This window comes from Rosa rugosa, chromosome 5 (assembly GCF_958449725.1).
Source record: "Rosa rugosa chromosome 5, drRosRugo1.1, whole genome shotgun sequence".
Classification (NCBI taxonomy): Eukaryota; Viridiplantae; Streptophyta; class Magnoliopsida; order Rosales; family Rosaceae; genus Rosa; species Rosa rugosa.
Window position 1 is genome coordinate 40,593,155 of NC_084824.1, and position 63,356 is coordinate 40,656,510.

The 63,356-nt window shown below is 39.2% G+C and overlaps 7 protein-coding genes, 2 long non-coding RNA genes and 1 pseudogene across 9 annotated transcripts in view; 6 read left to right on the top strand and 4 right to left on the bottom strand.

Moving 5' to 3' along the window:
* Positions 1 to 742, top strand: part of LOC133712403 (ethylene-responsive transcription factor ERN3-like) — a 1,365-nt gene extending 623 nt beyond the window's left edge. The window contains exon 1 of the mRNA XM_062138509.1: positions 1 to 742. This exon is cut by the window's left edge and continues 623 nt beyond it. Coding sequence (XP_061994493.1) covers positions 1 to 409 — 409 coding nt within the window. The 3' untranslated portion in view covers positions 410 to 742.
* Positions 743 to 12,073: 11,331 nt separating this feature from the next.
* Positions 12,074 to 14,050, top strand: LOC133712424 (uncharacterized). The gene is made up of 3 exons (XR_009847391.1): positions 12,074 to 12,321; positions 12,456 to 13,593; positions 13,825 to 14,050. It is a non-coding gene; the product is annotated as an uncharacterized LOC133712424 (long non-coding RNA).
* Positions 14,051 to 17,605: 3,555 nt separating this feature from the next.
* Positions 17,606 to 19,074, top strand: LOC133711661 (uncharacterized). Its single transcript, XM_062137765.1, has 2 exons — positions 17,606 to 19,023; positions 19,071 to 19,074. The coding sequence occupies exons 1-2, from the start codon at positions 17,606 to 17,608 to the stop codon at positions 19,072 to 19,074; spliced, it is 1,422 nt and encodes a 473-aa protein (XP_061993749.1).
* A 1,558-nt stretch (positions 19,075 to 20,632) lies between these two features.
* On the bottom strand, positions 20,633 to 23,366 carry LOC133710846 (uncharacterized). Its single transcript, XR_009846889.1, has 2 exons — positions 22,018 to 23,366; positions 20,633 to 21,154 (listed from the first exon to the last, which is right to left on the bottom strand). It is a non-coding gene; the product is annotated as an uncharacterized LOC133710846 (long non-coding RNA).
* Positions 23,367 to 27,832: 4,466 nt separating this feature from the next.
* LOC133711662 (uncharacterized) lies at positions 27,833 to 28,600 on the bottom strand. The gene has a single exon (XM_062137766.1). It carries the CDS (start codon positions 28,598 to 28,600, stop codon positions 27,833 to 27,835), a length of 768 nt encoding a protein of 255 aa, XP_061993750.1.
* Positions 28,601 to 31,806: 3,206 nt separating this feature from the next.
* On the top strand, positions 31,807 to 34,320 carry LOC133711663 (uncharacterized; annotated as a pseudogene).
* Positions 34,321 to 37,399: 3,079 nt separating this feature from the next.
* On the top strand, positions 37,400 to 38,224 carry LOC133711664 (uncharacterized). The gene is made up of 3 exons (XM_062137767.1): positions 37,400 to 37,475; positions 37,626 to 37,955; positions 38,067 to 38,224. Exons 1-3 carry the CDS (start codon positions 37,400 to 37,402, stop codon positions 38,222 to 38,224), a joined length of 564 nt encoding a protein of 187 aa, XP_061993751.1.
* Positions 38,225 to 41,313: 3,089 nt separating this feature from the next.
* Positions 41,314 to 49,708, bottom strand: LOC133711665 (uncharacterized). The gene is made up of 2 exons (XM_062137768.1): positions 47,807 to 49,708; positions 41,314 to 41,406 (listed from the first exon to the last, which is right to left on the bottom strand). The coding sequence occupies exons 1-2, from the start codon at positions 49,706 to 49,708 to the stop codon at positions 41,314 to 41,316; spliced, it is 1,995 nt and encodes a 664-aa protein (XP_061993752.1).
* Positions 49,709 to 50,523: 815 nt separating this feature from the next.
* Positions 50,524 to 51,690, top strand: LOC133709101 (uncharacterized). Its single transcript, XM_062134712.1, has 2 exons — positions 50,524 to 50,620; positions 51,168 to 51,690. The coding sequence occupies exons 1-2, from the start codon at positions 50,552 to 50,554 to the stop codon at positions 51,585 to 51,587; spliced, it is 489 nt and encodes a 162-aa protein (XP_061990696.1). The 5' UTR covers positions 50,524 to 50,551; the 3' UTR covers positions 51,588 to 51,690.
* An 8,377-nt stretch (positions 51,691 to 60,067) lies between these two features.
* On the bottom strand, positions 60,068 to 60,400 carry LOC133711666 (uncharacterized). Its single transcript, XM_062137769.1, has one exon. The coding sequence runs from the start codon at positions 60,398 to 60,400 to the stop codon at positions 60,068 to 60,070; it is 333 nt and encodes a 110-aa protein (XP_061993753.1).
* Between the last annotated feature and the right edge of the window lie 2,956 nt (positions 60,401 to 63,356).

Consider the following 63,356-nt stretch of genomic DNA (forward strand, 5'->3'; position numbering starts at 1 on the left):
TGCAAGCATATTCCACTTCAGAAAGTATCAGCAATACCAAAACAACCCAGTAAACCCTTTGTTCGATATGAAGAACATAGAGAAAGTGGTACAGCCTAGCATCATTGTGCCCCATACTGGAGAAACTAGTACTAGCACTAGCACTGACCCTTCATCTTGGGAAAGTTCTAGTATTTCGGATTGTAGCGACTGGGGTTACAGCTTCAGGCAACCCGGGATGGACTCTGATGGGTCCGAACTTGGGGATGGGTTCATGGACCAAATTATGGGGTGGATGGATAGTCCAGATCAGATGAGTAGCGGTACTGTTGGTGATGATTGTGAGGAGGGGTCAAGGAGTAAGAGGTTCAAGGTTTCTTCTTCTGTAATGGTGCCTTCAACATTTGCTGGATCTCCATATAATAATTAGTACTGGAGATTTTCATGCAAAAATTAAAGGCAGGGTATCATGCTATTAAGTGTTTACTTTGCTGATTAATTAATCCTAGCTAGCTTCTTTACAAAAGGCTGATAAGTTAGCCCTAAGAAGTTGTTTGCTGACATGCTGCTAATGCATGCTGTTGTACTTCTAGCTAGCTTATGTCCAAGCTAAAAAGTACTTCTCTAAAGTGAATTAATGTACAGAGAGAGAGAGAGATTGGAATAAAAAGTTTAAAATGATTAAATCATGAGAGTTCTGCATGTTACGAAAACATGACCGAGTTTGGTATTAATGACAAGGAATATGTTAAAAATCAGAGTATATACGTTGTTTATTCTCTTACATCTCTCTCTAGTAAAGAGACAGTGGACAGCATAGTAAATTAATGGGATGAGTTGTGGTAATTACAGTAAATTAATGACACTTCTGTACCATAAAACTAAAATCATTTTCTTTTTCTTTTTCCCAATTTATCAAAATGAATTAGAAGTAGTATGTAGATTTGGAAAGCAAATGGCCAGATTAACCTGAAAAGGGAGTTCAGTTATATATATCCAGAGCTAACATAAGACCAAGGCTTTAATTACATAGAGGTATAGATATGACCAAAGCGAGAGCATGTCTAATATATGTTCCGCTAACTTTGAATCTCTAAAATATAAATGTTTGATCATGTGAAAAGTAGTAATTAACAAATGACAGTACTATATAGACTAGGATCAAATATGGAAAACCGGCCCTAAAATGTTACCAGTCTAGCTAATGGGGCAATCCTACAATATATGTTTGTAAAGATGTTAGATATATATAAGTTACATTCTTTGATATTAGTTTCTTTCAATCTCTCAGTTTCATATGTATAAAAGAAGTGAACAGTTTGCCATAGAGGCTTCGTGTTTGTTTTTCTTCAAACCCCCAATCCGCTCTCGCTCGCCGCTACTAACGGGGTCTCGGTTGATTTCACTTCCTTTAGCTACTCAGATGTTTCAGTTCGCTGAGTTGAAGTACCTAATCAAATAATTAATCAATTACTAGTTGCATATTATATGCGCTCGAAAGTTGCTCAATCGTTTGTAGCAGCTTTTCATTCTTAAGATGTGCTACCGTTCTTCATATTTCATGGACTCATTATGACGCAGTTGGAAGTAGCCTGGCTTTACAAGCAATAAACTCTAAAAAGATAAATATGGAGTCCACCAGAGAATTTGAGAAAAAACTCTCATTTTATTAATGAAATTTGATATGATAAAACTGATTCTAGTACAAAGCATAATTGTGCTTATATAAGCATCCAAAACCCTAAATCATATTCTAACAACAAATCCTAAAGAATCCAAATTAAAAAGGAAACTAAAAACCTAAAATAAAAAGAATCCTAAAACGATATAAAACTAGCCTAAAAATATTAAATCCCGAATCAGATAATTAAAACGATATATTTTGGCCTAAATCTGTTAGGGCTCACTAAAGTGAGTCTTGAAGATCTCGTCGTTCCCATTCCAGAAATGTATTATGCGTCTCAAACGGACATTCTAGCCAAAATTTACTCCAATCTGATTCACAATCAAAACCTGACTTTTCGCACGAGAAACCCGGAAAGTCCAAAACCAAATTTTCTTGGATATTGCAGCGGCTAGTAACCTCACTATACGTGAATTACCTATTTTCCAATCACTCTTCTTGATTCCACACCGCTTCTTTATTTTTCTAGTTTTCCGGCTAAACCAGGCACATTCTCGTCCTACATCATTCTCCTCCACTATGAAAGAACTCGCCCTCGAGTTTCTCTTGAATAAAGGACAAGAATAGGTAGACAAAAGACCTGAGAAAAAATTAGACAATTGAACCTGTGGATTATTGGCCGGATCTTCTGCATATTCTGATGGCACAATCATGAACCCAACACCATAGATGAGTTTGTCATATGCATTTTGGCTTTCATAGGCAACCTTAGTAGATTCTTCTTGGCTCTTAAGGTTGCATTCTTGAATGACATCTGGTTCTGAAAGATTTAGTTCAGGCTTCAAGACTTCTTCATTACTAATAACCATGTCTTCCTGAGCAATTTCATCTTTAATATCTTCTTGAACATCATGGATGATTTCTTGTGGAGCTTCTTCCATTAGAAAATTTTCTGGCTTTTCTTCAGATAAAATATTAATCTCAACGGGCAAAGAAAACTCTTTGGACTTCAACTTCTTCTCAAAAACCGTAGGAGGGTAATTCTTGATCGAAAAATCTCTAGGCAAAAAATTTTCGCTAAGAAGACCTTTCATCTTCTGCCATGTCCGAACACGCTCTTTTCCTTGCCTCTGACGAGAACTCTGCAACTGATCCCACCAATAAGCAGCATCTATTTTCAGCTTCCGAGAAACCATCTTAGCCTGCTTGTGTTTTGGAACCTCCATGATCTCAAAGAATCTATCCACTTCAACTTGCCAATCCAAAAAATCCTCCACGCTCATGTGACCAGAAAAGTAAGGAATATTAGCCTTGGTTATGAGATCCTCGGAATCATAATTAATATCACCTCCACCACCACGTGGAGCTCTAGCACGTTGTCCTTCCCCGCCTCTGTTGTTGTTGTTGTTGTTCGTTCCTTCCAACAACCTACGAAATTTTGCCATTTGAGCGTTCATCTGAGTGGTAAAGGCATCCAAATCCGCTCTTGTAATTGGAGCATGTTCTCATGTGACCAGAAAAGTAAGGAATATCAGCCTTGGTTATGAGATCCTCGGAATCACAATTAATATCACCTCCACCACCACGTGGAGCTCTAGCACGTTGTCCTTCCCCGCCTCTGTTGTTGTTGTTGCTGTTCGTTCCTTCCAACAACCTACGAAATTCTGCCATTTGAGCGTTCATGGCTGCCATTTGAGCGTTCATCTGAGCGGTAAGGGCATCCAAATCCGCTCTTGTAATTGGAGCATGTTCATCAGCCATTGCTACAAAGGTAAATAAAAGAGACAGGAAAGACCTACTCTGATACCATGATAAAGTAATCTAGGGTTCACATCCAAAACCAATTGGCAATGGATGGAGTGACCCAAACCCTTATAAACCCATATGCAAGGTCCCATTTTTCCCATGTGGGATGTATATATTCTCAACACGCCCCCGCACGTGTGGCGAATTTTCAAGTCATACACGTGGACAACTTTGGATGACGTGGAGCCTGTGTGGCTGTGAGGCATGCACACGTGGGTAACCCGCTCTGATACCATGATAAACCCTAGGTTTACAAGCAATAAACCCTAAAAAGATATATATGGAGTCCACCAGAGAATTTGAGAAAAAACTCTCATTTTATTAATTAAATTTGATATGATAAAACGGATTCTAGTACAAAGCATAATTGTGTTTATATAGGCATCCAAAACCCTAAATCATATTCTAACAAGAAATCCTAAAGAATCCAAATTAAAAAGGAAACTAAAAACCTAAAATAAAAAGAATCGTAAAACGATATAAAACTAGCTTAAAAATATTAAATCCCGAATCGGATAATTAAAACGATATTGTTTGGCCTAAATCTGTTAGGGCTCACCAAAGTGAGTCTTGAAGATCTTGTCGTTCCCATTCCAGAAAGGTATCATGCGTCTCAAACTGACATTCTGGCCAAAATTTACTCCAATCTGATTCACAATCAAAACCTGACTTTTCGCATGAGAAACCCGAAAAGTCCAAAACCAAATTTTCTTGGATATCGCAGCGGCTAGTAACCTCATTATGCGTGAATTACCTATTTTCCAATCACTCTTCTTGATTCCACGCCGCTTCTTTATTTTTCTAGTTTTTCGGCTAAACCAGACCCATTCTCGTCCTACATCACATTAAATGTGACTTTGACATCACATCAATTGTATGAGAATGGGTTTTGATGGTAGATGTAGGATAGACACCGTAGAGCATCCACCAATATCATGCTTTTGTTACTTTTGGGTAGATAAAGTTTAAAATAAGCTACACAGGTAAAAGAATTAAATTAAAAAAGAATTAAATTAACATCCAACAAAAAGAAAACAATTAAAGCTAGAGAAAGAGAGCGAAAGGGATAACAAAGCTAATTACACAAGCAGGAACCAACAACTAGCTAGAACATAAAAAAACATTCATGAAGGAGGAAAAACAGCTAAAGCAGGTCCCAATTAGCAGCTACAACGTACAAGATCGATTAGCAATACTAGTCATGGAAGAGACCAAACAAAGTCTACTCCACAAACGAAGCTTCTTCACAACAGTTGACAGATGATCTCCTTTTCATACATATTAGAGGTGGCAAATGGGTCGTTAGGCACGGACCTAGCACGTCTAAAAGCGGCCAAGCACGGCCTAAACCTGTTATTGGCCCGGCCTGGCCCGAGCACGACGTAATGTGGGCAGGCCAGTTAAAAACACAAAATTTCATTTTGTTTTTAAAAATATTAAAAAATTACATTGATGAAATTTGAACATTAGACATTTTTATTCAAAATCTCATGATAATTCCACCAATGCTGTTTCATTAATGTTGTCAAAGTAGTGAAATAAAACATTATATCCTTATTTTGACATAAGTATTTTTTTTTTCTACAAACAACGTTTCTCTCTTCCTCGAGAGAAACCCTAAAAACCCAAAAACCGGTTTTTCTTCCTTGAGAATTCGACCTTGTCCGGCGGCAACCGACTGGTGCTGGCCTCTGGCCTCGCCGACGTCTTGGGGCCTGCTGCCGGATGGGTATTCGATCCAATATGGTTTCAAGGGTTTCCTTGGATAGTTGCGCTTGATGTAGTCGCAGAAAGCCTGGGCTTGGTTTTTTCTAGTCGCATCTCGACTGGCGATGTGATTGTGCTATGTAAGGCCGACGACATGGGTTCTGCTTCGATGGTGGTAGAAGATGAGGAGGTGGACCGACGTGCTTTAGGTCAGCGTTTGCTGTGGTGCGGTTTGGGTCGAAGTGGCAGGAGGTCGCGGCGGCACTCGGGCGGAGCAGAGCGGGTTGGGCGAAGCAGAGCGGGCTGGGTGGAGCCGCTGGGCTTGTGTGTACGACATGTCTTCTGGGGAGGATGGGATGAGATCAGGTGGGCTTGATGGGCGGATGCTCTTGGGCTGACTATTTTGGGCTAGGGTTTTTGCCCTGGACCTTTACTATGTTTTAGCTTGTCTTTTATAATAATTTCCTTATTTTTAGGAACCTAAGATGTGCACCCAATATCCCTCTAGCATCTCTGGAGTAGTACCGAAGGAGGATATCCACTAGCTCTACATATTTGAATATATAATGAGTATGACTATATGTACGTACCACTAGTGGGTACTACCACTAGCTTCTTATCTGTCTATGCCCTTAAATAACAGCGGAAGGGTATGTAATGGCCTATTCTGTCTTGTGATGAATATACTTTTCTTTAACTCAAAAAAGACATTAGTATTTTTTCTAAATATTAAATATATTTCTTTTGAATAGAAGTTGATATCATTATATCAACAGCAAAAAGGCTATACTCTACCAAAACTTACATAAGAAATCTGGCAAGAATTTCCCGAATAACCTACCTAAGCAAAGCAAACCATTAAGGATCACTAGTGTTTGGCTCCAATTTTGCTGCAGCTGGTCAACAGTCTCTTTTCTTGCGCGGGCGTGCCAGCACCATTCGGGTGCGGTCGTCGGGGGTGTCCCTTGACCTGACTTCTGTCGAGCGATTGTAGACGAGGAGAGCACCAACCTCGTCGTGGGATTCTTTGTGCCTCGTGGTGAGGACTTTGCTGAAGTTTCTTCTTGTTAACACAATCGATACTCAATATTGTAGATCGAGCAGAGCGACATCACCGGGAAGTATTGAGATCTTGCTAAAGCGTGACTTTAGCTTGGCTGAGTTGCTAGGGCGTTACCCTTGCTTGGCTGGTTCTGTAACCGTTGTGGTCGCGGCACTACCGTCGGCTCCCGAGGAGACTAGGACCGAAGCACGTTGACAGAGGGTTTGGTGGCACTGAAAGTCGGCTTCTGAGAAGACTAGGACTAGGAGTGTGATCACCGCTAAGAGAAAGAGAAGGAGAGGAGTTGCTCTTAGAGAGGTTTACTCTAGAGAGAACTTAGATCATCTTAGAGATGTTGTTGTTGAATGTGAATGTGTGTGTTAGAATGAGAGGAGAAGGTGTTTATATAGGGAAGAAAAAGAAGAGTGAAATGATGAGTGGAAGAAAAATAATGAAAGTTGATCTAAGTTCACTTGTAAAATATGGAAAAGATAGAGAAAAGATGAAATGAAAGCAAAGCATGAAGGTGCAGCAACATGGAAGTGGTGATGATCTATTAAAGAGATTGTAGAAGAAAAATATATCCAAGGAAAAAGAGAAAAGCATCTAGCTTTCTTCATGTGGGTAGGAAACATGAACATGTGAATATTGAGCTGGTTTTAGGTCAGTTTCTGCCCCTTTATTCCTTCAATTATTTCTCCAACAAGACTTCATTATATGCCTTTGACTTCTTCATATGAAATGTTCCACTATGAGTGTAGATCATCCTGAAAAATTTTCAGATTTTTATTACATGTGGTTGGGCCGAAAATGCTGCTGGACCTCTTACAGGTCCAGTTTTCCAGTTTTGCTTCTGTAGAAAATTAGGCTGATTGTTTGAAGGCCTTCCACTCAAAAATAGCTCTGGAACTCTTCATAAGAAATGATCCTTGGGCTGTCTAGAATGGATCTGCAGAGTTTCAGCTCATTTCAAGTTCATTTGGTCAGTCTGCCGCCCCTCCTTCCTTGTTTAGCTCGGTTTCTCCTAGCCGAAGTAGGAAAATGTGCTAAAGTTGACTTTTCATGTTTCCATGCTTCCATAGTAGGCTCTATTTAGCCTCTAAATATATATTTCGAGCTTGTCGACAATACATAGCTTGAGCCACTGATATTGGCTCAATTTCTCCAAGACGTGCCTTGTCAGGCCAAAATGTTCATTTTGGGTCCAAACAACTAGGGCGCTCACATTCAAGCGACCCTATACAAGAATGAAAAAACCTCTCCTCCTATAGAAAAGAAATCATTCAACTGTCCCTCACTTACCAATTACGCAATTGTATTACTAACAAAAAACTAAAAACATCATAGAAGACTCATAGAAGTTTATCCAACCTTACACAGGCTCATACCCTAATACGTCAGGGCCCAGCTTAGCTTGACCTAAGCCCAAGCCTGTAGCCCCAAGCCCAAATCAAGTCTTGCTTAACAGGAAGGCTTTCCTGCCTCATCAGCCCAAGGTTGAGTCTAGGCCCAAACCCAAGCAAACAGGGGAGGAGCTTAATTGCATTGCGGGTCCTTTGGCTCCACCACCATCATGTCCTTTGGCGGCAGACCTTTCCACCACCATATTAGATCGAGCAAGAACAACCTAGTCTCGACTGCAACAATCCTCGACCACGTCTCGTCGAAACACGAATGAAGCCTACCGACGTAAACCACTCGAAAATTCAGCAACACTCCTTGCCACCAACAAAACAGACCGACACTAACTCACTGGAATCAATTCAAGCACCACCGAAATCGCATACTTCTCAAACCCGCAGAAATTCCTCCTCGCTCTAGATCTGACAAAGCAACCCAAGCTAGGAACATTTCTTCTACTGCAAAGTCTTCCTCCTCGCTCTCTTTTGAGAAATGAATCACAACTACAACATCGCTAGACACAACAACGAAATCGAAGAACGCGTCGCCGCCTCTATGTTTCTGCTAACTAGCGCCGTCCTTTCAAAAATGACTAGTTGTCGTGCTAAATATTAAATATATGTTTGTTAATATAGACTAATCTCACAATAATACAACTACAGAATGAAGAAAAGAAATATGATACTAAATCTTCATTTTATTAATAAAGACTAACCTCACAATAATATACTAAAAAACAATTGTTTTAGAATGAGAGATTTGAGAGAGATTGATGAGAGAATTGTGTGTTCCATTATTGAGAATAGGAGCCCTATATATAGGGATTACAAAGTACATGTTCTAATGATACAAGGAAAACTATTCTGAATAGGACTAGGAATTCTAGAACCTTCTCTCCTATTACAATCATAGAACTAATCCTAGTTTGATTAGGCACACAAAAGTCGATTTCCTTCAACACTCCCCCTTGTGCCGCTCAAACTTGGTGGTGACGCTTCAACCGTTGCCTCGTTAAAAAACTTGCTCGAATGAAAAACCCTATGTGACAAAAACAAGCTCGAGGAGGAGAAAAAGAGTACAACACGTCCTTCACTCTTCGAGATCGAACATGTAGACATCATACCTCCCCATGATGTCGATATCTCCCCTTGATTACTACAATCATGGGAGTTCGGATAACTTTCTCAATCCGATACTCTTCACATGTTTCTCGAAGGTGGATTTGGGTAACAACTTAGTGAATAAATCTGCTACATTATCCTCTGATCGAATTTGATTCACTTCAATCTTTAGAAGTGATTGTTGTTGCTGATTATAAAAGAACTTAAGCGATATATGCTTGGTGTTGTCGCCCTTGATGAAACCTAACTTCATTTGCTCAATACAAGCTGCATTATCCTCATAAATGCATGTAGGTTCATCATGGGAGTACTCACAGGCTTTACTTTATCTTTATTAAAGTGCCTTAGAATTTTTTGAGTATATGCAGACTGATGGATCAAAATCCCATCACTACGGTGCTCGAGTTCTAAACTGAGACAAAACCGTGTTTTCCCAAGATCTTTCATCTCAAATTCATATTTCAAATATTTAGCAGTTTCCTTTAACTCTTCTAGAGTTCCAATTAGGTTCATGTCATCGACATAAACTGCTATAATTGCAAATCCGGAACTTGTTCTTTTAATGAACACGCATGGGCATATTTCATTGTTAATATATCCCTTCCCAATCAAGTAGTCACTTAGACGGTTATACCACATCCATCCGGATTGTTTTAATCCATATATTAATGAGCGTTTCAATCTTATTGAAAACGCGCTCCGTGGTTTAGAGCCACTTGATTTGGGTAATTGAAGTTCATCTGGAACCTTCATATATATCTCTAAATCTAGATCCCCATAGAGATATGCTGTAACCACATCTATAAGCTGCATGTCAAGTTTTTCGGAAACTACCAAACTGACAAGATAGCGGAACGTTATAACGTCCATTACGGGAGAATATGTCTCCTCGTAGTTGATTCCAGGGCGTTGTGAGAAACCTTGCGCCACGAGGCAGGCTTTATATCTGACCACCTCATTTTTCTCATTACGCTTTCTAACAAAGACCCATTTATGGCCAACAGGTTTTACATCTGGGGGCGTCTGCATTATAGGCCCAAATACCTGTCTCTTTACTAGTGAATCTAATTCAGTCTGGATCTCATCTTTCCATTTAGGCCAATCCGCTCTTCGTTGACATTCTTCGACAAAGCGAGGTTCGATACCATCGTATTTTATAATTCCTTTTGCAACATGATATGAAAATGCATTATCAATAGCAATAGAATTTCTATCCATCATCTCATGTACACTATTGTAATTCATGGAGATCTCCCTATTCTCTGGAATTAGTTCTGACATTGGGGCGTCCCCCAATGATGTCTCTTGGACATAACCATAATCTGGAATATTCTCATGAGATGGATTATTTACGTCAATGATTAATGAATTATTTTGTGCCAAACTCGCTTTCTTTCTTGGGCGAGAATCCATCGAACGTTTGGGCCTCCCGCGCTTCTTGGTAGGAGTCGTGGGCCTAGCCACAACATCACCATAGGAGGGGACATTGGCGCCATGCTCAGGTGCCCTTGAGATGGCGTCATGTCCTTTAATCTTAGGGACATCAATCCTTGCAGGCACGTTTGCAGCAGGTATGTGTGATCTCATCACTTTAGCGATATCAGAAAACGCATCAGGCATCGATTCTGCTACGTTATGAAGATCGAGAATTCTCCGCACTTCAATTTCAGACTGTATGGTTCGGGGATCAAGATGAGACAAAGTGGGGACAGACCACGACAATTCATGTAGTCCTTGTTGAACATTTATGTTCTTATCTCCCCCTAACGACTGGAAGACTGTCTCATCAAAGTGACAATCCGAAAATCTAGCGGTAAAGAGATCGCCTGTCAAGGGTTCTAAGTAGTGGATAATGGTTGGAGAATCATATCCAACATAAATGCCTAATCGTCTTTGAGGACCCTTTTTGGTGCGCTGTGGCGGCGCAATTGGCACATAAACTGCACACCCAAATATGTGTAAGTGTGAGACATTAGGCTCATACCTAGTCACCATCTGGGATGTAGGAAAGGGTTGAGTGCCAGTGGGCCTAAGACGAATAAGCACAGTTGCATGCAATATTGCATAGCCCCAAGCAGAAATAGGGAGATTGGTGCGCATAACCAATGCTCTAGCAACCATTTGTAGTCGTTTAATGGCGGCTTCTGCTAGACCATTTTGGGTGTGAAAATGAGGAACTGGATGTTCAACTTCAATCCCAATGGACATGCAATAATTATCAAAAGTTTTTAATGTAAACTCCCCAGCATTGTCTAATCGTATAAACTTAATAGGATGATCAGGGTGGTGAGCCCTTAACTTAATAATTTGTGCTAGGAGTTTAGCAAATGCAGCGTTCCTAGTGGACAAAAGCATGACATGTGACCAGCTTGTCGATGCATCAACCAACACCATAAAATATCTAAATGGTCCGCAAGGTGGTTGAATAGGTCCGCAAATATCACCTTGGATTTTTTGCAAGAATGTTATATTTTCTTTAGTGTCCTTTGTGTAGGATGGTCTCGATCCTAATTTTGCTAAAGAGCAGGCTTTGCAGAACGAATGATGGGCTTTAGAAACAACCAATGAGGATTTTGGTTGAGCCATAAAGTCACAATTGACTTGAGAAGTAGAAAGAGGAGTCAAAGGAGAGTCCATGGAGTCAAAGCCATGGTGAGGCCGTAGGGGGTGGACGGCGCCGGCCCTAAGTGGCTGGTTTTGCACAATCTTAGCGCCATGAGGCGCAGGTGCATCTCCTCGAACCAAGTGTTGGTTCTTACTTCTCTTCGTCCTGAAGAATGGATGTTCGTGTGAAGTCTTTAATATACAGATCATCATATCAAGACCTGGGTGTCTCAAACAGTCATGCCAAAGCCTATATGTGTCGGAATCCCATAAATCATCTCTCATAACATGATTGGATTCAATGATTCGAATAGTGGTTCCATACAACCCACTAGAACGACACATAAGTTTCTCTAAGACTCTTTTATGTCCATAGTCATTAGAGGTGATGCAAAGGAACTCTTGTCTGTGAGCCCCGGAAAAATTCAAAGGTATTAGTGAGATCGTTTAAGGAATTAAATTTTCGATCTTGGTGATTATATTAATACTCGGGAATATTTATCCAAATTTTTCACAAGGTGGAATATGTTATTTTTGGACTCGATAATAAAATACGCGACCCGACGAGTCCGTGGGAATTTTCGGAGAATTTTTCGGATACCCGAGCTAATTTTTATGAATTTTGGAAGTTTTGGGATTAAAGAAATTATTAAAGGAAAACCAGAAACCACGTGGAGCTATCTTAGCCCTCCAGTTCTCCACCGCTTCATCTCAACCCTTGGATTCAAGTTGGGTTTGGCTATAAATAGCCTTTGATTAGAGTGAACGATTCAGAAGAATCGAGTAGAGACCAGGCCTCTCGACCCGCGAAGGAGACCGGCGACCCGAAAACGACGACCCGACCGGAACTTTCGCTTCCGGTCATATCACCGCGGCGGACCACCGGCGTTTGCTTCGTCTCGACGACGCCGATGCACCTCTGGCTAAGGATCGTCCATGCACAGACCGTGGAGGGACGTTCGAAGCTTGGAAGCTTAAAGCTTTTCCGGTGTTCCTCGGCTTTTCCGGCGACTCCGGCATCGTTTGGGTTTTCTGAGGTATGAAACGTACTCCTCTCGTCGAGTTATACGTCTGGGTATAATTAGTTTTTGGATTTGGTCGAGTTTAATGATTTTCGATTTTGGGTTGGTTTCGGCTCCGCCATGATTTTCGACTCCGGCGGCTGTTCTAGCTCTTCTGGGTTCGTTTTCCGTCTTGCCTGCACCTGTAGACGTGTCAACCTCGACTATAGCTGGATGTTCGAAGCTGCTGGGTTGGTGTACTCTGGCTCCTCCGTTTGTTCATAGTCGAAATTCCGGGAAGTACCGTGTCTTGAAATTGAGCCTAGGTGAGCTACGTTATCTATCTTTAGACTTGGAGAATTTTGGTTGCTGTTGCCGGATGGGTGTTGTTATGCATGGAGTTTTGGTTTGAAAGTAAAGAACAGGGAGAAGTTATTGGAGAGGTGAAGGTGTAAAATTAAGAAAATGGTTATTAATCGGAATTGAAGTAGTGATTTGGTTTGCAATGATTTTTGGTTGATGAATGAAATTGTCGATGGTACTAGTTTTGGGTTTTGGGTTTTGGTACAAATGCAGAGTTAAGTGGGTGTCCTTAGTAGTTTTGGACACCCTTCATTTGAATTGGAAAGTTGTTGCGTGTCCATAGTAAATTCAGTGAAATTACTATGTGACGTGATTGTGAAGAAAAACAGAAATTAAATGTTAAAAGGCATATAAATTGGTCAGTATTCCAATTTTAAGTGAGTGAAATGTTCAGTAATTGGGCTAATTATTGAATTTGTCAAGCTTAGTCAATATTGGTCAAACATTGGTCAACTTGGGTGAACCTTTGGTCAATCATGGTCAAATCAGGAAAAGTTGGTTGGACGATTAGATAATCGTCGAGATTATAAATAATGGTTTAACGGATTATTAACGATCATTATGTCGGAATCTAAGACTCCAGTTACTCGAGGAACAGAAGGTTCGTGAATTTCGGACGACTTCGGAATCCAGGTAGGGGATTCGGGGCCTTTCTCGGTTAGTAGTTTTCCCGTTTAATTAATATAAAGTGAAGCATGATGCATGTTAAATTATATGGTATGGTTATGTTTAAATGCAATGCATACTAACCATTCAGTGAGAGATATCGTTGATGGCTTGAGAGCGAAGGGTGGCTCTGACTTCCTTGGGTTCGATCCCCAAAACCTCCGGTGGGTTAGCTACATCGGTCGGACGGTGCGCGATCGTAATGACGACCCGATTCCGTGTGTGTAGCTAGGTAGCGGACGCTCTCGCTACGCTTACCTGGTTATGAATTGATTTGAGGTAAGGTCGTGTAGTTGGTCTATGGGACCGGCCATCAGGTATTGTTTTGGGCCCGTATTTACTTGAAGTTCATGCATCGTATTTTATATCGGAAAACCATTTATGTTGTCCTTCTTAAAGAAACTGCATTTACATATGTTTTTATACTGGCGCCACAAAAGTCTATTTAAAAACCTAGCCGGGGTGAAGTCCCTAATGAGCAGCGAGGACGAAAGCTCACCCCTACAACAGTGTGGATGCAGGTACTGTGCACTGGTGACGGGATTGAAGGACGGAGCGGGTGAGCGGAGTCAACTTCGATAAATAGTTGTAATGGGAACAGGTTCCGAAGTTTAATTCCATTTCTTGATTATTTAGTGTTATCTCAGAAGTAGTTGATTGATCATTTACCATTTATTCTAAATTCAATACTCGGAGATGTTGATTATTTCTTGACTCCTTGTTGACTCAAGCTCTAGACGAACAAATATTTGAAATAAAAGTTTTCAAGTTTTCACCTCAATATTATTTTAGACGTTTTCGCTGTGCGGTTTACGAAAAAATTATTTAATAAAATGCCTTGCGGGGTTCTGGAATGTAAATCGAACCTTCGATTTATGTTTCGGGGTCTCGCGGCGCTGTGACGTGCTCAAGCTGGTGAGGTGCAGTTTGGGGCGTTACATTGTCCATTCTCACAATGTGTTTCCACATGAAAACCATTGGCTCTTATATCTTTAAAGTAATAAAGTTCGAAAAATATGTCTGAGACATGAGATAAAATAAATCGACACTTTATTAATGATAGCCAATGATTACATCAAAGTTTCTTGACCAAAATCTAATCCAAAAATAAAAATCAAACGTACGTAGACAAATTGTAGTCACTCAATCCGTTTGGTAACTCTAATTTGGTTGTGACCAGGTAAGGTAAGGTGAGATTTTGGTGGAGCATTGCTCACTTTTAAAACTGTTCTCTCAGTTCAAACCTTTCCTAGACATCACAATTACTCTTGGATGAGCCTAGTGAGAAAGAGTTAATACAATAAGTCATTTTATTGATTTAAGGCATAATTGCCATTACATAATTCTTGGAAAAATAAAAAAATATTCTAGATAAAAATCTATGGCATTCTGTCTTCATCGCCAGATTTAAAGGCTTTTTGAACTCGATGTCTTGATCACCATGATGCGGCTACCTTCGTAGGTACCTTGCAAATTCAGGTCCATTGATAAGACGTTCCATATCAGAAATAGACACCATAAAGAGGATTCTCCCTTGATTGAGGCGCATTGGCGCAATGTGCATGGTCCCTAGGACCGGTGGCGTTGGAAAATGATGACCATGGCCAACGTTGGCTCCATGGTTTCCAACCCTTCATCCCTCAAAATCACGCCTCCTACGGTCGTGTGATTGTCGCCTTGGGCGATTACCTTCATGAGCGTTTCGATCGTATGGATCATGTCGTCGATGGCGACTTTCTCTAGCCATAGGACGATTCTCTTGACGGCTATCTTGAAGCCTATCAATTTCTCTTTTCACAAGCTCGTTGCCATGTCTTTCAGTAGTGGCCATAGCTTCAATAAGCTGTTGACAACTTGTGATCCGTCTTGCATTTACATTAGTCCGGAATAAATCAGAGGACCTCATAGCATAGACGGGGAAGGTATTGAGGGTTTTCTCAATCAATTGGTCTTCTGTAATCGTCTTCCCACAGAGACACATCATTGTTTTGATGCGGTGAGCTTACGAATTGTCAGATTCAGAGAAGCGAAGATCATTCCATTCTGCTTCTAGATTCGGAAGGATGGAGTCGCAAACATTGCCATAACGTTCACGAAGCGCTTGCCAAAGCCTTATAGCTCTATCCTCATTTATGTACTCAAACTGGAGGTCACTATCCATGTGACATTTAATTAGGGCAAGTGCCCTGGAGTTATCGATCTCAGTTTGAGGGTCTGGAGCTGTTTCATTGGAACAAAGCTCTTGGATTGTGTGCAACAAATCTTGGGCAGTAAGGTGGATCTCGATGTCAATGGCCCATTCTAAATACCTTTTTCCTGCATAATCCAATGGAACAAAATCAAGTTTGTTCGTGTTTGACATCCTGAAAGATGAAACGAGAACAAAGTTAGTTTCGGAGTCAATACTTCCACGAAAACTAATATAAATAAGATTTCCAAGCTATGTTACCAAGAAATCGATTTCCAAGAATATTTGGATTAGACCGAAACAATGATGTTTATATGGTCATAAATCGATCCTTACGGACGCTCTTAGTCCAAAGCTTACGAACACTCTTAGTCCGTAATATTTCGATGTTCACGAACACTCTTAGTTCATGGTTTACGAACGCTCTTAGTTCGTATAGCGTGAATCCCCACGATTTCGCTTTTTAAAGAATCGAACCCACATTACAGAAAGGTGGGATGTAGAAGAGGAGAGGTTGCAAGTCCCCGAGAAAAAGAAGAAGAAAGTAAATACAGAAAGCATGAACTTTAATTAAAACTTACTTGGTTAATCGGAGCTTGAAACCTTGTAAACTTGAACTTGGAAGCTTTATAATTGGTAGGAGAACCTTAGGTGGCTCAGTGGCTTGCAGGTTGTGGTCTTGTAGTTGTTTGCCGAAGGTTGAGAGGCCAAGTGCAACCTCTTGGTGCGCGGAGGATGCTTGCGGTGTGAGGAATGCGTGCGGCGCGAAGGAGGGGAGGCGTGAGGCAGGCACGGTGGCTGCAGGTGTGCGGTAGGACTGCAGGGGTAGCAGGTGGTAGGGCTAGCGCAGACTAGGTGCAAGCAAAGTTCATGGTGAAGGGTTTTTGGTTTTGTGGTTAGGGCTCTTGCTGATAATGTGTTTTAGAATGAGAGATTTGAGAGAGATTGATGAGAGAATTGTGTGTTCTATTATTGAGAATAGGAGCCCTATATATAGGGATTACAAAGTACATGTTCTAATGATACAAGGAAAACTATTCCGAATAGGACTAGGAATTCTAGAACCTTCTCTCCTATTACAATCATAGAACTAATCCTAGTTTGATTAGGCACACAAAAGTCGATTTCCTTCAACAACAATATATTTTTGAGTTAATTTTGAAATTCTTTCTTATAATGGAATATAAAAAAAAAATATTAGAACACTAATCTTAAAAAAATAAGATTAAGCAAAATATTGTAGAACTTTATTTATTTTAATTTTTTAGTTAGTTAAATAAAATCAATTGTTATTTACTCAAAAAAAAAAAATTAATCGTGCTTTATAATGAGATGGCACGAGTATGACCTGTTTATTGATCCGGCACGAGCACGGCCCTACACTATGTATGCTCGGGCCATGGGCCGGACCGTGCTTAATGTTTAAGTAAATGAACCAGTACGAGCTCGATACGACAATAAATGGGCCGGCACGAAGTACGAATAGACCCGTTTAATATGGCCGTCCCGGCCCGTTTGCCCCTCTAATACAGATGGAGATGGAGGAAGCCCAATAATTAAAATGAATCTAAGGTAGCTTGAACCAATGAAGGTCACATTTGCCCATAAGTCTTGTCCAAATTGCATCACGATAAGCACAATTATAGAAGAGATGACAATTTTTTTTTTTTTGATCGATAATGAAAATTCATTAAGCCACGCGGGCAAGAAGAGAGGACTACAACCGAAACAGGAGACTTCGAGACAAAGAAAGAAAGAAACAACAATGAACACGACAAATACCTGGGGTTACCCACTGAGTTGAGCTATTCCAAGACTGAGGCTTTTAGCTTCCTTACTGAACGGGTCCGGAAAAGAACACAGGGATGGAGAGAAAAGACCTTGAGCGCCGCTGGCAAGGAAGTTATGTTGAAGGCAGTGGTGCAATCCATTCCGACCTATGTAATGAGCTGTTTTGAACTCCCCAAACATCTTTGTTCTGAGATGCACCGTCTTATGGCTAGGTTTTGGTGGGGAGACAAGATTGATGAGAAAAAAATCCACTAGTTGGCTTGGGAGAGATTGTGTGTTCCCAAAACAGAAGGCGGGCTAGGATTTCGAAACATGGTTCATTTCAACCAAGCTTTGCTCGCGAAGCAAGGTTGGAGGATTCTTCAGTCACCGGATTCTTTGATAGCTAAGTTATATAAAGCTCGCTATTTCCCACGGTGTGACTTCCTGGATGCTGAAGTGACTAAAGGGGCCTCGTATGCATGGCGTAGTATCATGCATGGCAAAAATCTTTTGCGTAGAGGGGTGAGATATAGGGTTGGCACCGGAGCTCATATTTCTGCATGGCGGGATCCGTGGGTACCACTACCTATACATTTCAAACCATTTTCCTCTCCAGCGTTGGGCTATGAAGAATTGAGAGTATGTGACTTAATGGTGGAGAACGATTATGAGTGGAATATTCCACTTTTGGAAGCTTTATTTACACCAATGGAAGTTGGCATAATTGCAAGTATCCCTCTAAGCCTTAGAGGAGCAGATGACAGCTTTGTGTGGCACTATGACAAGAGAGGAAACTATGGAGTGAGAAGTGGATACCATGTGGCCCGCCTTGATGATGGTAGATCTGACCGGGCTTCTAGCTCAAATGGGTCTTATGGAATTAATGCCACTTACTGGAAGATAATTTGGGGGGCCAACATCCCACCCAAAGTGCGTGTGTTTATTTGGAGACTACTCAGAGGCATTTTACCTACAAGAAGAGCTCTCTCCCATAAGGTTAGTCTTCTTGATAGTAATTGTCTTTTCTGTAATCATGCATTAGAAGATGGATTACACCTGTTCAGAGATTGTGATGTTACTACATGCTTTTGGGTGTGTACCAAATTGGGCCTTTTGGCCAAGAATGTGGCTGCTTCATGTGTGGAGGATTGGGTGTTGAACGTCATTGAAAAATTGGATGGTAATCAACGTTGTGCTTTTTTCATGGCACTCTGGGTCATATGGTCTGAAAGAAATAATGTCTTGTGGAACGAGAGTTTCTTCTGTGCCTCTAATGCGGCACAGTGGGCTAGTAAATTTCTTGAGGAATATCAGCAATTTCATGTGCATGGAAATGCGAAAGGTAGAAGGGAAAAGACCAAATGGCAGAACCCTCCTAGTGGGCGTCTGAAAGTGAATGTGGATGGGAGTTACCGGGCTGATTACGGTGATGGTGGAGTGGGAGTTGTGATACGTGATGAAAATGGTATGTGCTTGGCAGCTCTGGCTCGGTATTTCCCACATGCTTCATCTTCTTTACATATGGAGGCTGAAGCATGTAGGGCTGGGCTCTTATTGGCGATCCATCAGGACATGACCGTTATTGATGTTGAGAGCGATTGCTCCCTTGTTGTTACTGCTCTACAGCGTGATGTGGAAGATAGATCTGAAATTGGGCGTATTATCGATGATTGTAAGTCATATTTGACATCTTTTCACTCAATTCAGGTTAGTCACATCTTCCGTGAAGCAAACGGTGTAGCCAACAGGTTAGCGCACCTTGCTAGTTTTAATTACATTTCTGATGTATGGTTAGATGAAACTCCTGTTATTATTCGGGATGTTCTCTATGAGGATGTTTGTAATCTTTCTAATGTAGCACGGGGTTCAGGTTTTATGTCCCCCCCGTTGCAAAGTATTACTTCAATAAATGGAACCGGGCGTGGGGCTGAGCCTCCCAGCTAGGCTGGGTTCCAAACCCCTTTCAAAAAAAAAAAAAAAAAAAACAACAACCGATAGAAAATAAAGAAAAACTAGGCAAAGCTACAAGGCAGAAAACACATAGCAGAAATCAGGGAGGCCCAGGGAGGCCATCACTCCTTAGAACTGACAGAATGGAGGTTGGGGGCCTATTGACACATTCGTGGAAGCACAACCTCATTTTAGCAAGCTTTGCCGCTGCATCTGCAACTCGGTTAGCTTTACGTGGGATCCAATTCCAATTTGATCCCCTGAAAAAGAGATTTCAAATGAGAAACTTTGCTGATCATTGGGGAAATTCTCCAACAATGGGTGACAGGGGGGTTGTCAATAGAAGAGATGACTATGAGATTCAAAAATCATATTGCAGAGAACACTAACGGGCTATAAGAAGAAATAAAGAATAAATATGATCCTTGATAGCTAATTAAACGCCCTCTAATAGCTAAACAAAGCACAAAGCTCATTCTTGGAGTATTTTTCTTGACACTACTATAGCATATGAACAAATCTGAAAAATCCTAATATGTTAGCCATCTAACTATTAGGCAATCGTATTGTATATACTTTGTACATTCTCTGTCCAGATCTTATGTATCATCTGCATTTTATGATATTAGTTTCTTTCAATCACTCAAAAACTAAAAACGTGTTACGAGTATCGAACCATATGATTAATTTTTTGTTACATGTAAATTATGTAATGTGCTCTGAAATCGCTCCTACGTTTGTAGCAGCTTTAATTTCATTTCTAAAATGTGCTAATGTTCATCGTATTCTATGCGGTAGTCATATAAACGTGACTTAGACATATCATCATGGGCATGAGAATCTTCTGGGTTTTTAATCGAGATGATACGGATAAGTGAGAGAGAAGAGCAGAGAAGTACGTGGTAGAGGATCCATCAATATCATGTTATTGTTACTTCACCATAACTTAGTGGCATATCGACCGGCAGTTGGCACTGACTCGAAGGAAAAACATGCATGCAAATGGATACAACAAATAGTTCCCATTAGCAATGGTACCCGTGCTTTGCCGCGGGATTTGTTGTCGCTAACAATTTACAATAGTAGCATATGTAAATGATAAAATAAGAGACATAGTTCCTCTCTAAAATTGTTTGAGATTACATTATTGCAGTTTACCCCAGTTTCTTCCTGTAAGATTGAAGTCCATATACAATTCTTCATTGTTTATTATGAAGCAAATAGTATTATCATTATCTGTCCAATTGGAAAACCTTTATCTTCTTCATTTACAAAGACTGATACTTCCATTAGGATCGATCCATTTTTACTTTTCTACGTACCAATACACTGTTTGATTTACCTCAATGATTTCACCTAGAATTTAAACCAATCATAATTAAAGAAGACATAATTCAAAACAATGAGGAGAAACCAATGACTATCAGAAAGCTTTTCCTCTTCTCTTTCTGATGTATATCAAAATTTTATTCAAAACAGTACACTACTAAAACAATGAGTACAAAGATACAAAACAGAAACCAAGGAACTTCCCAAAGATACAGAAGCTGGGATAAACCCTAAAGCCTCTAAAAGAAGAATGGCAGCAATAATTTTCCCTTTTTTCTCAATCTGCATTTCTTCTGCAACCTTTATTTTCAATTTAGCTCTTTTCCTCTCCACTTTGGCACATAATCAAGTCAGCAAGGTGACAATCTTATGGTACAGAAACTACGCCGATTTCAAACTTTGCAGTCAAAAGAGAACATACCACCCAAAAACCATCATAAATACCGTACCTATAACCAAATTTTCTTTGTACTGTTTCAGTGGTGCTTACTAAGTTACTTTTTGGATATGATATTCTATATTCAGTGATAGATTCAATGTGAACTTACCAAAAAAAAAAATAGTATTCCCCTTTGTTACATGTAGAATTCATCTACTGACCTGCAGTTAGAAAGATTTTAAATCTTCAGAACTAATGAGAGGATTATAATTTCTGTTCCTTCTTAAGAAGAAGAAGTAGCAAAAACCCGGATTTAAAAAAATAAAAATGAAAGCAGTGTTCTTCGTCTAACAACTAATCCCCTTCCTTCACATTGTCTTTTAAAACCTAAAAATTATAAAATTGAAAACATCGACAAACAAAAAGCAAGCAGCTAGAAGAAATATACATCATAATAAGGAAACAACATTAAAATGTGAACACTTTTAAAGTTGCCATTAGCTTCTTCTGGTCCAGGCATTAACAACACTTGATGAATACATAAAGGAAAAGAAATGCAAACTAGCAACAACTAAATGCTGGGAGAGAATGCAACTATGTTACACAGATTGAATAGATAAAAGGATCTGAGGTACAACTTTCACAGATATGACCACCTGCAATTCATCTACCCCATAAATTAATGTTGGTCATTTCACTCATTTGTTAGTTATTTGTGCTCTACCTGATGTGTAGGTTTCAATATATGTTAGTCATTTGTTCTTTATGGCCCTTTGTTGTAATCCTTTGAATATAGCATCCAAGATGTACAGATAAGTTGTTCCCTACAGTGCTTGCAAACATAACTAAATCAAGAATGCAATAGAAGCGGACAACAGTGAAGTGTTGAAGTTCATGAATAGAATTAAAATTTGAAATTAAGAATATTGTGGAAGATTAACGAAAAGGCATCAACAATAATACTAAGGGACATATATATTAACTATATATAGAAATGCACAGGATAAGGCATCAACCAAATGTTAATACAAAGAAAAGAACCAAGGCCTAGTGACTTGCAAAAAGAGTTGAATATTAGACTAACCAAATGAGTCTGACGGCCAGCAACAGGGCAAAGCTGAGAAGGTAACTCAATTGCAGCAATTATAGAATCCTACAATATAAAGTCAGGACTACTTGCAGGAACCGCCCAAAAAAAGGTCATTGTGAGTAAATGAGCCAAGAAGGTCTAGATCCCTGCTTCCTCAATACTATCCCCTTCAGAAAAATCCAAAATGAATGATACATGAAAACAAAATTTGGGGACTTAAAGTTGTAAGTTATGCAAATGGCCAACAAAAGTTTTACATTGGCTGAGATCAAAACCCTTGAAAGCTCTCTTGTTTGACTTCAATATGCCAGAAGGCTTAAATTCAACAGCTCCAAATCTCTTTTCCCAATTCGTAGATACACTATCATGGATTTGACCACTTTTTTTTTTCAGCAAGATCTCACATTTGACTATTCTAAGTGCCTAGCTAGCTAGCAAGCTAGTTCTTTAGCTAACAACATTCTTATTAACAAATTCCATCTTCTTTCAAGTTATCTATTTATCTAATTAATTTCAATAAAAAACTAAGGCCGCGAAACTAAACAACCAAATCAATGGTCTCACAAATTCATCGAAACTCAATGAGATGCATAATATAATTCAATACATTGAAGATTTTCAAACAAATTGACAAAAGTTCTTTGTTTTATATTAAAAATCAATATGAAAAGCAGAAAAATGGTAAACCCAGAAGAAAAAAAGAAGTTTGAAGTTCAAAAACTAATCCCCAGTACAAAACACCGAGATTTTATACATACCCAATACAAAGAGACAGAAAATGCACAGAAACTGGAAAAGCAGAAATACTAAAAGCAAGAACCTAAGAAGTTTGAACAAAAACACAGAGAATACAAACGATTGATAACTATTGAAACATGAATAGAGAAAATCAATAAAGATGTAATCTTTCTGAATCAGTAACAGAACAACATTCACAGAGTAGAAATATCGTACAAATTGGTTTGAAAGTTAAAAACTAAACATAAATCCGTAACTTTCTGCAAGAAATTACAAACCTTCATATCAAATATCAATGAAAGAGTAGGAACCGCAAAAAACCAGCTTGAGATGAATCAATTTCTAGAGACAAAAACAACAAATCAGATTCTCACAAATACCTTCCACTTGTTTTCTTTTAAGCAAGAGGTTCCCGTCTCTCTTCTCTTCTTTTCCTTCTTCCCCCGTTCTCTTCTCTCTATCTCTCTCTTTTTGTTTCGTCTCGTCTCTCTGTGGCTGTAGAAGTGTTGATGTCGCTGTAGAAGTGTAGATAGAGGTGGCTTCCTGTCGGTGTTCCAGATGCAAAAACCTGATGCCTATACTTATCTGAATGGCAACCATGTAAATTTTTTTATATGATAAGGACAAAACCGTAATTTGGATAATCGGCTCGGCTCGAGCCACTAGTGTTACACGGCTCAGTACCAATCCCACCAACTTTAGTGTATAGTACTAGAAAAAGCGTCCGCGCGTTGCTGCGGGTTTGGTTCCTTTTCCATGAATTTTATATGTAATAGATTGATAGTTTGACAAAAACAGAAAGTTCTGTTCCAGCTATAGAACACTTGATGAGTACAAAAAGGAAAAGAAATGCAAAGTAACAACAACCAAATACTGGGGGAGAAAATGCACCTATGTTACTAATAGCCTCCTCAAGTTGGAGTTGATATCAATGCTTCTCATTTGCTTCAATTTCCTGCAAAAGATGATGTTGGTAATCAGATCAAAAGTCAACAAATGTTGTAATGTTGAAATAAAGCAGAACATAGTAACAGCACTATCAACTTAAAGGTGCAACCCCCTACGGCCCTACCTATATAAACGAAACCTTGCACTACAAAATTAGCAGAATTCTTACTAGAAGGTGACTTGCACATCCCATCTGCAACTACACTTCCAGTTACTGACTTATTAAGTATTGTTTTTGCCCTGTCAACAACATGTAAAGCTTTTTTAAAAAGATGGTTCTCTCTGATTTACAGCTACATATTACTAAGATAAAGAAATGGCAGAAAGAACTCACGACACCTAATGGTCGTAATCTAAGCACGAATACAAATAACAAAAATGGTAAAACATAACAAAAGATCATCTCTTTCACACTTTATCCCTGCAAGTTGGAGCTAATCACAATCTACTACAATCCCAGAACAGATTTTCCAAACATATCAACAGATTAACAACAAATGGAGACAACCCAGAAAAACTCTCACACACAATAGTGAACTTCTGTTGATTAACCAAGGGCAAATACTTTCATCACTTCTGAAGCAGCAAAGCTTCAAATCAAAGAAGTAAAGCAAAGCCTTATACAAAGTAAACCATGAAAACAGATAAAGTCTACTCGCATATGTAGTTTGTAACCCTCACCGATAGAGGCAGCAATAGTAATATTAGATATAAAAAATAAAAAATAAAACCATTATATGAAGGAACACAGTTTTCTAGCAGCAAGAGAAAATTCCATCATTATATAAGCTCCTTGGCTCTGCTTTTTGTGAAACTTAATATCCATCTAAGAGATAATCTATAAGTGACGATCAACATTGTCCTGTTTAGCTTGTGATTGTAGAGATAAACATGAACAACTAATCGTAGAATATCAACCTTGATATTATGTAATAATATCAACTTATTACAGTCTATAGCTTTAAGAAATATATAAACAGCTATTCCTTGGAGTAAGAAAATGACATGAACATCGAAAAATTGGCATTATCCTTCAAACTTGATAACAACATATAGCATTTTAATTTCACCATCCATATTTGGGTTTGTTCCCAACACTTCATCATCTCAGTTTCCCCCTTCTCTAGGAAATAACTTTAGATGTTGACTTTTAAAATCAAAATATTCAACAATATTATCAAGAGAAAGCGTAATTAACAAACATATAAAACACTCATTTACGTTACAAAACAATCATTTACGTTAACAGAACCCTGGCATGTAAAGCAAATATCTTCATCATCAGATACCCAAGTATGTTGATCCATTGATCAGTGGCCTATCATGAGGTTAGTGCATACCTGTTTGAAGATTGCGGAAAACTTATTCAATAGATCTTGAATCCTCTTTGCAGCAGCGGCTTCCCTATGTGATGCATCTTGCTGCTGCTTCTTAATTGTATTAAAATGTTTCTTTGTCTTTCTCCTTCGAAGTGATTGGTTGCAGAGTGCCTTTCCTCAAGTAATACTGCTCGACCTCGTTCAATATAGAGTATATAGAGTATTTAGTATTTATAATTTTGTGATTAGTGAGCATATAGAGTATTTAGTATTTATAATTTTGTGGAGAAGGATGAATTTCATGTATTTGTTACAAAATAATGAAAAGCATTTTCTCTGACAACATAGCTTTACTCTCATTGATCAATATATATTCTTCAGATTTTCATATTTCTGCACTATGTTTTCAAAGTAAAAAACTATACGGTTGAGCTTGAAGTGCTATCAGTTAATATCTGTCTTTCCATCTGGTAAAGAAAAAGATGCAGGTCTTTCTCTATTTCAATTCTACATAAATCAATAGCCAAAAGACAGAGTATATACCACAAAAGCAATTACGTACTCCGCGATCACAATCGGCCATCAGTTAATATTCACAGTCATCACTCACCGCGCCTTGGCGTTAACTCGGATCCTTAACCGAATCATCTCGGAATCGTATTCCGGGTAAGCAAGGTCTTCACCTCTGAGGAAAGCAATCGCACAGCCCAAACGATAAATCAGCAACATATGAATTTTTACACTGATATTGAAGAAATCAAAGGCCAATGCCTTTGATAATGAAGAGATCGTGATGTCCAAAAATGTTGTGGCTTTGTCTGTCTTCGACGAACCTCAATTACTCAGTGATTTAAAAGAGCGTAACGACTCAGCAACATCACCACCCTTCATTTTCTCTCTCATCAGCCATGCTTGGAATAGTGAATTTCAAGACCTCCATCACTGAAACACACCCTCTCTCAATCAATCGTTCTTGATAATTGATCTCTGGATTGTTCTGGCAGCGCCAATGAGAAGGTTATGGATGAAAGAAAAAACAAAAGGGCAAAATTGTCATTTAATTTTTGGACAGCTGACCGTCCTTAGATGTATGTATAATAATTTGTTTTACAGGAATTTCTACTGCATGGTTGTTGTCAAATCACAGTTTGTGTGTGGTTTAATAAAAAAAAATTGTGCGTGGTTAATCTATACTATTATTAAGAGAAGAGACTTTGTTAGCCAAAATCTAAAATTTTGACAGAATTGACTTTAGAAGATTAATAAACTTTGAGAATTAATTAAATCACATGGATAATGAAGACATTTACAAAATGTATTTTTATTAAAAAAAAATTGAAAAAAAGTATCCACAATCCACTTTTCTCTCTCTCATTTTCTTTTCTCTGCAATAACCAACTTTTTTCTTTTTTCTTTTCTGAAGAAAAAAAATTAATAACTTGCACATGCAAAGCATGTGTGGAAAAATGCTAGTTGTGATTAATTTATACATGATTTAGCTAAGTGTCTAAACTAAGTGCATTAAGTGAATAATTTAAGATTGCTTTGAACTAAGCATCTAATACCGGGCATCTCCAACAGAGTAGCTATTTTTTTAAAAAATTGAAATTTAACAAATATTAGGATAAGTTCTATCTCCAATAGTATAGCTATCCAATACCTAAATTTAGTTTTAGCTAAAAACTCTAGCTATACTTAGCTAGAGTAGAGAGAGAATCTAACTTCACGTAAAATCCCCAACGTTCCAATTGTTCAGTTCCAACATTCCAATTTTTCAGTTTCAACGTTTCAATTTTTGGATTCTTGAGTTCCCTGTTTCTCTATTTAAGTTTTGGCGTTGTACTATACAACACTTTAACTTGTGGAGCAACAACTATCATTATATTGTATGTCTCTGATTGCTGTATTTTCCTATCTCTCTGTTTCCAACTTTTTTTTTCTCTTAGGAATTGAGATTGTTGCTTATTATGAATTTGTAAATTTTGTGTGTAGTTTTTGACGGACATTTGAACAATAGAGGGAATCTGCCATTGGATCTCAATTCTTCATGGACCAGGTAAGACATACTTTATCTAATTTGATTCATTGAAGGAGTTCTGTTGTCAATTGAGTTATGTTGTCAATTGAACTCTTGTCGATTTTGAAATCCGAGATGCCATAAAATCCTCAATGGAAATTGCATGCATTCAGTTGTACTCTTCGTAATTAAGAATGCGGGTGATTTTACTTGAATCATCCATTATTCCATGTACTCCCAAGACTGAATGGCCTTTCTTCAAAAAAAAAAAAGATTGAATGGCCTTGCATGCGCTGCACCTCTCCTTGTCAATTTTATGAGTCCTAGACTAATCCTCTAAGCTTTCGTTTCTAAGTGTTTGTCCCATTACCAACAATTAATAGTTGGTCATGAGTTCCACAGCCACAAATCCTTTAAGCTCTTGTTTACGTACAGGCCCGGACCTGAGATTTTCAGACTTGAGGCGAACTCAAGGAGTTGGGCCCTCAAATCGTAGTGTGCATTCAAAAAAAAATAATCCGGAACTAAAGCTATAAACTCAAAATCTAATAATAAAACAACAAACAACATGTAATATCCAAAAGTATTTAGATTATAAGTAAATAATAAATCTTAAGATGTCTTAAAATAATATTTAAAAGATTAAGCTAAAAATATTCCAAATTAAAACTATAAGAAATAAACTAAAGATGAACTAGACAAAACAAAACTAAAGCTAGAAACGTTGACAAGAAACTATATTTGGAGATTATCATACATCACACGCTCCCTTGAAGACATCAAATGATTACTTAAATACCACTCGCCTTGCAGTTTTGGAGGCAAACGTAGTAATTAAGTTTGTGTAATCAAGTTTTTCAACCACTTTTTTCTCAATTGATAACATAGCCAATCCATTCAATCTTTCTTGTGACATAGTTGATCGAAGATAAGTCTTGATCAACTTCAACTTGGAGAAGCTTCTTTCTGCAAATGCAACTGTAACTGGTATACTCAGCAAGATTCTGTAAGCAACATAAGCATTCGGAAAACAACCATCCATCTTCTTCAAATAATTCAGCACATCAATTGCTCTTTTTGTTTCTCTTGGTAAAGAGCACTTCAAGATTTTTAACTCCAAAAATAAATCATATCCATCAATATCTGAATGGCCATTATGTGTCAAAGAATTTTCAAGATTGTCACAGGACATCATTAAACTATGATCATCAGCAGACTTTAACCTCTCCAAACTAAATAAAAACCCAAAGATTTCTTCATATTTTTGAAATTGTTCGAACCGAGTTTGAAGTGAAGAATGAGCTTGATCAATTATAAAGAGGAAGTAATTGACTCTAAAAGATTCTTCAGATGATTGCATTACCTCATTAGTGCCACTGTCATCAAATTGCTTCTTTCTTCGAATGATGCGTTTTTCCCGGAATACAGCTTCAATTCCCAATTCACTTGCCATTTGTTTAGCTTCATCCATGGCCATATCAAGCCTGGACTCTCTATACTCTTCAAGAAACAAAATAAGTCCTTTTAATTCTTTAAGAGCAGCATCAATATCCATGTTTTCAGCTTGAAGAAATTTACTCACAGTGTTGATCGCATATAGCAACTGATACCAAATTACCATGCCAAACAAGAACTCAAAGTTCTCAAGTTAGGTGTACCAACGGTAGTACAAAACTCTTCAAATTAAGTCTGACAGAGTAATGACACTCTTTAAAGAGAGGAAATTAGGTGTACCAACGGTAGTACAAAACTCTTCAAATTAAGTCTGAACCTCAGTTCTAAAAGAAAAGTTGAACCTTTGAACACAAATGGCCACAATGTCACACCAAATGGCTTCTCCGAGTAATTTTGACATTGACTCTGGATGATTTCCAGATTGTATCCGGTTATTGTCAATTTTATCAATCCTGATTACTTTATGAAAGTATGTAGTATCAAGAAATAGTTAAACATACAGAAACAATCTAATGTTAACTCATTTTCAACAGTAGCCAAACATACAAAAACATAAAGTGTCCCCTAAAATTCTTATAGATTCTCAACTACAAAGAATGCTAGATCCAACAGATAGTGATCATTTATATAAGAAGGGGATATATCACATAAGCGAAATATATAGATAAGACTAATTGCATTGATTCTTTGGTGTGACATTGTGGCCATTTGTGTTCAAAGGTTCAACTTTTCTTTTAGAACTGAGGTTCAGACTTAATTTGAAGAGTTTTGTACTACCGTTGGTACACCTAATTTCCTCTCTTTAAAGAGTGTCATTACCCTGTCAGACTTAATTTGAAGAGTTTTGTACTACCGTTGGTACACCTAATTTCCTTTCTTTAAAGAGTGTCATTACTTTGTCAGACTTAATTTGAAGAGTTTTGTATTACCGTTGGTACACCAAATCTCCACTTTTGTCAGTGAGCTAAATTTAAAGCTTGCAGCAAGAGAGTTCCTAGGACAATGGGTCCATTAGAATTTCCTCCTCATATTTGAAAAGACAAATGAACGGTCTAGATTTTGACCTCTATGGTACATTTTATCACATACATTAATACAAATACATTGTTTACTGAAAACAATTGTAGCGACAAAAAATTAATCATTAGGAAAAATGAACAAATATTAGGTAAACGTTTTCGACCTGTGATTTGTATACCCTAACAATTGTAGCAACAATTCTTCTTTACAACATGTAATTTGTAAGGAAAAAAGTATGCTCGACAAATTAGCTCAAAAAAAATTAAGAGAAGATGAGGGTCATATCAAAGTAAATTATTTACAAATGCAAAACCATTATAGAATCGAGAAATGTAACTTATTGCAGAGCCGTAACCAACTATATATATATATATATAGGTCCTATCCAGAGCAATGCCTCGCTCTAAAATTTCAGAGCGAGGTTAGAGTTTAGGGTCACTTTTCGGTCTCATATCCACATCTCGACAATTCAGTTTTTAAGTACTAATGTATAGATCATCTCTGCAAAATTTCAGCCAAATTGATGATCTATAAGGTATCTAACTCGTTCAAACCAATAGACGAACTAAATCTGTCCAACCTGGATCGTACTAGCTTTAAGGCAGTTATCAATGCCTTAACGATCATCAATTTGACTGAAATTTTGCAGAGATAATCTATACATTAGTACCTAAAAATTGAATGGTCGAGATGTGGATATGCGACCGAAAAGTGACCATAAACCCTAACCTCGCTCTGAAATTTTAGAGCGAGGCATCGCTCTGGATAGGATATATATATATATAAAGACACACACACACACTAGTGATCATTTGTAAACTTCAATACTTGATAATTTCAATTCTTTGACTTTATTTCAAAGTTTCCTCTTTTCATAAAGAATCAATGCAATTAGTCTTATCTATATATTTTGCTTATGTGATATATCCCCTTCTTATATAAATGATCACTATCTGTTGGATCTAGCATTCTTTGTAGTTGAGAATCTATAAGAATTTTAGGGGACACTTTATGTTTTTGTATGTTTGGCTACTGTTGAAAATGAGTTAACATTAGATTGTTACAAAGATTGTTTCTGTATGTTTAACTATTTCTTGATACTACATACTTTCATAAAGTAATCAGGATTGATAAAATTGACAATAACCTGATACAATCTGGAAATTATCCAGAGTCAATGTTAAAATTATCTTAATATATTCTGGGGGTCATTGAAGAATTGCGCTGCAAAGAATCCACAAACCAATTCAAAGTTGTTGAAGAGATGTAAGCAACCTCATATCTCAAACTATGCTCTGCATATTGGTTGATTATGACGAAACCTTTATGTAAGCAATGTGACTAAGACCCTTTACGCTCTGCATATCTCAAACTATATATCCCTTTATGTAAACCCTTCATATCTCAATCTTCACATACTCATTTCATGATCAGATTCAATTGTTGTTTGGGTGTTTTACATATTGGTTGATTATGTAATTAAGCAACCTCACGAGTTTATGCATTCAATGAAGTATATATTATTTGGTTGATTATGAGACGAACCAATACGTAAACAGGGATGGACCTGACACGAGGCCTAAGAGTCGACTGACTCAGGCCCAGAAATCTAAGAGGCCCAAAAAAAAATTTATAGCCTTTTATTATGTCCAACTGCCGTATGTGTCGGTGATCTAAGGACAAAAAGTAAAGAACAGTTGTGTGTGAACATATTAATTGACAACAATCATTTGTGTCGGTGATCTAAGGACAAAAAGTCAAGAACAGTTGTGTGTGAACATATTAATTGACAACAATCATTTTCCCAATTAAACTGAAAGAAACATAAGTTTAAGGGGGCCCACAGAAAGTTGGACAGATTTATATATAATGCTTGACATATATAATGTTAAAGTGTATATACACCATTCAGACGTAAAAGAAAGAAAATGGGGTACACCCATTAATTAATATTTGAAAGTTGTACCAAAAAAAAGAAAAAGATTTTAATTAAAAAAAAGGGGTAAAAGCCTAATTGACTAAGAGATTTATTGTATAAATAGGATTCATAATGTAAATAGGATTACTAGAATATTTATTAGAAATAGGAATACTAAAACATCAAGGTTTGGTAATCCTATTTTCTATAATAAGTCTTTTGGTGATCCTATATATAGAGAGAATTACATAAGAGGAATTCACTATTCTCAATAATCTGTTTTTAGTCTTGTGTCTTGGGTTGCATTCAACTTTGTTATCATGCCTCCTAAATATATGTCTGGAGCTCAAAAAAGAAAGAAGAAACAGATGGAAGAAGCATTAATTCAAAGTCAAGCTGGAGATATTGATAAGTACTTTACTAGCAATAAAAAAATGAAGAGGGAAGAGAATCTGAATGACCATGCCAATGAACAACATGATCAATCTATGAACGTGAATGAGAATGAAGAAGTGGTTCAACCTGCCATTGTGAATGAATTAAATGATACTGAGGTTGAAGACCAGAAGCAGCCTGAGAATGAGGAAGTTGATGTCAATATGATTGAAGATGTTCAACATGAAGATTTAAATCAAGAGAGCTGCTTTCCTTTGAATATTGATGATCCAGGAAATTGGGATAAAATTGATCAAAATATTAGGGACTTCTTAGTTGAAAGGGGTCCAAAAAGAGATGATGGTGTCGAGTTGTTTCCCAAAGATAGTTCTGGTAGACATTTTGATTCATCGCATTATAAGCGGCTGTTGCCAAATGGGGAGAAAAGTGATAGAAGATGGCTAGTATATTATATTTCTTTAGACAAGATTTTATGCTTTTGTTGCAAATTGTTCAAGATGCAAAGAACTATGACTCTAATTGGCCAATTGGCTAATGAAGGATACAAAGATTGGCATAATTTGTCTCGGAGTCTTAGAAATCATGAAACTAGTAAGGAGCACATTAGTTGTATGACAAGTTGGATTGAATTAATTGGAAAGAAGGCTACAAAAAAATAAGACAATTGATGAAAGCTTGCAAGTAGAAATCAACAAAGAAAGAGAACATTGGAGACAAGTGTTAAAGAGGATAATCGATGTGGTGCAAAGACTAGCCAAAAATAACATGGCATTTCGAGGAGATTGTGAGAAGCTTTATGTTGAAAACAATGGTCACTTTTTGCAAATGATTGAAATGATTGCTGAGTTTGATCCAATAATGGAAGAGCACATTCGGCGTTGTCAAGCACGTCAGATCCATTATACATATCTTGGTCCCAAAATTCAAAATGAATTGATACAAATGTTGGCAAATGACGTGAGAAGTTCAATTGTTACAAAAGTTAAACAAGCAAAATATTTTTCAGTCATACTAGATTGTACTCATGATGCGAGTCACGAAGACCAAATGTCTCTTGTGATAAGATGTGTGGATGATTCAGCAAACTCTGCAGTGGTAGAAGAATACTGGATACAATTTTTGAAGGTAGATGACACATCAGGACATGGACTTTTTACCGAGCTTAAAAATGTGTTAAGCAATCTTGAACTTGATATTGATGATATAAGAGGTCAAGGGTATGACAACGGATCTAATATGAGAGGAAGACACAAAGATGTACAGAGCAGGTTACTTGAAATAAATCCTAGAGCTTTTTATACTCCATGTGGTTGTCATAGTCTTAATCTGGCATTATGTGATATGGCGAATTATTGTCCTAAAGCTATGTCATTTTTTGGAGTGATAGAACGCATCTATACATTGTTCTCTTCTTCTACCAAGCGGTTGAAGATTTTCAAAGATCATGTGGAAGGTTTGACAGTTAAGCCATTGTCACAAACACGCTGGGAAAGTCATGTCGAAAGTGTCAAACCTATAAACGAGCAGACTTCACAAATAAGAGATGCTTTAGTTGACTTGGCAAATACTAGTGAAGATCCGAAAACAAAGAGTGAAACTAATTAAGTCCTTAGTAACACATGAACTTGAGAACTTTGAGTTCTTGCTTGGCATGGTAATTTGGTATCAGTTGCTATATGCGATCAACACTGTGAGTAAATTTCTTCAAGCTGAAAACATGGATATTGATGCTGCTCTTAAAGAATTAAAAGGACTTATTTTGTTTCTTGAAAAGTATAGAGAGTCCAGGCTTGATATGGCCATGGATGAAGCTAAACAAATGGCAAGTGAATTGGGAATTGAAGCTGCATTCCGGGAAAAACGCATCATTCGAAGAAAGAAGCAATTTGATGACAGTGGCACTAATGAGGTAATGCAATCATCTGAAGAATCTTTTAGAGTCAATTACTTCCTCTTTATAATTGATCAAGCTCATTCTTCACTTCAAACTCGGTTCGAACAATTTCAAAAATATGAAGAAATCTTTGGGTTTTTATTTAGTTTGGAGAGGTTAAAGTCTGCTGATGATCATAGTTTAATGATGTCCTGTGACAATCTTGAAAATTCTTTGACACATAATGGCCATTCAGATATTGATGGATATGATTTATTTTTGGAGTTAAAAATCTTGAAGTGCTCTTCACCAAGAGAAACAAAAAGAGCAATTGATGTGTTGAATTATTTGAAGAAGATGGATGGTTGTTTTCTGAATGCTTATGTTGCTTACAGAATCTTGCTGACTATACCAGTTACAGTTGCATCTGCAGAAAGAAACTTCTCCAAGTTGAAGTTGATCAAGACTTATCTTCGATCAACTATGTCATAAGAAAGATTGAATGGATTTTCTATGTTATCAATTGAGAAAAAAAGTTGTTGAAAAACTTGATTACGCAAACTTAATTATTACATTTGCCTCCAGAACTGCAAGGCGAGTGGTATTTAAGTAATCATTTGATGTCTTCAAGGGAGCATGTGATGTATGATGATCTCCAAATATAGTTTCTTGTCAACGTTTCTAGCTTTAGTTTTGTTTTGTCTAGTTCATCTTTAGTTTATTTCTTATAGTTTTAAGGATTAAATACTGTTTACTCCCTATACTTATGGGGTTTCTTCGTTTCAGTCCCTGACCTTCGAATTTCACCTAAAAAGTCCATGAACTCTCAATTTCCTCCCAATTGGTCCCTGCCGTCAAAATTTTCTGTTAAAGTTGCTGAAAATGTCTATTATGCCCTCACTTACTTTTTTTTTTTAATTTATTTTTTTCCTCTCTTTTATTTCTTTTTTTCATTTCACCTCTTGAAGGTCTGTAATTGAAACCATCTTGATGAGGAGATGAAAAGAAGGAGGCAAGAGAGCCGGAAGAAGAAGAGGTAAAAAGAAAAAGAAAAATAAAAAAATAAAAAAAAGAGGAAGAGAAATATATATATATTTTAAAGTAATTGAGAGTATAATAGACTTTTTAGGGGAAGATAACGGAGTTTTTGATGGATGCTTGACGGCAGGGACCTATTGGGAGTTCAAGGACTTTTTAGGTGAAATTCGAAGGTCAGGGACTGAAACGATGAAACCCTATAAGTATAGGGAGTAAGCAGTATTTAACCCTAGTTTTAATTTGGAATATTTTTAGCTTAATCTTTTAAATATTATTTTAAGACATCTTCAGATTTATTATTTACTTATAATCTAAATACTTTTGGATATTATATGTTGTTTGTTGTTTTATTATTAGATTTTTAGTTTATAGCTTTAGTTCCGGATTTTTTTTTTTTTTAATGCACACTACGATTTGAGGGCCCAACTCCTTGAGTTCGCCTCAGGTCTGAAAATCTCAGGTCCGGGCCTGGTCGGGGGAACAACAAAATCCAACAAAATCCATCATAAAAAAAAGGGAAATTGATTGATTTGAAACCAACAACCAAAATCGATAACCTTACTATTCGACCCGGCGTCTGATGCTGCGCTTGTATCTGAGAGCTTGATGGCTGCACCCGCCCGATGGAGGTTTCCCGAACACACTAAAAAAAACTCAGGCCTTTTCTCTCTACATAAAACTCGGGTGTAATTTTCAGTCATAGTGGGTTGTTCTATAAGCTATCTCTCTCTCTCTCTGTGGATCGTTCTTGATATCTCTCTGGATTGCTCTCTATGACTCCTGATCTGTCTATCTCTCTCTGGATCGTTCTTCTCTATCTGGAGATTTAGGTCAGCAAAAGTTTGGAAGTCAAATGCTGCGACACATGGTTTTTCTGCCCGAAGACGCATATACCCAGCCAACATCGTGTCGGACGCCACTACGAACCTAAAATTACAATAGCAAAGCAAAGGCAAAAACGCCAACCTCTGTCAAAAGACGCATATGCCCAGAGGACAACAGATAAGGGCGTTGGAAGCTTCGAGAGACGGTGATCGACAGAGAGAGACATCAATTCTGAGACAGCGATTCTGAGAGCGAGGAAATAATCGAGGTTTGGGTTTGTTTTGGAAGAGGTTCCGTTTCAGTACAGAGGGAGGGAGGGAGATACAGAAACACTGAGAGCGAGGTAGGGATCGATAGCAAGATTTGGATCGGGTTTGGGAGGGATATTTGAAGAACCATCTTCGTTTATTCCTTTCCATTCATTCTTCTTCTTCATTTAATTTTTTATAATCAAGCTTTAAATTCGGGTTTGGTTTTTCATCTATATTATTAACTTTTCATTTTTTCTGATGCGGGGCTTAAGCAACACAGCCAATTATCTCAATTTTTGCGAATTTTTGCGACATGCAACATTTCTCACCAATCATCATCTTAGCTTTAGCTTTTATGTTGTAAGTCTGGACATCAGCTACATTTCCTTGTATGTAGTCTCCCACTGCTATCACATTTTGCTACGGTATCTAATAGTCTGTAGAGAAGAGAGGCATATATGCATTAAACTAAATGGAAAGCTGCATTGATTCTGTGGGAAGTGTGGGGCCGGGTAGTCATCTGGGATGCATTGGCAACCAATCAAGGGATCGAATTAATCAAATACCAGATCATACATATTCAATTGATACAATATAATGAACTATTGATAGATACACCAGACGGATGAGAATTACCTTCAAAAGAACCGCGTCGGCGAGGTTTGTCTTCCTTTATTGATTGTTCAACAAGAGCAAGCATAATTGCTTCATCCTCATCATCAGATGATTATATTCGTCGTTCATCATCATATCACGTAAAAAACGATTCATAGCTCAAGAAAGAAATTATCAATATTGAAAGTGAAGTTGAAGATGGAAGATGGTTGAACATGAACGTACCTCTTTTTTTTATAGAACAGACTGTAGGTAGCCGTTGTTGATAAAGTAATTTAGGGTTCACATCCAAAACCAATTGGTAATGGATGGAGTGGCCCAAACCTTTATAAACCCATAAACAAAGCTATATTTTTCCAATGTGGAAGTTATATTTATACACATTCTCAACAGTTGTTTTAGTTATCTTTTAAAAAAAAAAATTTAATTAACTCAAGAATAGCTGTCCTTGCTGGAGGACAACTCTCAAATTGGATAGCTATATTTAACTTTTAGCAATTTTTAGCTATGTTTATAACAAACACTGTTGGAGATACTCTTAGGCTGAAGAATAAAAGTCTCGAGTATATACCCTAAAAGAACAGAAAACTTGAGTTATAGCAATTTTCAACTAAGACTTTCAAATTGATAGCTACTGGCGGGCAGATTGACTAGTATGTTACTTGTATTAAGGTCAAAGCTAGGAACCTCTCCAACACGGCCCTCTCCCTCGAGGTATCCTATTCTCGATCTACTAAAATCCGTACTAGGGTTCGTCCCCATATTTTCACATTCCAAGTCCAACTTTGCAGTTTTAAAACTATCCTTCTATGAAATGACAATAAAAAAGGCTTTGGCCAGCCATGTATCTTCACAACATACCCAAAACCGAATTACCTCCAAGCTAGTTCTATCACAAAGTTTCCACTACAAAAACCCTAGCTAGCTGCAGCATAATTATCGTCCACTCTGTTGTTTGTGATAATGGCTTCAAATGTATGCTTCAAAACCCTTGCAGTCCTAGCTCTTTTTCTTGCCGTTTGCGTGCAAGGCACTCGAGGTTTGTGAAAACTGTAACTGCTTCATAATGCTATCAGCAATTTACATATTAGGAATACCCATTTGTGTAATGGCTAATTAGCATGTAGGGAGACCAGTAAGAAAACTAGCCCATTAAATCTAATTAGCTAAGTTAATGATGCATTTACAGGAGGAGTAACATGTGAAAATCTGGACCAAGAGAGATGCGCATTTGCGGTTTCATCATCAGGCAACCGATGTGTTCTTGAGAAGCATGTGAGGAGGAGAGGACAAGAAGCATACACATGCCGCACATCAGAAATTGAAGCAAACGATAAGTTGAAAGATTGGACTGAGAGCGAGCTGTGCATCAAGTCTTGTGGCCTTGACCGCAAATCTTACGGAATCTCATCCGATTCTCTCCTAGAGTCTGGCTTCACACAAAAGCTTTGCTCTCCTCAGTGCTACGACAGTTGCCCCAACGTTGTTGACCTTTACTTCAATCTCGCAGCTGGTGAAGGTAAATTATCATGTCACCAAAACTTTGCTTACTAACTGATGTGCAAGTGTCAAGAAAAGATTTGATAATTAGTGACATTACTTACTGTACGAGAGCATGTTTTGGTTATAGGTGTGTTTCTACCAAAGTTATGTAAAGCGCAAGGACCCAATGCTCATAGAGAAATGTCTGAGATCCGTAGCTCTGGTTATGTTGTACCTGGACCAGTAAACCCAGCCAAGTTGATAGCCGAAGGACCAGTAAACTACATGAATTTGGAAGCTACATAGTTCGTTGCTCCAGCACAAGCTCCGGCTTACTAATACATACCTACACCATTTGTGTAATGGCTAATTAGCATGTAGGGAGTCCAGTAAGAAAACTAGCTAGCCCATTAAATCTAATTAGCTAAGTTAATGATGCATTTACAGGAGGAGTAACATGTGAAAATCTGGACCAAGAGAGATGCGCATTTGCGGTTTCATCATCAGGCAACCGATGTGTTCTTGAGAAGCATGTGAGGAGGAGCGGACAAGAAGCATACACATGCCGTATATATAAAAGAATGATACTAATGGATAACATATGGTGTAGGCATATATATATATATATATATATATATAGAGGCCGGATAGAGAGCGGACGTCCGCAACCCAGAAAAAGTGCGGACGTCGCTCCTCCGGCGTCGGGAAGGCGGCGATCGCTGTGCTGCAGGTGCCGGACGCACCCTCTGGACATCCCGGACGACCTCGAGCAAGAGGCGAAGGCGAAGGTGATCGGAAACTCAGCGGTGTGCTGCGAGCTCGCCGGAAACCATGGAAGCCCATCGAGCTTGACGTCGATCCATTCGTCGACGACTCCAGCCGCTTCTGAACTGCTCCACGTCGTGGCCTGGTTCCGTCCGGCAGCAGAAACGCCGCCGTCGCTGCTCGATCGAGGCCGGAGGAGCGACGTCCGCACTTTTTCTGGGTTGCGGACGTCCGCTCTCGAACGGTTTTATATATATATATATATATATATAACTGGAATTACTATTTAGATTTAGTTATCCTTTATGTATGAGTGCAATTGTGCGAGGAGAGTGTGTTCGTAGCAGTTATCTATATTTGTATTCTTAATTAGTTAATATACTCATGGATTGGAGAGTATTAGACAGTGGCAGAGTCAGGAATTTAAGTTTACTAGAGCACAAAAATCAAATTTTGTAATAGGAACTGGTGAGCTCTAGGTTGACAAAGACCTCTTTGTAGATAATACATACGTAACATTAGGAAGATAACTTTGAAATTGGAGGACAATTTCTAGGATCAGAATGATATTTTTCATTAACTTTGGGACAAGGCTTCTCTGAATTATTATCATTCTTCTTTTGTTTTTTTTTTTGGTCCTTGACCCAAAGCACCAAAATAAGAAAATATTAGCCCACTTACCCCAACAACGGATTTTTGTTCCCACCTACACAATTTAACGTTAAATAACCATTTTGCCCTAAGCCTAATTAATAAATTACAGCATTGCCACTCTCTTTCCCCTCTTCTCTCTGACTCTCTCTCTCTCTTTCTCTCTCCCCAGGCGACTCCGGCGTCTCTCTCTCTCTACCCAGACGACTCCGGCGTATCTCTCCCTCGCTCCAGAAGACTCCGGCGTCTCTCTCCCTCTCCCCATACAGCTCCGGCGTCTCTCTCCCTCTCCCCAGACGACTCCGGCGTCTCTCTCTCTCCCCAGACGACTCCTGCATCTCTCTCCCTAGCTCCAGACGACTCCGGCGTCTCTCTCTCTCTCTCTCTCTCTCTCGCTTCCTCGAGCTTCTTATAGAGGTCAGGTGACTCGCCGTACCAGGAAAACGTGACGGCCGGCGACGTCGAGCTTCAAGTCGGACGAAATCGACGTCGAGCTTCGGTGCCGGAGCCGTACGATTCGGCGCAACGAGGTGGATGTGGCGGGCGAAGTCGGCGAGGAAGAGAAAAGCGCCGGTGGCTACTCCTACGAGGACTGGAGGTTCAGAGAGGTGAGAGAGGTCGGCGGCAAGCTCCGGAGGTGATTCGATCCGGTGGTTTTGGTCCGACTATTGATTGGGGTGCCAGAGCATTTTCTGGGTGCCCAAATCTTTTTTTTTTTTTAAGTAATGGGACAGAAGGAAAGAAAAAAAAAATTTGAATGTCTATTGGGGGGCAATGGACATCTCTATTGGAGGGCAATAGACGTTTTGAATTTATATAATCTCTTCATTTTTTTCTTTAATCAAAGTTTTATTTGTCTAATTTTAGGAAGATTAGTTCTCATTCCGGCCACCAAAAAATCTATTGGGGGGCAATAGACGTCTATTGGGGGCTATAAACCTTTCCGGTGAGGTTTTCAGAAAAGTCCGGTTGGCGGCGACCGGTGACCGGAATCGGACGAAAGTTGGCCGGAATCCGGCGACCGGTGACCTGAATCCGGCCAACTTTCGCCGGATTCTAGCGGCTGGTGACCTGATTCCGGCGGCCGGTGATCGGAATCCGGCAGCCGGTGACGGGGCTCCAGCAAAGTGTCCTATGGTTTCTCTCTCTTCCATTTTCTCTCTCTCTCTCTAAGTAACAAATGGGTGAGGGTAAAATGGTATTAAAAAAAATTGAAAACAAAAAAAAATCTTAATGGGGTATTAGGGAATACCTCCTTAGAGTGTTTTGGATAAGAGAAAATTAAAAAAACTTAATGGGGTAAGTAGGAAAAAAAATCTCTAGAAATGGGGTAAATGGACAAAAACCCTTTTTTTTTTTTCGAGGGATGACTCTAATGAGGTCATTTTTACCCGACGACTCCTCTTGCAACATGATTTTCTTTTCTTTTAAAATATTTTAACATATCTGAATGAAGAAAAAAGGAGTAGTGAGAACAAAAAAAAGCGACTGCAGTAATACTTTTTACAAAAGAATTAGTCAAGAATCATTACTTGACGATATATATACACATGTTATTGATGTTATAAATATTTTTTTAATCGTTTTTGTATTGGACTTAAAAATCTGTAAGTAAGAAGGAAATAGAAATTATTAATTATAACTAATAATAGAATTAATGTCAAAAATATTTGGGAAAAGAAAATATTATATAATAATAATGATGATTCATTATCAAGATTAGGGCTGGGCACGGGCCGGGACGGGCCGAAATCTTGGTAATCCTGATCCCGGGCCCGGAAATATTAGTCGGGACGGGCCGGGACGGTTTTAGGCTATTTTGAGAAGTGATCCCGACAGGCCCGAACCCGATTGGTACAGGGCCGGGACCGGGCCCAATCCGGGACAAACCCGAAAGAAAAAAAAAAAAATCGAAGTTGTTCTTCTGGAGTTCTGGGTTTTGTCCTCCTATAATCAAGAACTGTGATACTTTATCACCATCAAGAGTTGCCGAAGTAATCAGAACCTTCAAATTCGACGCATGTCTCTTCACCAATCGTTTCATGACTTTCAATAGTCCCAGCAATATGTCCCTGAAATTCCAAAATGCATAAACATAACATCATATTGCAAAACACCAAAAACCGAATCACAAACAAGTAAATTTAGAGAGGTAGCAAGATCATGAAAACAAAAGACTAAAACTTTGAATCAAAACCAAAAACTATCTGCAGTGCAGAACACTAAAAGCTTCATAGATCATTCAAACACCAAAAGAGGATAAACCCATATTCTAAAATTAAACAGATACATAAACACCCAACAATCAAAATCAGAAGCTCAATACAACTACAACCATTCTCACCATTTTACCAACCCAATATCCACACAGACATGTAAATCTGATCAAGAATCACATCACACAACATGGCATCGGATTCCAGAATCAAGCCATTCAACAAACCAAACAAAAAGCCAAAGATTTGATCTGAACACAATTATTTTACCAAAGACACACGAGATCAACCGGATCAACCCATCATCCAAAACAACATCCAAAACTGAAAATTGAAGCGACAATGGTGAAACAAACAGACAGCGGATCATTACCAGGAACATAAACAAAAGGGGAGAACAATACTTGATGATGGGTCCGGGTCGAGTCCGGCTCTGGCGAGCTGAGCGAACAGTTATGGTTGGGCGACGAGGGAAAAAGGCAAGGGTTTGTTCATGGTTAGGCAGCAGAGAGAGAGAGAAGAGGAGGGTCTAAGACTCTCGCTGCTGTGTGTGTCTGTGCTTTACAGTGAGGGTCGGCTAACGTGAAGAGGAGAGAGTTTGTTAAGGTTACCCGGCGATGGAGACGGCGGCGACACGGCAAGGCTGAGTGATGCCGACGACGCCAGACTTGGTATAGCCTCGTCTGTGAATGATTTGAGAGAGCAGAAGAAGAAGTGAAGAACTGGAGAGTGGAGGAGAGACTCAGAAGAGATCAAGATCCAAGAGAAATAGGTATCAGTTAGCATTTTGGGTTAAAACGGGACGGGACGGGCCTTTGCGGGATTCCAACCTTCCGAACCGAAGCCCGTCCCGTTTTAACGGGACGGGTCGGGACGGGCCCAAACAGTGAATTTTGAAGATTTCAAACCGTTCCGTCCCGGCAGTTTTCGGTACGGGCCCGGGTCGGGTTCGGTTTTCCGGTTTCAAGTGCCCACCCCTAATCAAGATTGGGAGCCCGTCTCCTCAAACAATCCCACAAAAAACAGAAAAACAAAAAAAGAGCACGTGAAGTACTCTAAAAGTCTGAAGATGAATATTTGACAAATTAATATAGCAAAATCAATGATAGAATCAATATTAATATACTATATATATATAATTTTTTTTTTTTTTTACAAAACCTTAGTGGGGCACGAGACCCACTGGGCCCCTACCTATATCCCCGTGTTGGGCCATTAAAATTGAGCTTGAACTTACAGACTTCTTTATTGGTGAAAAAGAAAATTTGGATCTATAATTTAGTTGGAGGTTATTTACGTGAGGCCCTCCATGTAGATTTGACTCAATCATTTTTTTTTTTTTTAATAAAGGGCCGGTGCGGCTGCCCTCAAGTCTTGATTAAAGAAACCGCAGAATACATGGTACCTAAACCCCGGATTACAATAAGCATCAAGAGAACTTCCTAAAATAATAACAAGAGTCTCCACTAAAACAATGTATTCTAGCAAGCACCAACTAGCGAAGAGTGCTTTACTGGCTACTCTATTCACTTTACAATTGTGGTGACATACCAGAAAGATAACTCTATTACGAAGAAGCATCATTACCAACAGCACAGCTTTCCCACTATGTTGCCACCGGATTGTAAGTCCGATGACACTTAGTTTCACCCTGCCACTAGGAGGCAGCGACCATTTGACCAAGCAAGGAACTCGCCGCCTACTTAGAGTAGACACGTTATTGCCACTAGGAGGTTGTGACCATTTGCCAATGCAAGGAACTCGCCGCCTACCTAGAGCAGACAAGGCACACAAGGTGCATAGACCGGCACAAAGCCCACGCCGTCCTACCAAATCATGGCAGAGACTTATTATCAACAAAATAACAATGATAAACAAACAACTAAATCCAACACAACTTGAAACAAAAAAACACCAGCAGGGCCCAGGAACAGAGGCCCAGTCCAAACACCACTCCCCACAGCAAAGAACACGCGTTGCAGGCATCCACTCCCGCCGCCGGCAAACTCCCTCATCACCATGCCGCTGCCTCACAGCACCACGTACGCCACCGCACCGCATCCCTACGCCACCACACCGGCGTGCCACATTGCAGACAGCCCCAACACCCGACTGACGACCAGGACCAGATCCAAAACCGTAAATGAAACAGACCTGGATCGCCATTGTCGTGTTTCGATCTGATCAGCCATAACCAAGATCTTAGATGCGATGACGCTAGATCCCATCGTCAGAAAATCGCACCCCGTCGCTGCGCCTCAACTGCGTTCACCTCTAATCCGAGAGGGCAGATCGAGATCGATCTGTACAGCCCAAGAACAAAGATCCATCCTCCATCCTTGGACCACGCCGCTACCCTGAAGTCCTGCGATTCCGAAACAACATCCTTTCCCGGGTCGGAACCCCGGCGGCGTCCGGCCGGGAGAGAGAGAGCATACCGTCGGGTTTTTTTTTCTTTGCGCGTGGGGCGCGTTCGAGAGAGAGACAATTTTAGATCCCTTAAAGTTTTTAATCAATCATTTTTTTTTTGTTGGCAAGAGAAACAACTTCATTAAACAACCAACAACATTACAAAGAGAAGGCAACAGAGGCCCATCCAAACTAAACCAAATAAAATAGAAAATAACAAACACAAACAACAAAGAATCTCCAATGCAATAGCGTCTCTAGATCCAACATCCACTATGCAGAAATTGCATCGAACAAGAACACAAACAAACCCAAGAAACCAGCAACCAAAACACGCCATAGAGACCCAAAGAACCATGGGATGATGGAATCCGCAGATACAAATCATAAATGCATGGTGATCTCCTTCGTGTATCGAAGGTAAACGCTCCAAAGAGCAAGGGAAACGCTCCGAAGAGCTGGGTAAACGTGATGTGCTCATATTATCATATATTTCTATGTCTCGTAATCTTGGTTTTTATGTTTAATTCTCCTTATTTATGATTTATTTACGTTATTTTAGTGTTTTTGTAGGTTTGTTCCATAGAAAAAAGAAAAGAAGCTAAAATGAGAAAAGTAGGATAGAAAGGCAATGTGAAATCTGAGACTGGGAATCTGTCTGTGCAGAACATCCAACTTCTCCGAATTACTGGGAAAGTACTAGATAGAGTCAGACAATAAGCTTTATATCATTAGAAACCTACATATGCCTACTTTCTGTAGAATTTTACGGATCTTGATTTCGATACTTTTAAACAAAGTTATGTCTGTTTGAGTGAAGATAGGTCAGAACAGAAAATCTGCTAGGGAATTTACAAACGTTTGTGGAGAACTCAAGTTCCGCGGCACAAGATCATCAATCCTAATGTTTCAAGGAAGTTAATTCAGATGAGAATTCAATGAGGAACTTATTCCTGCTTCAACAAGAGATATTTCAAGCTTTTCCCATTCCAAATGAAGAAAGGAATCTAAACCCAAGTTTTACAAGGAAACATGAAGCCAAAGATGAGCAGAAATCTTCTCTATATAAGGGAGCACGGATTTTACATGAGGAGGAGGTCTTGGGAGCACAATGTAGACGCCTAAGGAGTAGAGACGACTCATCCATCTTCCCTTTCTTTTCCCCTTCCATTATTTTTATGTTTTTCCTATGTTTTCTTTAGTTATATTTTGCTAAACCTTTTTCTAGGGTTAGGATGATGCTCTATCATGATTGTTTATGTACTTTGATGATTTATTGATGGATTTATAATTTCTTTATGATGAATGCTTAATCACTATTTGAATTTATGCTTTATGTTTAAGTTCTTTGATTGATCACCTTAGGGCTTTGCATTTAGTAATTGGAAGACAAATTTGAAGCAGACATGCAATATAATATGATTGGCTTCTTGTGACTAAGTGTGGTAAATTACATTATTACTTGAAAAAGACTAATGGTTTGCTTGATTCTCTTGTTTTCTAAAGCTTAATGAATCCTGCATGTTAAATTTATACCTGAGAAGGATAAACTGCATAGTTAGGATATACATCTTTACCCGAGAGGGGAGAGCATCATACACTTAAGGAAAACTATGGTCTAGACTACTTGAGAAGGACTTAGATACGGGAATTATCATCTAAACGAAACAAAAGAATCTGTTAGTTGCATTGAAACATAAATAGGATTGTTAGTGGTAGATTCTGATACCCTAGATTCTATCATCTTTGCTTTTCTATTTTTCAACTTATATTTTATTTCTTTCTTTCTTTTGTTTATTCAAAAATTCAAAAACATTAATATTTTCTTTCTCTTGATTGTTCATTGTGTTTCAGTGATTTTGTGTTTGGATGAATTGAGTTAGGATTTAAATTGATTATCAATCCTCAGTTGGAACGACCTCGTACTTGCACACTATACTAATGACGATTCGTGTGTTTGCGAGTTTTAATTAAAATTTCACAACAAAACACCCCGAAGGGCAACGGTGATAGTAGATGATAAAATTAAAGCGACGGATTCAATAGAGCAAAATGACAACTTTGGATGATGTTCAAGGAGCAGCAACAGAGAAAGGGGTAAGAGATGGGAGAAAAATCAAAGGAGGGGAAGGAGGGAGCATGGTGGGAGTGGAGATGGGAGGCCAGATGGAGCAGACTTGAAAGGTAAAGCCGAGAGAAGAGGCATATAGCCTCCAAATAGGGAAGATCCCTGGAAAAACTGTGATCGGTGCCTCCCCCGACTCTCAAACCGTAGATCCAGATCAATTAGATCTAGATCTGGTAAGAGAGAAGGGGGAGGAAAATGAGGAAATGGGTTTGGTTTTTTTAGAGAGAAGGTTGACTCAATCATTTGAATCTCGAAAGGCTAACTAAATTATTTTTCATTGGTTCACCTAGCAAGAATGACTTTTGAGAGGAGATCGAGTAAACTTCGCGTACAATCTATTACATTTCCCCTTATCTGTAAAAACCCAATTGATTCATTTTGAACAATTAACAATGGGCTAAATGACATTGCCATAGTTGGGAGAGTAAGCTTCCATAAGAAGAACCAAAGTCACCGGAAACGCTGCATCTGCCGGCGACCCGCGTTCTGGATCAAACGAACCCAATCGCGGGGCGTTCGCGATCCGAATCGCTATGTTTAGCGATCCCATGGTGTTGGCGAACTCACGCATACCAGAGCCAATCTCTCTCTGCTGATCTGAAATCTGAATCGCATCCTGCGGCAGAGAAGGAAGGACCAAAGTCACACGAAACGCGGAACGCTGCGGTACGGGAACGCGGTACGCTAGTCTTCAGGGTACGCGGTACGCTAAGATATATTAGCTAATTTTAATTAAAATAAATTACTTACGATAAATAAAATTATAAAAAATAATAAAGAGATAACCATACCATAAATAAAAATCTCAAGAAAAATTATAAAATAAAAATAAATTGTCACTACTACTAAAAAATTAATTGAGTTTTTCAAACCAACAAAGAAAAATAATGCTTAAAAGTAATTTTTTTTTCTGATGGCTGGAACCCAGTGGGAGGCTTGGCCATCACGCCTGTCTAAGTTCTTATTTTGAAGTGCCGCTTGAGTCTCTTGCTCTTGCAAATCTGGATATATGAGTTTGATGTGTTCCTGGCCGAATCGGTTGTGTATTGAGAATGGGTGGAACAGGTCTGCTTGAAGTATTCTTGGTACGCAATGATTCTTCCTCATCAACATAGTCTCCGTCTAACATTCTCCATCGCAAGTCCTCCAATCTCATTGGCGAATCATCTACTTTAAGAAGATGAACTTGATACTGGTTGAGCTAGTACCTATTTATTTGTGATATCGTGTGAAACAAAACATACATATATCAAGTTAGTAATTAAACTAATTAATATACTTGGTAAAAGAAAAAGACGGCAAGTTACAAAATATTGCTATATAAAAAATACATTGATAACTCAGTGAATAAATATGCTAGAGAATATGGATAAAGGTTTTAACAAGCTGTGTAAAAAACATGGATGCAATTAAGGCATTAAGTGCAGAGGATGGAATATATGTTAATTATAACACAATTATTACGACAATTCATTGGAGTTCTATCATTCAACCTACGGCAAAGTTAACCCAAAAAAAAAAAAAAATCCTATAGCAATACATTCAACCTATAGCAACGTTTGACAAAAATAATAATAATAATAACAATAATCAATCATTCAACCTACGGCAACCTTAAAAAAAAAAAAAAAAAAAAAATTATATATATATATATATAACAATAATAAAGTATATTATAAATGAACAGAGATTAAAAGATTAATAATAACAAAAAATTACCTTTTGTGCAACTTCTGCTAATTCTGGAACTTGTGAACCATATGTTGACCACCAATCAATGGCATCCATAGTTACAGCATTTGTCTGGACAACTTGTGTAGCAAAAATACCTTTTCGCTGATGAAAAATGGCATATTGTTGACGTAATAACTCTGCTTCTTCTCGATCTTCTGATATCTTATCAAATGCTTCCATAAGGCTTGTAATCACTTCTATATCTTGATTAAGGCTCTTTCGAGTGAATCCTCCTGGTGGTTTTTTACTGAGATATTCTCTATCATAAAATCTTGCCGTCAGGGCATATCCAACACAATGGATAGGGTAATTCATTTTTTGCCACCTTTGGAGCACAATCTTTTCGACTTGTGGAAAATAATTAGAGTGCGGCCCAGAACTCATAACTTCTCTTATTTCTCCAAGCATATTGTCCATCCTTTCATAAATTTCACCCATCTTTTGACCATCACCATCACAATATTTAATTAAAAAATATATTGGCTTTGTGATATTCACTATAGCCAACACATCATCCCAAAAGTTGTCTGCCAACACAGCTTGTGTTATATTCTCCCCAAGTTTTCTTTTCTCGGGGTCTAAAGTCTTCACCCAATCTTTCCATTTTTGAAGAATTACCGTACTTGCTAGTGCTTCTTTGCAATCAATAAGTCGCTTCAACAAGATATAATGCGATGCAAATCTAGTTTTTGCAACTTTCAATAACTCCAATTTGGATTGACTTCTGAACATGGCCAAAGCATGTGAATGGTTCAAAAAGAACTTAACAATAGCTTTTCCAATATTATAAATTTGCCGAAACCACTCAAACTCTTTTGCCAAATCTTTAAAAATAAGATTCAAGGTATGAACAACACAGGGAGACCAAAAGATATGTTTATGTACCTTTTCAATCTCTCTCCCAGCAGATTCACAGTTTTTTGCATTGTCAGTGACTATCTGGAGGACATTTGACGATCCCACATCTTCAATTGCAGTAAGCATAAAGTCAGCAATCACTTCACCAGTTTTTTGTATCCCAGAAAAATCTTGAGCATAAAGAAACAACGCTCCTCTACTATTTGCAGCAATAATGTTGATAAGTGGCTCATGCTTCATGTTAGACCATCCATCTGATACAATTGAAACACCGTGAGTAAACCATGTATCTTTAACATGAGCTAATTCTTTTTCCAGACTTCGTTTACACTCATCAAGCAAAGTAGTTCTTGCTTTTTCAGAAGATGGAGCCTTATAACCCTTGGGTCCATTATTTATAGCTGAAATCATCTCATGAAATTGGGGATTTCTTAACACATTAAACGGAATTCCATTAGCGCACAATCCTCTCATCACCTTCATATCAACACTATTTTTGTCCATAATCTTGAACATATCATCAAGAGCACCTACGGTGGATTTTTGCGGTTGTTGCCTCAAGATTGTTGAGCTTTTCAAAGATGAAGAAACTCCTTTTTTTTCAGCTTCCATAACCATTCTGCGAACCCTCTCATATTCCTCCCGATTATTAATCAATGATTGACATCGACGGATCTCTGATTTTTTTCCAGGGAGATTACCAAAAAAGTGGTAGTGAATGCGAGTGTATGAACTCTTATACTGACCATCACAATGTTTGCAGGTCCATGATTTTGTTCCACCCGAATTTTTTCCTTGCGCTCCACCTGTGATAATAACTTCATTGAGTAATGGCTTTATGTCAGAATTCATTGGAATTTCTTGAGATTCTTGAGCTTGTTCATGGCTGTTTCTACTCGATGATTGGTCTGTATTACTTGCTTGAGTTTCTTCAACAGTATTATTGTCTTCATGCTCACCGACATCACCTTCATAATTTTCTTCAAAAATTGGTTCTTGACGGGATGGTTTTCTTTTTCCAAAAGCCATTGTTAAGCTGAGCTAAAATAATAGAGGATTTTTTTTTTGAAAGGAGAGGTTTTTTTTTTTATGCTTTGTAGTTTGTACGTACTGTTTGCATGTAGCTTATATAGAGTTTGTTTTCAATTTTGGAATTACATTCCTTATCAATCTAGAAATCAGGATTCCTAATCTTGATTGTAAAGGGTTTTTATTTTACCTAAATACCCCTTATTAATATACTATGAGAAACACCTTACTTATGGAGGATAAACAAGTAATTAACAAATAACAGAAAACAAATAATAAATAAAGCTGCTTTTATTTTTATTTTTTATTTATTGGATAATCTTGGATCCCAAAATCATCTCACATTCTGGCGTGAACAATAGAGAGAATCCCAGACTCCCAGAGATTGAGATTTCAAATCAGCAGAGAGATTGGATTTCAGATCAGCAGAGAGATTTCAGATCAGTAGAGAGAATCCCAGAGATTGAGATTTCAGATCGCTGATCTAGAGGAAGCTAGGCGAGCAGTCCTTCCTTCTCTGCCGCAGGATGCGATTCAGATTTCAGATCAGCAGAGAGAGATTGGCTCTGGTATGCGTGAGTTCGCCAACACCATGGGATCACTAAACATAGCTATCCGGATCGCGAACGCCCCGCGATTGGGTTTGTTCGATCCGGAATGCGGGTCGCATGCAGATGCAGCGTTTCCGGTGACTTACTGCTCGCCTAGCTTCCTCTAGATCGGCGATCTGAAATCTCAATCTCTGGGATTCTCTCTACTGATCTGAAATCTCTCTGCTGATCTGAAATCTCTCAGCGAAAAGGTATTTTTGCTACACAAGTTGTCCAGACAGATGCTGTAACTATGGATGCCATTGATTGGTGGTCAACATATGGTTCACAAGTTCCAGAATTAGCAGAAGTTGCACAAAAGGTAATTTTTTGTTATTATTAATCTTTTAATCTCTGTTCATTTATAATATACTTTATTATTGTTATATATATATATATATATATATATATATATATATATATATATATATATATATTTTTTTTTTTTTTTTTTTTTTTTTAAGGTTGCCGTAGGTTGAATGATTGATTATTGTTATTATTATTATTTTTTTGTCAAACGTTGCTATAGGTTGAATGTATTGCTATAGGATTTTTTTTTTTTTTTTGGGTTAACTTTGCCGTAGGTTGAATGATTGAACTCCAATGAATTGTCGTAATAATTGTGTTATAATTAACATATATTCCATCCTCTGCACTTAATGCCTTAATTGCATCCATGTTTTTTACACAGCTTGTTAAAACCTTTATCCATATTCTCTAGCATATTTATTCACTGAGTTATCAATGTATTTTTTATATAGCAATATTTTGTAACTTGCCGTCTTTTTCTTTTACCAAGTATATTAATTAGTTTAATTACTAACTTGATATATGTATGTTTTGTTTCACACGATATCACAAATAAACAGGTACTAGCTCAACTAGTATCAAGTTCATCTACTGAAAGGAATTGGAGTACGTATTCATACATTCACAGTGTCAAGAGAAATAGGCTGAATGCTGAAAGAGCTGATAAATTAGTTTTTATTCATTCCAATATTCGTTTGCTTTCACGTTTCTCCGAAGGCTACAATAATGGAACTTATAAGAGATGGGACATTAATCCAGAATCAACGGAAGTAGATGATTCGCCAATGAGATTGGAGGACTTGCGATGGAGAATGTTAGACGGAGACTATGTTGATGAGGAAGAATCATCGCGTACCAAGAATACTTCAAGCAGACCTGTTCCACCCATTCTCAATACACAACCGATTCGGCCAGGAACACATCAAACTCATATATCCAGATTTGCAAGAGCAAGAGACTCAAGCGGCACTTCAAAATAAGAACTTAGACATGCGTGATGGCCAAGCCTCCCACTGGGTTCCAGCCATAAAAAAAAAAATTACTTTTAAGCATTATTTTTCTTTGTTGGTTTGAAAAACTCAATTAATTTTTGAGTAGTAGTGACAATTTATTTTTATTTTATAATTTTTCTTGAGATTTTTATTTATGGTATGGTTATCTCTTTATTATTTTTTATAATTTTATTTATCATAAGTAATTTATTTTAATTAAAACTAGCTAATATATCTTAGCGTACCGCGTACCCTGAAGACTAGCGTACCGCAGCGTTCCGCGTTTCGTGTGACTTTGAGAAGAACATATATGGATCCAAAAAAGCTCTTGTAATTCTAAAAATCAAAGAAATGAGCCGTTACTTATATCTAGCTAGTAGGTGCTCAAAAGTTTGTAGCATCTCTTCATTCCAAAATGTGCGAATCCCGTCCATATCCAGTCATAAAAGTGTGACCACAACATCACTTCCTTTGTATGAGAATTACTGCATGGGTCTTAATTTGGACTACTAAAGACTGAGAGAAAAGAGAAGTAGCTGAGTCACCGTTAGAATTAACATGTTTACGTCCATCAGTATCATGTTTTCGTTACTTGGTGGCCAACCTGCAGTTGGCATTTACTCAAAAGAAAAACAAATAGTATGCATTTATTATACATGGTCACCTTTTTATGGTCATTGTCAAAATTGTGATTATAAATTATACATGTACACATTAATTAATTAATTAATAATAACTTACGCAAAGCTCAAGGACCAAATGCTCGTAGAGAATTGTCTGGGATTCGTAGCTCTGGTTATATATGTTCCACCGGGACCAGTAAATAACCCAGCCACGTTTGTAGCAGAAGGACCAGTTCTGAACTACATTAATTTTGAAGCTACTCGGTATCTTGCTCCAGCAGAGGCACCAGCTTAATTACTGACATATAAATCATGGCATGTAACTAATAATTACTATTAGTTATTCTCAGAAGGATCACAAGGATCGAAGGTATCTTTAATCAATAGTTATATATCTTTGTAACTCAAGGATAGAAGAGTGAAGTTAAATCTACAGCTTCTATATCCCTTTTTCGCCCAACAAAATCGAGCTTAGTTATTCCCAGGATTGCAAAAGAAGAAAGTTGGAGGGTATAGTTTATATTGTGAGGGCCTCCGTGCCAAGTACGTGGTTCAATAATCTTCATAAACACGTTTTGAATTTCAACTCAAAAGGTTATATCTACCCAAAAAATTAGCTATATCAAAAGTCAAAGAGATACACAAGAACAACATATACAGTGGCGGAACTTGGAGCCCAATCTTGGAGGGGCCAAAAATTAATAATTTAGTAAATTGGGGCAATGGGGGGGCCATATATATACAAAATTGTTGACTTTATTGGTGTTATACACGGCTGGTTAAGGAAATTTGAAAACATTGGGGGGGCCATGGCCCTCACCCGCCCCTATAAGGATCCGCCACTGAACATATACTTCCAAAATACTGAGATTTATCTTAATGACGATTGGATTAATTGTTTGTACGTGAATCTGGACAGGGGTATCTGAGCGGAATGAAACCGTAATCTGACTCGTGTTAGACTCTTCCTTGTGAACCTGTAACCAAAAGAGATCATTAGGAAGAAGTCCGGATGGCTCCGGACTTCTCTCCTCTGATGCCTAAGTTAGACATGAGCAAAGCGGAAGCTAATCTCAAGTTATGAGGAGAGTGTTTGTCAGAATGAATGGTTACCCAAAGCTTGATATGAGGCGAGACCCTCCTTATATAGGAGAGGTGCATGTTGGGACCCGCGCCAGCTGTTACCCAATGAACTGCTAGTTGTACGCGTACGCTTGGGTTATGATCGCACGAGCATAGCCATTTGCTGATCCCGTGGACCCACCAACAAGTCCCCAAAGTCCCCAAGAAAGATGACTTTTCTTGATTAGGGAGTTTTCCGCTTTTGTAACGCTTCCGCGCATGTCAAGAGTATATTGTGTGAGTGCGGTGTATATTGGCTAGACACGCGCTTCATCCTTTACGATGGGCCTCCCATCAGGCCCGCCGAGGAGTCATCCACTCCCCGGTTAAGAGAAGACCTCGTCAGAAATAAATTGTTTAATGATGGGGAGGCTGCTCGAAAGCAGTGGGTGTCAGGGAGCGACCCTGACATGGTGGCCCAAGCGTCGGGGATTGACACACCGGATCAATGGCCAATAGGTCCCTTGCTATAGTAAACATTAGTTGCTCAGCGGATAGCTTGAGCAGTTTACCGAATTGAAGATCATTGATGATCATGATTGAAATCTATGACACCTAGCTTGATTCCATTTGCCAGACGAGGGCGGTTCGAGGCATGGAGAAATGAATGGTTTTGCATTGGAGATCGTGCTCTGTAACCGTACTATTGAAGGACACGTGGGGTGATCTCGGGCGATGTCTCGGTATCAGCAACTACGATCTCACCCGCAAGCTGTATAAAAGTTGGATGATAGGTCTAGAAAGACACTTTTTCAACTTCGCTTCCAGTCGCTACTAGTAGAGCTCGAATTATCTTGTTCTTCTTCGGAAAATTTATCTTGCTTTGGAATGATTTCGTCCCAAATTTCTCATAGGTAACAATCTTGATCTCCTTATTTGTTAATATGTGCAGAATTAAATTGCTATGGCTTTGTGTGCGTATATATTTTTTTTTTTTTACTCTGGACGACAATGTAACTCCCCACCCCACCCCATCCCTGATGTCAGTGAGATTTGAACCCATGACCTCTACAGTGTTAGTTAGGCTAGCTAACTAACAGGCCACGGCTCACCGACTGTGTGCGTATATTCTTGAGCTTGTGTGATTGTATGAAGCTTTCTGAAACAGTGCTTGTTGGTTTCATGTGATCTAGTGTTTGTATGCTTCTTTGTGGAGGAATAGGTAATTGTTGTATGAGCGAAATTAGTAGGCTTAGGTGATGTGCACTTAGGATTTCTGAAATCTTGATTTGTTGTTCTTGGGTTTTTGGGTTTGTCTGGGTTTCTGGGTAGCTATTCTTGGTGTGCTTGATTGGAATTTGAAAAGTTTCGTAATGGAGGGAGAAGAAATAGGGTTTAGATCTAACTTGTTGTGTACTAACTGCATTTAGGTTGTTAGCAGAATGCCCTCGGAAGTCATTAACTTATCAAGTGATAGTGATAGTGACGAGTCCATAGATATTGCTGAGCTTTTGGCGGAATTATCAAAAATTAACAAAACATTTGCTGAAGTTACGTCATCTATGTGCACCTTAGAAACCTCAGTGGAAGCCACAAAACCCAAGTGGCTTTAGGCAAAAAGAGTCAACTAAAGCAGGGAGTCCCCCAAACTTGAACCGTCTGCTCGACCTAGTTCCTTTTCAGCGGAAATATCCCTTACTAGAACTACCTTACATGCCCGCAAGTGATTCCGGGCAAGAGGAATCCCCCATTGACGCCTACCTTAGGAGACCAGCTAGAGGAGAAAGTATTCGCCAGAAACAGATGGCAGGCAAGAAGCCTGAGTTTAAATCGTATCGGAAGCGTGTAAGAGTTACTGATTCCGAGGGTCCCTCAAATTGTCCAGGAAGGAAGTAAGTGTGGGAGGTCACGAAGAGAGTGATGTCTACACTGGCACCGAGGCCATAGACCACCTTGAGGACAGTATGGAAATTAATCTGCCAGAGAGATCGATGACCACAGAAGAAATTAAGGAAATTAGAGAACAGTATTGTATCCCGGATACCTTCAGGCTTCATCCGCTGAGGAATGGTGGGTTTGTGCGTGATCCACCTGAGGGTCACATAGCTATCCACCATGCGCAAGTGAAGATGGGTCTGCATCTTCCACTGGACCCTTTTATGCAGCGCACTCTTTCCGGGTTGAAAGTTGCTGTCGGGCAGGTTTCGCCTATCATGCTACGAGTGCTGCAAACTTTCCATGTAGTATGGCGAGTTTGTGGGTTAGGATTTCCCACCAGAGCGGAAGTGATGTACTATTACGCTATGCGATATTCCCGAAGCAGAAGTGTTCTGGGACTTTTAATCTGACCGTTCATAGGGGCATCATGAGGGATCATAGGCATTTTTTTTACGCACCCAATTCGACCACTGAATGGCGCACGACCATGTGTTTCGAGTATGGAGAGTGGGAGAGAGATAAGAATGATACCACTAATCGGTATAGTAGTAATAGTGTTCTGCAGAAGTTTCAAACTAAAGGTATGTCCGCTGTATAGGTTTTACGTGCTGTTATTCTTTCCTATTGATGCTTGCTTCTGCTGTTGCTATTGTTTGTTGTTCATTTTGCTATGTTGTTATGTTCTAACTCTACTTATTTCTCGTATTTGGCAGAGGACTTATACTATCCACTGTGTGACCGGGAATTGGCGCACTTGAAGCGGATTGAATACATAGTGAAGGAAAAAGGTCCATTCAATATAACCAGGTTAATGTGTTGGGAATCACTTATCCGATGCGGCATAACCCCTGGGCCAAGTATGTGTTGGCTGTATCAAGGTTCCCCTTTCTGTTTCTAATAGTTATGGTTGCGTTCGCTTTACACACAAGAATTTTTTTTCTTTGTAGTTCGCAAAGATAACGATGTTGCACAGCAAAAAATTATTAGGTTGGCAGGGAATCCTATGGAATGGTTAGCATCGTTGGACCTTGTAGCCACTGACGCTGGGAAGGTGGTGGTGGATGATGCCACCCGGGATGTACGGATTGAAGAGGGTTTGCACCAGATCAAGCGGCCTAAGTCCGCGGATCTGAAGGATCCGATTTCGGAGGAGGCCGCGAAAAGGCATAAGAAGAAGAAGAAAAAGATGGTGACGATGGCTGTGATAGAGGAGAAGTCCGCGGAAGGGGATGAAGAAGAGGTGGGGGAAGAAGAGAATGAAGAGGCACGCTAGAGAATGGCCGAGAAAGGAAAGAAGGCTGAGGCCTTAGTTGAGCCTAGACCGAAACGGAGCAGTGTTTAAGCCAACAAGGGTGTGCATATCACTAAACCTGGTGCCATGGTTTCCGTCGCCATGCCCTCACCCACTGTGCAGGTTTCGCCCAAGTCCCAGAAGAGCTTGAAGAAGATGGCGGAAGAGTATGAGGTGAAGGATGAATCGTACCTTGCTGAAGTTGCCAAGATCTCAAGCAAGCTGAATTTCTACGACCACATAACTCTGGGTGACTCCTCACCTCTGGAGGCTAAGCAAAAGATCTTGGGAGAAGTGATCAAGCTTGGCCACAAAATCTTTGTAAGTAAAGAGTTCGAAGAGGAGAGCGAACTGAAAAGGCAACTGTTAGTAGCCAGGGGTGAGTGCAACGAGGCGAGGCACAAGATTGCAGGCTTGAACAAGGAGGTGACAACCTTGAAGAAGAAACTGGAGAAGCAAACTAAGGAGGGCAAGGCTTTGGAGGCCCTGGGTCATGACCGGAAGTGAGAGATAGAACGATTGATCAAGGAATTGGAGGACAATGACACAAGTCTAAATTCCTCGAGGGCAAGCTTGGCGGAAGCGAATGAAGAGGTGCAGCGCCTGAAGAAGGAGATTGAGAATGTTATTGCCCTGAAGGACAAGGAAAGAGCGGAAGCCATGGAGAATGAGCATGAGCAAGCCCACTCAAGTCTTGCCATGTAGAATTCTCTTTCTTGTGCCATTGACATCTTTGAGCGGAACCTGCTGGAGGACAAGAAGCAAACTGGGCCATTGAACAAAGGACTCAACAGGCTGTTCAAGTTTGCTTGTGATTCTCAGTTTAAGTTCTTCAATGATAAGGGTTTGATCGATCAAAAGGCTATGGCGACACTGCAGGTGGAGGAAAGGAAGAGGCATAAGTTGGACGAAATTAAGGCAGCTGCGAGGGAACGTGCTGGCGGTCAGGCGTCCCATGCTGGAGTTGATGGAGAAGAAGAAAGCATATCGGATGAGGAAGATGATTCCAGAACGCAAACAACTAACACAACCACTTCTACCTCCATATCCTCTATTGACCTAACTCCAAGTACTTAGCTTTCGGTTACTCCTGGCATGCCTCCGCAAACTAGAGGCTCCGAGTCTTTAGATGTTGATAACTAAAAGAGATGCCTTAGTCATATGTTGTTATGTACTTCCGCTAGTTCTTTTTTTTTTATTATTGAACAAGGGTTGCGTATCGATATTGTTGTCTTCGTTTTAGAATTGGGTGGGGGTGGCCCTGCCTTTGCTTTTCTTTTTTGTGAAGTGATTCTGCTTTTATGTTTTATTAAATTGTGGAAGTGTTTCTGCTAAACATTTTATCCTTGTCAGATGAAATAATCAAGGGAATTAAAATTGTTCAGGAATTTACTCGGATGCTGGATGACCGGTATGTATAAGTAGAGAAAAACAATGGTCTAAATAATTCCTCATTTCATTGACACTGAGTGATCAGCGGATGTACAATGTTTAGCCCCAGAGGACAACCTTTAACAAAACAAAATGGAGATGTAACATATGAAGAAGACTTGTGAAGTTTTAATATGTTGAACGGACGCTCAATTGTAATAGTACCGCAGCTGCTCGGTGTTCACGGATGCTTAGATATCTGGCCATCCTTATTTTGTAGGTAGAAAGTTCTTGGGCTGGCCACCTCGAAGATTTTGTACGGGCCTTCCCAAGCTGGGCGGAGACTGGTGGGTCGGGGAATGACTTGTTTCATGACCCAGTCCGTCCCTCAGTTGGAGAGTTCGTCCGAGGATGTGCACATTGTAGTACTCGGTGACTATTTGTTTGTTGATTAAATTGTGCATGTGTGCATGGTCCCACTTTTCTTCCAGCAGATCCTTATCGAGGTTCAGTCATTTCGTGTTACCATCTGAATTATAACTTTGAACACGTAGGCTGGTGTTGTGAAATTTTAATTAAAACTCGCAAGCGCACAAATCACTGTTAGTATAGTGTGCAAGTACGAGGTCATTCCAACTGAGGATTGATAATCAATTTAATTCCTAACTCAATTAACCCGAACTAAGAACACATAAACACAATGAACAATCAAGAGAAAGAAAATATGGTTTTGAGGTTTTCGAATAAAGAAATAATGTGAAAATTAAATAAACAAACAAACAAACAAAATTTATAAGTTGAAAAGCAAAGATGATGGAACCTAGGGTTTCGGAATCAACCACTAACAATCCTATTTATGTTTCAATGCAATTAACAAATTTTTTTTGTTTCTTTTGATGACAATTCCTGTATCTAAGTTCAGGTACGACACTTAGACCATAGTTTTCCTTGAGTGTATGATTCTCTCTAGGTATGGCAGATGTCGTATATCCTAACATGCAGTTTATCCAGGTACGACATAAATTTAACACATAGGACTCATTACGTTCTAGAAAACAAGAGAATCATGCAAACCATTACTTCAGGTACTACAATAATGTAATTCACAACTCTTAATCACAAGTAGCTAATTTGAATTATATTGCAGGTACGCCTCAAATTCATCTTCTAATTACTAGATGCAAAGCTCTAAGGTGATCAATCAAAGAACTTAAACATAAAGCATCAATTCAAATAGTGACTAAGAATTCATCATAATGAAACTATAAATCCATCAATAAATCATCAATATACATAAATAATAATGTTAAGCATCATCCTAACCCTAGAAAAAGGTTTAGCAAAATATAACTAGATAAAACATAGGAAAAAAATATAAAAAGAATGGAAAGGGAAAAGAAGGGGATGATGGATGAGTCATCTCCGCTCCTTAGGTGTCTTCAATATGCTTCCAAGACGTCCTCCTCATGTAAAATTCGTGCTCCCTTATATAGGAAAGATTTCTACTCATCTTTGACTTTAAGTTTCCTTGTAAGACTTGGATTCAGATTCCTTTCTTGGTTTGGTATGGAAAAACCTTGAAATATCTCTTGTAGAAGTAGGAATACATGTGTTCTTTGCATCCTCATCTGATTCTTTGTCCTTGAAGCACCCTTAGAGTGATGGTCCTGGGCATCTGAACTTGAATTCTCCATGAATTTTAATGAACTCCCGCACAATTTTTCTCTTCTGACCTATCTTCACTCAAATGGACATAACTTACTCTAGAAATATCAAAATCAAAAGGGGGCTGAAATTTGCACACCCTTTTTTACATTCTACACACCCCTTGTGCTGCTCTTTCCAAATCACCCCTACACAGCCTACAACTAAAACACACACACTCTCTCTCCCCTTCCGATCCAAATCTCAGACTCTCTCTCTCCCCCTCCCTCCCTCCCAGTTTCCACTTGGGCAACCCACACTTGAAGCTTTGTACTTGAATTTTCATCATCAAAACGAATGGTGAAGGCACTAATCCGCAACCCACAATCCTCCTCTTCTTCTTCCTCCTGATCATCAACACCGTACACGTAGCACGATATCTGCGCCGCCAATTCCTCCTCTGCCGCGCAACGTTGATGCCGATGACTACTACTAACCTGCTTCTTCTTGCTCCTGCACTTTTTTTTGGATTTCCAATTCTACCCCTGGCTCTGGTTTTCCTTCTTCTTGTTCTTGCCTAACCCCAAGCACTTCCTCCCAACCATCCACTGCACTTTCACGAAGGCTAGAGTCAACACTTTGACTAGAGCGCAGGGGCAGCAGCACAGCACCACGCAATCGGCGATCATGCCAGCGCTGCATGACAGGCAGTACTTGCCGGAGCACTCGACCCGATCACCGTCGGCGTCGTCGTCGTCGTCTACTGGGTAGCTGCTCTTCTTCGCTCTGCTGATTGCGGCAGCGCCGTCCGATGAACTCGAGTCCGGTGAGTGGTATTTACATGGCACCGGAGTCGGGCTCTGGTGACCCATTTCGGGTTGCGGATTACTTGACTTGTCTTTGATTGCACAAATGGGGTTTTGTGGATGGAGAGAGAGAGGAGAGAATAGGGTTATGTGGATGGAGAGAGAGGGAGAGAGAAGGGTAGTTTTGGAAGAAAAATATTGTGAATTGATAAGAAATATTAAAAAAAGGCAAAGGGTGTGTAGAATGTAAAAGGGGGTGTGCAAATTTCAGCCCTCAATCAAAATCTATAAAATTCTACAGAAAGTAGACATTCATAGATTTCTTATGATATAAAAATCATTATCTGATTTCATCTAGAAATTTTCCAGTAATTCGGCGAAGTTGAGTGTTCTACATGGACAGATTCTGGTGACTCAGGATTGCAAAGCATGTTTCAATCCTTTTTGGCTCATATTGGCTTCTTTTCTTCTCTTTATGAGACAAACCTACAAAAACACTATAACAACATAAATGACTCGAAATAAGGACAACCAAGCATAAATACTAAGATTAAAAGGCATAAAGATATAGGAAATTATGAGCACAACAGCTGGGTTCCTGTACTTTAATGGGTATGACAGCTTCGGTGTCGAAGGCTAGGCTGAAAAGGGTTTCTCCATTTTCTCTTGTTGGAGTTGTCCGGATGGACCATAGGACCTCCGGAAGTTTCTCTGTCCATAAGCCTTTTGCGGTGTTGAGCTTCTTCTTCAACACTTTCTTTATGATTTTGTTTACCGCCTCGACTTGCCTGTTAGTCTGTGTGTGCAGGCGAAGAGAACAATATTTAGTTCCGAGCTTGGAGGTGAACTCTATCACTTCCCTGTTCTTGAACCGAGCTCCGTTGTCCGTGATTATGGTGTACGGAATGCCATAAGAGCAGTAAATGTTTCGCCATAAGAAGTGAAGGACCTTGGTTGTGGTAATGGCCGTAGGTGGTTTTGCTTCTATCCACTTGGACTCATAATCCACTGCAACGATTATGTATTTGAACTATCCCTTCGTTGTTGGCAGCTTGCCTATCAGGTCAAGTCCCCACTGGGCATATATCAAAGGAGCGACGATAATAGACATTGGTTCCGCTGGGGCCTTTGGTAGGTCGGCGAATGCCTGACATGAGTGGTAAGTTTGAACTATCCACTGAGCATCCGCCCACATGGTTGGCCAGAATTATCCTGCTCTGAGGCTTTCGTTTGCTAAGGATCGTGCTCCCGAGTGATTGCCACATACACTGGAATGAATGTCAGTAAGTACTCTTGCTCCCTCAGATGGAGTTAGGCATTTGAGATTTGGACGAGTGAGTCCTTTCCTGTAAAGTTTACCATTCTGTATGCTATATCTGGTGACTCGGGCCACAATCTGTCTAGCCTCTGCCTTCTCTGCCTGTAATGTACCATGCACCTTGTAAGCGCGGATTGGATCTATCCAACTGGGCTCTTGCTCGATTGTAAAATTCTCGGCCAGGGTCTTGGTGATACTGGGCTTTTTCAAACATTCAACCCTTGTGTTCGCCGAACAAGTATGCGGTTGTGTCGTGGCCTACCGGGCAAGGGAGTCCTCCTTCGTGTTTTGCTCTCATAGGATCTGGGTAATATTATAGAAGTTGAATTTCCGCAAAAGGGTGGTGACATAACTCAGGTAAGCATTGAGTTGTTCGTCTTTGGCCTAAAATGTTCCCTTGACCTAATTGACTACCAATTGGGATTCACTTAATATATTGAGGTTGTCCGCCCTTGCGTCGATGGCTAACAGTAGTCCTGCTATTAAGGCCTCATATTCTGCAATGTTGTTTGAGGTTTTGAAGTCAAACTTTAGGGCATATTCAGCGAGTAATCCCTTGGGCCCAGTGAGAATGACTCCTACCCAGCTCGCTATCTGGCATGACAAGCCATCTACGTGAAAATTCTACTGCGATTGCTGTGGTTGGGTGGGGATTGAGCTGATGGCTTCCGCGCAAGTATCCGCATCCGCGTCCTGTCTCTCTGTGAATTCAGCGATAAAGTCTGCCACAGCCTGGGCTTTCATAGCTGTACGAGGCTTATACTCGATATCGAATTCACTCAGCTCTACTGCCCATCTACTCATCCTGAGTTTTCCGGGCGTTGCGTGATTTGCTTGAGCGGATGATTGGTGAGGACATGAATGGTATGAGACTGGAAATAGGGCCTTAAGCGTCTAGCGGCCATGACTAAGGTGAGAGCCAGTTGCTCTAGTGGGGTATATCGTGTTTCAGCGTCCGCAAAACCTCGTGCAGTATAATATACAAGCAACTTGTCCTCGTTTTCCAGTGTGACCAAGTCGGAACTTATGGCGGAAGATGACACTGACAAGTAGATGTACAAGATTTCTCTTGGTTTTGGGATTGCCAGTAATGGAAGGGAGGCCAGGTCTGCCTTAATTCCTTGAAATGCAGCTTCGTACTCTGGGGTCCAGATGACAAACTTATTATCGATTTGTTTGAGTAACTTGAAGAATGGAGCGCATTTATCTGTCAATTTTGAAATGAAGCTAGACAGAGCGGTGAGGCGTCCGGTTAGGACAAGAATCTCTTTCTTCTTTATTGGTGCCTTCATGTTGAGTATTGCTTGGACCTTTAGCGGGTTAGCCTCGATTCCATGATCGCTTACAATATATCCAAGGAATTTGTTGATCGTAACCCCAAACAAGCACTTATCCGGATTGAGGCGCATACCATACGCCAATAAGATTTCTAAAATAATTCGGAGGTTTTTGACGTGACCGCTAGCTTTGAAGCTCTTGACCAACATGTCATCCACATATACATCGATGATTTTACCAATGTGCTCGGTGAACATCATATTCATGAGGAGTTGATACGTGGCTCCGACATTCTTGAGTATGAATGGCATGACCTTGTAACAATATAACCCCTTGTCTGTGACGAAAGTGGTGGCCTCTTCATCTTCTGGGTGCATTTTTATCCAGTTGTATCCTGAATATGCTTCCATCATGCTGAGAAGCTCA

Bases quoted from the DNA above. Each gene is read 5' to 3' on its own strand.
- LOC133711661 (XM_062137765.1), top strand. From the start codon at position 17,606: ATGGTTCATTTCAACCAAGCTTTGCTCGCGAAGCAAGGTTGGAGGATT.
- LOC133711662 (XM_062137766.1), bottom strand. From the start codon at position 28,600: ATGGATATTGATGCTGCTCTTAAAGAATTAAAAGGACTTATTTTGTTT.
- LOC133711664 (XM_062137767.1), top strand. From the start codon at position 37,400: ATGGCTTCAAATGTATGCTTCAAAACCCTTGCAGTCCTAGCTCTTTTT. The intron at 37,476-37,625 runs GTTTGTGAAAAC...ATGCATTTACAG, and splicing joins TTGCGTGCAAGGCACTCGAG to GAGGAGTAACATGTGAAAAT. The intron at 37,956-38,066 runs GTAAATTATCAT...TTTTGGTTATAG, and splicing joins CAATCTCGCAGCTGGTGAAG to GTGTGTTTCTACCAAAGTTA.
- LOC133711665 (XM_062137768.1), bottom strand. From the start codon at position 49,708: ATGGCTTTTGGAAAAAGAAAACCATCCCGTCAAGAACCAATTTTTGAA. The intron at 41,407-47,806 runs GTAATTTTTTGT...TTGGAATTTCAG, and splicing joins TAGCAGAAGTTGCACAAAAG to GGACATATTGCTGGGACTAT.
- LOC133709101 (XM_062134712.1), top strand. From the start codon at position 50,552: ATGGATGCCATTGATTGGTGGTCAACATATGGTTCACAAGTTCCAGAA. The intron at 50,621-51,167 runs GTAATTTTTTGT...ACAAATAAACAG, and splicing joins TAGCAGAAGTTGCACAAAAG to GTACTAGCTCAACTAGTATC.
- LOC133711666 (XM_062137769.1), bottom strand. From the start codon at position 60,400: ATGGGTCACCAGAGCCCGACTCCGGTGCCATGTAAATACCACTCACCG.